The sequence below is a fragment of the Lactuca saligna genome, chromosome 3 (genome assembly GCF_052625555.1).
Source record: "Lactuca saligna cultivar CGN05327 chromosome 3, ASM5262555v1, whole genome shotgun sequence".
Classification (NCBI taxonomy): Eukaryota; Viridiplantae; Streptophyta; class Magnoliopsida; order Asterales; family Asteraceae; genus Lactuca; species Lactuca saligna.
Genome location: NC_136419.1, coordinates 106215 through 178303, shown reverse-complemented (window position 1 = coordinate 178303; position 72089 = coordinate 106215). Strand labels below are relative to the sequence as shown.

The 72089-nt window shown below is 37.2% G+C and overlaps 3 protein-coding genes across 4 annotated transcripts in view; all 3 read right to left on the bottom strand.

Moving 5' to 3' along the window:
* Positions 1 to 8502, bottom strand: part of LOC145034189 (peroxisome biogenesis protein 3-2-like) — an 11481-nt gene extending 2979 nt beyond the window's left edge. Inside the window, exons 1-6 of one of the 2 annotated variants that reach the window (XM_078982550.1) lie at positions 8221 to 8502; positions 7477 to 7599; positions 3433 to 3594; positions 3137 to 3336; positions 2905 to 3032; positions 1073 to 1200 (exon numbers count right to left, since the gene is read on the bottom strand). In XM_078982550.1, coding sequence (XP_078838676.1) covers positions 1073 to 1200; positions 2905 to 3032; positions 3137 to 3335 — 455 coding nt within the window. In that variant the 5' untranslated portion in view covers position 3336; positions 3433 to 3594; positions 7477 to 7599; positions 8221 to 8502. The remainder of the gene's footprint in view (positions 1 to 1072; positions 1201 to 2904; positions 3033 to 3136; positions 3337 to 3432; positions 3595 to 7476; positions 7600 to 8220) is intronic. The other variant, XM_078982549.1, reaches the window with a different exon arrangement.
* A 45581-nt stretch (positions 8503 to 54083) lies between these two features.
* LOC145033609 (uncharacterized) lies at positions 54084 to 55136 on the bottom strand. Its single transcript, XM_078982191.1, has one exon. It carries the CDS (start codon positions 55134 to 55136, stop codon positions 54084 to 54086), a length of 1053 nt encoding a protein of 350 aa, XP_078838317.1.
* A 12833-nt stretch (positions 55137 to 67969) lies between these two features.
* Positions 67970 to 68313, bottom strand: LOC145033355 (uncharacterized). Its single transcript, XM_078981999.1, has one exon. The coding sequence runs from the start codon at positions 68311 to 68313 to the stop codon at positions 68095 to 68097; it is 219 nt and encodes a 72-aa protein (XP_078838125.1). The 3' UTR covers positions 67970 to 68094.
* Between the last annotated feature and the right edge of the window lie 3776 nt (positions 68314 to 72089).

Genomic DNA, 72089 nt, shown 5'->3' with positions numbered 1-72089 from the left:
TAATCGAGTAATCAGCTAGTAACTAAACCCAAAGCAAGAATTGAAAAAAAAAAAAAAAAAAAAAAACACGGGCTCAATCGAATCAGACTACAAATTCCTGAAATCAATTTTGGTTGTGTATGCACAAAACCCAAGAAATAGATTATTCTTGAAAAAGGGTAAAATGTACTTATAACTTCCAAGACCTTGACAACTTTTCCTAAAGTCATCTCAAGTTGTTGGCAAACTATTGATAACATGGATAATGTCATCTTTTGACTTATTTTGTATTCATGCTCTTATCCATGATGTGTTAATGAAAATAAAGATTTAGGTTGATAGAAAGCTTCTTAAATGCTAATTGTGGAGGGGAAGAGTTTTGTAATAACCAACTTAATAAGAGTTGGTGTTTTCATGAAGCGGAATGAAAGTCATGACTTTGAACAATCTCACTATTTATCCAAGAAAGTAATGATGTTTAAGATGGTTGGAAGAGCTTTAACAATTGTGCTTTGTTTGTAGTTGATTTCAAATAATAGCTTGAGCTTCAATAATAAAAATGATTGTAAAGGATGTACCAAATCCATGTTAAGTCTTATAGAAGTTGAAACCCTACCTAGATTAAGCAATGGTGAACTTGCAATGGTGAGAAAACTGAAGCATATTACTATTAAGGCGAGTAATTGTGTAAGTTGTCCAACAGTCAACATGTTACTATCACTGTATCACATTTGAATGTGTGATTTGAGATGTATTCTTATTAGCCCCATAACTTCTATAGGGAATGTGATTGTAATAGTCAGAAAAATATTGGGATGCACCCTTACTAGTCTGGTCCCAAAGTAAGAATTGGGTATGTAATTTTATGATCTCATGTCCGGGATGTATCTATTCTATGTTAGTTCCATGTTGGGCATTTTCGGGAATGAATGATGTATGAAGTACAAAGGATAGGATATACTTAAGAAGCAAATCAATCAGTATAGTATAGTTTCCATTCAGGAAGTCTAGGACTCTGGGTTTTGTATTGTTTGGATATTATATGGTTAAAACTCATAAATAATAAATATTATTTCAAATACATAATCCTTACCCTCTGAGAACTTCAGTTGTGGCAGCTTGCATATTAGATATGAGTGTGGGAATTCTCTGACTTGAAAGAAAATCAGCACTTGCCAAAAACAGTTGTTCGTCGCTTCTATCCATCAGTTCGCCATCCTCCTGTAAAAAAACAAAATTCTAATTTCATGAAAATGGCAAGAATTTGGACAAAGAATAGATCATGAGACAATTATTATCAAATAATTCTCATTCCCTATGTTCTGTATTAAATATTTAATAGCCCCCTTGTAACATTAGTCAATGTTAGCTTGGATGATACGCACAACTACTTCTAGTTTGACACCCACAAGAAAAAGATTGGTGTGTGGTTCATTCAACTATTGTATAAGAGAATCGATGTGTTTGGTTTTGTTATCATACGGATAACTTGGCCTCCCACTTAAACAATGGCCTAGATTTCCTATTAAGAGGGTTTTGTTTTGAGTTGAGTTGAATCACTAATCCAATCCAAGGTTATGTGCTTCACGGACCGAGTTAACAAACTACGTCTACATTAAGGTTTGAGGGTTTTGTGTTCGAGTTAAATGCTACATTGAGTAATAGTTTTGGGAGGTACTTATCTTTTGCCCTCCCTCTTCTAACCAAATCACTTTCTTCCGAATATGATTTATCTTTAGAATTTGTGTCTTGAGAAAAGACTTGTTAATTTTCAATTATTTGTAGTTACTTCTCATCCTTAGTTTTATCAAACCAGTCATCGACTTATTTCTTATTAGAGGAGTATATAAATATTAGGTTATCAATCACTTGAAACACTTTGCCTTTGAGTATGATATCTAGTCTATTCTTAACAAACTATATGATCACTTCCATATACAATAGCACCGTGCATCTCGCTTATACTAAAGGCCTATTACATTTCATGTCTTCCAAACAATGGAGAGAATATATATACAAAATTTGGTAAAAAAACACAATTTAAATATAAAGAACATAACTATACTTCTTTAAACCTAAAGTTATATTGGAAGTTTAAATTTTTGTCAACTTTTGTTTAATGGTTCATGGTTGCCCCAAAACAAATAGTAACAAAAAAAAATCAACTTGCAAAACAGCAACAACCAAAACCAAGGCATAATCTAGTCTACAAATGAGACTAAGACAGAAGACAAGGATTAGATTTACAACAGCATGGTTGTCATGTCAAAAGAATACAATTATTAATTAAACTCTTCAACACGTTGACTTCTCAACTGAATAACAAATTTTGGGAGCAGTTTTGTTCCGTTTATATTCAAAAGTACAACAATAGTGAAAACAGTCTCTCCTACAATACGTTTGTGTAGATTAACTACATAGCAACACTAAATATAGTTAATAGTTTCAGATATGAGCTTCTTGATTTTTAGGTTTTTATTTCGAAGTGGAGAAGTGATGGTTTAAACTCCACGATATATAACAAGTATCTTTAAAAAGGATGTTCCCTAAATAAATAATAAAACAAAAAAAGCAAGTATAAGTTAATACTAAAAGTTAAAATCAAGTAGTAACCTACTTCTCTCAAATGTGACGCAGAATTTCTAAGTTTTCCTAACTAATTTGTTATATGAAATAGATGGCACATCACTAATTCCAAGTTTAAAGAATTTGTGTATAAATGTTGAAGTCAGTAAGGGGCATTTGTTAAGCATGACAGAATAGGAGAGAAACAACAGGTTGTACTGTGGGTGGTGTGCATTGGACACGGACTACAATCAATGTCAATGAGACAATAGTTGCAATTTTTTTCGTCCTCATCACCATCATGAAATATAACAAACACAACCTAAAAGACAAAAAAGAAAGAGAGGTTGTTACACTTACAGTTTGAAATCCACCAAGGTCTTGTGCAGTATCTATGTATAGATGTCTCCCTAAGATGTTGACCTGAATTCTAATGTATAAGCTAATTGCAGTCATCGCCCAGATAGACAACACCATCCTGGTGAAACCTTTGCATATCAGACAAGATTTAGAATGAGAGGTTAGCCTGCTAATCCATATTAATTTAATTATCTACTAAGATGTGATCATAAGAAAAAAAATGTATTCATACTTAATATTTTAAGCCTATCCCAAAGCTCAAGTTTTTCTGAAGGTGTCAAACTGTTGGGCTGACCTTTTCCTTTTATCAACCTCTCTGTAAGATGCAAAACATCCAACTCTTCTGAAACCCGGCTACTCAAATAAAGCATGGCATGTGGCAATGTCATCGTATTAGCTATTCTTTGGATGTTCTCAAAGTGCATTTGCATCCTGTACATCGGTCATTTCCCAAAAAAAAAAAAATGTTAAGAAAATATCTGATTGGCTTGATAAACTACAAAATGACGAGTATCACTACTATCTTACTGGGCCTTAAGAAGCTCATCATTCTCTTGCTCATCAGCAAGTTGTCTCTCGAGTTCAGAAATCCTCTTTGAATAAGCATCATAAAACTTGTATAATAGGTACCCACCTCCACAAAGCCCAAGAGAAACATAGACCTTTCTTTTATGTCTTCTCCAAAAATCCCTACAATCAGAAAAAAAAAAATTATACAATAAATAACAACTCAAACCTACAGCAAAACCGAATCTACACTGTTCATGAGCAGAAAATTACTAGTGTACTTTTTTGTAATTTAGTTTGAAATCGTGATTTTGAAAAGAAAAAATCAAAAGGACGAACTAAAAAGTTGATGGGACAAACAGAGGAGTGATGGACGGACTTGCGTTGCCATCGTCATCCTGCTGGTTGTCGTCAAATGGTGGGTTTTATTTGTAACTATTGAATGGACAAGTTTGGTGGATCAATTTGTTGGGTTATATTGTTGGGCTGACATGAAATGGATTAAAATATTTACACAAATTATACTCCTTGTGGTTTGGTGTTTCATCCCGGCCTAGTCTTTACCTCCATTTCTTTACAAGAAAATTACAAATATAACAAAATATCCTAATTACTTTGTAGGAAATAGTCAAAAAAAAAAAAAAAAAAAAAAAAAACGAAATTACATTTTTAGCCATCAAAATCGCAGATGAATTAAGCGCATCTGCGATTTGTTGGGTCAGTCCCATTATATCTACCCATTTCTCAAAGTTGCATTCTTGCGGTCGATTCTTGTGGAGCGTCCCAACATAGAAAATTCTTATAGGTGAAATTCATCTACAATGTTTACTCTGTTTGTTTTTTCTTTTTTTTCGCTATATGTACACTCACATCGTCTTCGCTGTATTTTATTTTTATAATATTGTGATGTTAAAAAAAAAAAAAGATAGTGATATCAGTAAAGCAACAATAAGAGAGATTGATACACTATCATTTATTTTGTATATAATGGTTAATATAGTTCTTAGTGAATGCAAGGTTTTAAAAATCGGTCGAGGCGTACGCCTCGAGGCGAGGCGGAACAAAACCGATTCTGAGGCTACGCCTCTTAGGGGGAGAATGAGGCGCACGCCTTAGTCGTTTGAGGCGGTGAAAGGCGGTCCGAGGCGGGGCGTTCCGAGGCGAGGCGTAAGAGGCGTTATAGGGTTTTTTTTTTTTTTTTTTGACTTTTTGACCTTAGAAATCACGAAATCACGTGATATAACCTAATTTTCTCCAGCCGTCACTCCCTATTTGTCTCGGTTCTTCTTTCTTTTCTTTCTTTTTCTCTTCTCGTTTCTTCTTTCTTTTCTCTTCTCGTTTCTTCTTTCTTTTCTTTGGGATGATGACATTAAGTAAGACTTTTATGTTTGAAATTGGACTTTAGTATGTTTTTTATGATTAATATAATATATTATTATTATTATTTTATTCCGCCTTGAGGCTTACGCCTCGTTTCGCCTCGAGGCTTACGCCTCGTGAGGCGAGGGGTAAACGCCTTGAGGCCCGATTCCGTATTTTAAAACCTTGAGTGAATGTTTGTGATGTAAAGATTTCCAAGTGGGATGAAGTAGGATAAAGATTTGTGTATCGTTTTTGTGTCTTCTTTAATATTCACATATTTATGCAGTAAATTATGTTGAGAGAATAAATATTCTAGACGAGAAAAAAGGTAATTTGTCTTCTATTTTTTTAAACGTTTTTGGCATAAATGTAATAGGTTAATAAAGCCTTATAATCAATTTAATGTTTGTTTGATGCTAATCTTGTAGGAAAATTATGCTTTGATTTGCTTTGATTCAAAGGAAAAAAGGTAACCAATTTATAATATTTTTATTCCTCAACTAATGGGTCAAAACACATAAGGAGATTAGGATCAATGGAATTGGAAAGGAGCACAAGGCAACAATTATTGCAGACACAATGGGTAAACCAGTGGAGATACTACCAACTTCTAAGATAGCCAAATACAAGTTAGAGAAAAAAAATATAAATAGTCCTTATAAAGGTTTGTTAATATTTGGTTTAATTGGGACAATACACTAATGATATCAGGAAATAGCTATGTAATTTACATTATTTAAGTTATTAAATTATTAAAAAATAAACAAAAATTATTGTTATAGATAACATTATACAGGAGGGGCTGAGGAGATGTCATGTTGCATAAGATGTACTCTTTTAACAGATCATTATATAGAAAAGTGATTGGGTTATACAATGGATTTGCTCATAAAGTTATTTGGTACTTTTGGAATTTAACTAAGAAGATTTTTTGGAGATTCAATTTGGCCTCATGATAAAGAAGATTAAGTTCATTTATATAGAAAAAAATGTTTTTAATTGTATATGGTGTTATTATTATTTTTTTCAAGAATTGGAAAAAAAAATGTACAAGTAAAATTTAAAGTCGTTCTTTTAAAGGACCCTTTTAAAGGAAATCAAGATAACACCAACTGTTCGACATATTGCTCCAAAGAATAATCATCTTTTGACTTTAGATCTTTTGTGTTACTTTGATGTATATCTATTGAATATGAATCTTAAGGGGTCTTCAGCATCATGTATGTACGATTTAAATAGGGTTGTGAATTTTTCTATTGCAGGTTTCCACCATCTCAATTCTCAAACACTAGATATTTATTAGTCTTTTCAAGGACTTTAAGGTCGGTTGAGGTTTACCAATATAGACTATCAAGGGATCTCAATTAGTTTTAGTATATATTAAGATATCTTAAATGAACTTTACTGCTTTCTGGGTTTTAGTTAAAGGTTAAAGGCACGAAATAGCAATGTACTTTAGTTGATTTGTGCTCTATAGCATCCTACTTTTTTTCTTTATATTATTATGCACAAAATTTATTGATAATAGAAATAAGGGATCATATTTAAGATTTCATATATTCATTCTTTTTGTATAGGTTCCTAAATATTTGGTATTTATTTATAGTATTAATGATTGTGCAGTATTCTTAATTAAAAATGGACGGCAAATGGACAGCCTAATTATGTTCGAATGTGTTATTTGTAGGTTCTGATGCTTTGTGTGCAATTTTTTTTAACATGCATATTTTTTTCTTGCATAATCACTTGACTACAAATTTGGTTGAAATTTATGCAAAGTGTTTCTACTATGTGGGGTTTGATATTATGCTTCACAGTGATGTTTGATATGGTTTATAAATTTTAATTTAATTTATTTGGTTTAAAGCAAATCTACCATGAACAAGAGGAGAAAATTGAAAAAAGTTGGTTGCAAAGATATTAGTCAAAAAATCTTCTTGATATAAAACAAAAATTAAAAATGACAATGAAAAGGTGATGATTAAATATTAAGTTATTTGCATAAAAAATTATTTCATACAATAAAAAAGCATCAATAATTTAAATATTATTTTTTTACCGGCACAAATAAATATATTCAAACTTATCAACGTATATACTATATATAATATTAACATAGAGATAATAATACTAGAAAATATTAAAATATCTAATGATTAAAAATTAAAATACATAATAAAATCCAATAGTAATAAGAATTGAAACTAACAATAAATTATAAATATGCCATTGAAAAAATACAATATTACAATTCATAAGTTTTTCTAAATTAATTATATAATATTTTATTACACAATCAATTCTTTTAATTCTATTTAAAATTAACACTCGTGGGTTCCACGGGTTTTAACATAGTTTATTTAAATCAACGAATATAATTTTATATAACTAAAAAAATATATCTTAAGTAATAATTTTTCAAAATAATTGATTAATAATTTTGATTTTTTAATATGAAAGGTTAATTAATTTTATAACCGTGGTTCTCACGAGTTATAAACTATTGTATGAAATAAAGAAGACACATAGAGAAGGTGCTTTAGTGACTCCTTTTTGAACCTTTGACCATTGTCTCTCTAGATTGTGAACAATTTCTTTCATAGAAGCCCACAAGATACAAAGAAAAAATGAAGAATATGAATAAAAGATCAATAATGAAGTGTAAGCAGGAAAAAAAAAAGATTCAAATTAGAGATTTCTAACCAACCGGTTCATTTTTCTTTTTCTCTAAGCTCTCCTGCAGAGAAGAAATTGAAGCAGCTTCAGCTTTTGATTTTAATATTGAATCACCAGATTCACAGTAATTATTAGTGTTTCATCCATTTCCTGCAAGGAAATATTCAAATATAACTAAAACTAAATGGATTTATTGAAAATAAGAAGAAAAAGTACATTTTGCAACCATTTTAAGATTGAAAAGAATGCAAGAACTGATAAGATGACATGCCTAGATGTTAAACGTAAGATTGAAGCATGGCTCGGTATGATCAGTTAATATGCACATCTAAACTATCTAGTATGTACATTCGATCTATCATGACAAACTCAGAAAATATGCAATTTCAATAAAATATGCAGGTTTTTAAATCATTAATCACCTGAGGCGCTAATTGTTTCTCAACATAGATTTCTCATAGTGAAGTTGATTTGCTCCGACTCTAAATCTAATATATTGAGCATGAATTCATGAAATTTCAACACATGATCAACATAATACCTATATGTTCTTCTATAGAAAAGTAGGCGTTCAATTGGAGGGCTAGGGCAGCATTAGAGGCGAGTGAATTTGTGATGTTAACTTGTTAACCATTTTAATCAATAAAAACGCAGAGAACCATAATATTGAGTATGAATCAGAATCTAAACACATAGAACCTACAACTTTGATATCTAATCGAATTAATAATAGATTGAAGGTGTATTAGCTTTTATCAGAACATAACATACCTTAACAGGGAATAACCGACGAAGCTGTAAGCTGGAAGAGGAGTTGTTGCAGGTGGAGGCGGCGCTATTGCAGGGAAAAGGAGAAGCTGCTGTAGGCGGAGGCGGCGAACGGCGAGGTGTATTCGGACTGTCGGAGGATGCGTCACAGACTTACGAGTTAAAATTATGAATATTGAAGAATGAAGATAGAAACAACGAGTGAAAAACAACGGCTTCGATTCGTGTTTGCGTCTTGCGATTAGGTTTCTTCGTTCACTCGTTTGGACGTTCCTTTCTCAATTGGGCATTTGGGATCCATTTATGCATTTTACCAATTACAAATTAAGATTAGGCTGGATTCTAGAGTTTTTAAATATTATGTTATAATTTTATTATCTAATATCTATATATAAAAATTAGTATTTAATACAACAAAATATAATTATGTATAAAAATTATATATATATATATATATATATATATATATATATATATATATATATATATATATATATATATATATATACGGTTTGAAATCTTAAAAACCGTAAGCCAAACCGTTCTTTATGGTTTGAAATTTTCAAAAAAACAAGCCAAACCATAAAGAAAAATATAAACCGTAAAACTAAACCGATGACTGATTTGGCCGGTTTCACGGTTTCAAACCGAACCACGATCACCCCTATATGGAGGTCCGGGAGGCATTGGGAGTAAGAAAGTGGGGACAATTCCTTTTACAAACCATTTAGCAGCTCATTGGGCTGAACAACTACAACAAAAGAAGCACAAATTGGATTTTTTTTTTCTTTAAATCAGTCCAAAAAAATCAAAATAATAATGATATTAACCGGTTTATGAACAACATAATCCAAATCTCTACACAATTTGTTCGCAGGATAGGAAAAAAATATTTATATTAAAAATAACTAACTCATTGTTATTAACAATTAAATAATAATTTTATAACAAATATAAAAAATAATTTTTAATATTATTATTATGAGAAACTATAGCATAAGAGATAAGTTTAGAACTTGAAGTTGTTATACATATAAAAAGTTATATGATTAAAACAGAAAAAATTAACAATTTTTTAAAAATAAATAAATCATTATTGTTATCTATCTTATCGTAAATATTATCATTATATACAACATATGATAATAAAGACATCTTTCTATTTTAAATAGTAAATTAAAAAAAAAAATGTATCATAATTATTACTATAATTATGTAGAACATATAACAACGTCTTTTATAAGGTTAGAACTTAAAATTGTATTACATACGAAGTTGTAAAACTTTGCTAATACAACCAAATACTCGGCATGTTAATTGAACTCGGCCTCCAACGGAATCGAGTTTGCCTGACTTAGGAAAAAGACACTCAGATTTTAATCAAACTCGATCCAAATCTAAGAAGTTCAATCCAAGATCATTTTTGAAATTCTAAAACTTAATTGGACACTTGTCAACAAAGACAATCTCACCAAAGAATACCTTCAACGTCCTACAAAGGTAGACGCAAGAAAGATCTCATGGTTTAATCCCTTTGAAATATTTCACAATCTTTCTTATTTATAGTTGAGGAGGCATACTCTTGTTTACTCTCATCATCGATGTGGGATGAAGACAGTTAAATTAAACGCATTTCTTTATTTGCCAATAATTTTATTTTGATAAATAAAATATTAAATAATAAAAATAAAACATTATCAAGAAAATTTATTGTTCAATAGTTTCATTTTTTAGTAATCTCGTAAATTGTTATCCAAAAAAGTAAGTTTTCATTGAATAATTTTTTGTTAAATCCTAAGATCATAAATTGAGGTAGGTACCTAATATAGAAAGTTTGTTTATATGTATTTTCATAATTCAAAAGGTCATTATAAAATGAATTCCTTTATAAAATATAATCGAATATATATTTCGTGTTTTTGAATCAAAGTGTTTTTTCAAACAATTATAATTTTATGTTTTGTTTTTTTTTTATATTTATATAACATTATGTAACTTATTTATAATATTATTAAAAACAATATGAATAATCATGAGTGTTTCAAATGTATATGGTAAAAGGAAAATGCTCCATTTATCGGTCCAAATTTATCAAACTCAAACCCATTTGTATATATTTTGTGTTTTTGAATCAAATTCATTTTTCAAACAGTTATAATTTTATGTTTAGGTAAATTATTTACAATATTATTAGAAACAATTTGAAAAATCATGGGAGTTTCAAATGTATGTGTTGAAAGGAAAATGTTTCATTTATCGGTCCAAATTGATCAAACTCGGACCGATTTAACTCAAGATACCCAACTACATAATGGGTTTTCATCCAAAGCTCGACTTGAACTTGAAAAAATCTTGTTCAAAACCATTTTTGGAATTCTAAAACTTAACTGGACAGTTGAAACTAAAGACAATCTCACCAAATAATACTCTCAACATGCTAAAAAGGTAGGCATTAGGTAGTTCTCATGGTTCGGTTCTTTGAAACATTTCATAACATTTCCTATTTATAGAAGAGGAAATGTTCTCTTATTTACTATCACTATCGATGTCGGATGAAGACATTGAAATAAAACACCCTTTCTTGTTTATAAAACATTATTTAACTTATTTAATAAAACACCATTTCTCTTGTTTACCCTTTCTTTATTGTTCAATAGTCTCATTTTTCTATAATCTCGTAAGTTGCTATCAAAAAAAAAAAATCTTGGATAATTTTTTGTTAAATTCTAAAATCATAAATTCCGTCAGGTACTTAATATAGAAAGTTTGTTTATATGTATTTTCATGATTCAAAATTTTATTATAAAATGAATTTATTTATAGAATTTAATCTTAGGTAGATGTTTTTTTATATTTATATAACATTATGTAACTTATTTATACTATTATTGGAAACAATTTGAAAAATCATGAGAGTTTCAAATTTATGTGGTGAAAGGAAAATGCTTAATTTATCAGTTCAAATTGATCAAACTCAGACCGATTCAACTCTACCAAACTACATAACTTTTTTTCTAGTGAAACCCGGTTTGTATATATTTTGTGCTTTTGAATCAAAATGATTATTCAAACACTTATAATTTTAGGATTAGGTAGATGTTTTTTATATTTATATAACATTATGTAACTTAATTATACTATTATTAGAAATAATTTGAAAAATCCAGTTCCGATTCAACTCAATATACCCAACTATAGAACTTTTTTTCTACTGAAACATGGTTTGAACCTGAAAAAATTTGGTTTAAAACCTTTTTTGGAATTCTAAAACTTAACTGGACACTTGTCAATATAGACAATCTCACCAAATAATACCCTCAAAATCTTACAAAGGTATGCATGAAGAAGTACTCAGGGTTTGGTCCTTTTGAAACATTTCACAACCTTTCCTATTTATAGAAGATGAAAAGTTCGCTTGTTTACTCTCACCATCGATGTGGGATGAAGACATTGTAATAAAACACTCTTTCGTGTTTATAGAACATTATTTAACTCAACGAGTTTGAGCCTCCAATTTATAGGCTATAAAATGGCCAAACTCAACGAGTTTGAGCCTCCAACTTGTCAATTTGGTGTGTCACATGTCACCATATGGGTGCAAGGCGTGGGGAGAAAGCAATGGCTCAGATCGTGCCACGTCACCCCTTTCATAGTAGCACCCTTGAGACTTCTAAATGTCGTAACTTTTGCATACGAGCTCCGTTTTTTATGTTCTTTATATCCACGCGTAGGTATTGACAAGATCTACAACTCTCCTTTTGATTCCATCGTCTAATTCTCGAACAATTTTAAATTTAACAGTATGAGAAGATTACATTGTTAACGACCGTGTAAAATTCATAACTTTTACATATGGACTCCGTTTTCAACTGTGCCCTTAATAGTTGAACTCCTTTTAATGAGATCTTCAATTCTCATTTAGGTTGTTTCAACTAAAAATCGCCCGATTTAAAATTTAATTTCTGGGTTGTATACTGTTATGCGAAATATTGGAAAAATCATAACTTTGTAACATCCCGAGATTTGGCAGGTATTCCTGAACCCTCTTCTATCATTACCTTTTCATTTATGCTCCTTGGGGTTGGAAGTGAAGAGTCAAGATAAGTTTAAGGACCAAGTTTGCAAACTTGGGCCAAAAGGGAGTATGTTGCATGTATATAAGAGTACGCTAAGCGTATTAAAGTTCACCTTAGTACGCTGGGTGTACTAATGTTTGTGTGAAACCCTAATATTTAGGGTTTGGGACCTATATAAGCAACATTATGAGCACCAGAACCCCCTTTTACCTCAACATCCACAGCTTACATTCGTCCTTCCCAAACCCTAGCCTTTCCTTTGTGTGTTTAAGCTTATTTGGTGTGTTCTTGAGTGCTTTAAGAGGAAGGTATTGCATCAAAGTGTTGGAGAAGAAGATCAAGCTTGTAGATCTGAAGTTAGCTTGTGCTCAAGAAGCTCCAAAAGGTATAATGTTCCAAACTTTATGCATATATGCATAGATCTCATCATTTTACTTTATTATAAGAAATTCTTGTCCCAAAAGCCATAAGGTGGTGCATGTTATGATTTGGACAAAAAGAGTGGTCCTTCCAGACTCTTTAAGGGACCTTAAATGATAAAAATGAGGTCCAGTTAGTTGTATGTGTCCCATGCAAAGAGAAATAAGTTCTTAATGGATTAAGACCAAGCATTAAGAACTTTATGGACGTCCAAAGTGATAAAGTTCATGACTTTATGGATCCTAGGCATGTTAGGTCTTTGGATTTGAAGTTTGGGCTTAAGTGCTTAAGTCATTAAGCACTTAATAAGGTTTTGGCAAACTGTAGAGTACGCCCAACGTAAATCTAGTACACCCGGCATACTGGGTCAGCCACCCTGATGGTGGTCAACGACTGGACGAGTACGCCCTACGTACCAGAGGAGTACGCCCCGTGTACGTCCTCTGTTAGGCCTTTGACAAAATGGACTTTGGATTTTGGGCTGTTTATGGGCTAAATGGAATAAGGCCTTCGCTGGACCTTATAAATGAGATATTTTGGGCCCAATGGTGATAGTGGATCATGGGGTTAGGCCTAATTAGGGAGTTAGGACCAATTAGTAAATTGGGCCGATAATGGGCTTATTATGTGGACTTTAAAGTCAAGGACTGGGTATTTGGGCCTTGACCCAATAAAGTGAATGGACTTAATGAATGGTGTGGACATTTAGTCAAGAAGGTCATGTTGGGTATTAACTTAGTATTTATTGTGTAATAGTTGGGATTCCCAGCGAGACAGCAGTCAGAGATTTGCAGTACTTCAACACTACTTGCAAGGTGAGTTATTCGCACCATATCAACAAGTTCTAAGGCACCAAGGCCGACCTTTTATAAACTATATTCAGTTGTGGCATGATATGTTTATTGGTTTGCATCCCGGTAGTTAGGATGGGGTTATGTTTATGCTTAGCGACCTGGTTAGGCCGGTGTCCTACTTATAGGATCATATTATGTGATATGATAGTATGATCTGTTAGATTGGTATCCTAATAGATGGGATGGTATTATGTGTTATGTGGTATGGTATGTTTGATTAGTTCGTTGTCTGTAGATTGTTAATGATTATCTGTTATATGTGTGCATGTTTGTTTGGCTGTTGAGGCTTATCTACTATGTGCGAAAGCAAATAGACCTAGGCAATCCAACTTGTTGGTTGTGGGCCGTGAGTATTCCATCCCGAGGATGATTGGACTCATAGTATGTCGTCATTCCAACCTGTTGGTTGTGGGCTCAGGGGTATTCCATCCCGAGGATGATTGGACCCATAATATGTTCGCATTCCAACCGATTGGTTGAGGGTTTGGGGTATTCCAACCCGATTGTTGATTAAACCCATAGTATGATGTTTATGATTATATATGTATTGTCATAGTATAGGTATTTTGGGGGAACTCACTAAGCTTTCGGGCTTACAGTTTCAGTTTATTGTTTCAGGTACATCAGGGGATCACGGCATGGCAAAGGCGTGATCGTACAACTCCTCATTTTTTATTTATATTACAGGGAAAACTCTAATATTGGACTATTTTGAAAACAATTTTGTAATAACTACTAGTTTTAAATGTTTTGAAAATTTTTTAAATTGGATTGAATTTTGTGGGTGTTACAAGTTGGTATGAGAGCCTTGGTTTGAGTGAATTGTAGGAAAGTTCGTGTGAATCCAGTCTCAACTCGAGGAAAGATTTTCAAAATGGTTTCAAATGGTTTTCAAAATAAGTAAAGGAGGATGCAGGGTGTACGATCAGCAGGAGCCAGTACGTAGACCCCAAAATACGATATAGTTATTTGATTATGTGATATGTTAGAACAACATGCTAGTACTAGGCTAGGGATTTTTAGGAATTGCATGATGGAATTATCTGATTATATGATGCCTGCTAGCCTAGGGTTTTCCTTATATGAGATTGACAACATTATTGTAGTTACTTGTATATGTATCACGGTTGTACATAATTAAGATCTTATAGCCCGATAATGTTTGATTTGGCCTTATGTTTTGTTCTTATTGATTAGGGATTAGGGTAGGATCAGATATTCGAAAGTCTATAGGGTCCAACATTATGTATGATTAGCATACACTAGTGATGCAGGGTTGGTGGAAGTTTCTTGGATGAGTGAGTTGTGTGAGGCCGGTAGGTTGATGTGAGTCAGTTAGCCTTCCTCGAGGAGTAAGGTTGAGCGACCACCATATGTATGTGTATTGTTAGGGTGTTGTGAAGATACTTGAGATAAATATGGGTAGGTGTGGAAGGTAGTATAGGCCCGTACTACTTAAATCATAGGACCCATACGCGTAGCAAGGAAGTCACAACCCCTAAGGTTTAGTTGGGACTTGGTTCCTAGTTATTTATGTGGATTGTCTGATATCTTCCTGTTATATTTTCAGTATGGTGGTTACGAGGCATTTTGTGACTAGATCCAGATCGGGATTAGGGCATGGCGATCAGGAGGCCCCAACAACGCCTGAGGTTATCAGCCAGGAGGGGCCAATGTTGACATAGGATCAAGTCACGAAGATCATCCGCGAAGAGGTGGTCGAGATTGCCTGGGGTTAGATTTTGGAGTTGTTTGGGTCTATCAAGACCACTATGATGGAGTACTTCGATGACAGATACACAACCCTTGTGGAGACAGCTACCACTGCAGCTGCATCAGCTATATCGGCGGCAGGGGGAAGAGTATGAGCCACTTGGGGCTTCCAGTACAGGGACTTCAATAATACAAAGCCCCCTACTTTTGATGGGACTCAGGACCCCATCAAGGCTATGAGGTGGGTTTCTGATGTGGAGGGGTGTTTCTTTACTTGCTCGTGTCCTACTGACCAGAAGGTCAGGTGTGATCTGAACCTGCTAAGGTCCGGGGCCAAGGACTGGTGGAGATTGATGACAACATCATACACTGATGATCAGAGATCTATTACTTGGGAGCAGTTCAGGGATATGTTCCGTGCCCAATACATTCCACGGGTTGAGATGGAACAATTGGCTCAAGAGTTTTTGAGTTTGAGACAGGATGGGGAGTTAGTGATGGAAATCACTCGTATGTTCACAGAGAGGGGGATGTTCTGCCCAGAGTTTGCTTCCGAGCAGTCTCAGATGACTCGTTATCTAATCATGCTCAAGACTGACATCCGACAATTTGTGTCTACCCAGTGATGTGATACTCTTATGGATTTACAAGAGACCGCTACGAGGAGGGAGTTGAAGATCGAGCTGCAATTGAGGGAGCAGCGACATGCCCTGGCACAGTCGCAGTCGGCGTCGAAGCGGTCTAAGACCGCTGATACCAGGATTGGGGGACAGCCAGGCCACACTTGTGGGAAGTGCGGAAAGGCTCATTCAGGGACGTGTCGATCAAGGAGTGGGCACCACCAATGTGGCAAGCAGGGCAATCTAGACAAGGATTGCAGGCAGCAGACTCCGGCTTCCAGAGTTAGACTTTGTTATCATTGTGAGCAGGTGGGCCATATGAAGGCCCAATGTCCTCTTCTAGCCGCCAAGTCGACTCAAGCTTCAGCGCCAGCTACATTAAGGATCGCAGATGGGAGGCCAGTTAAGGCAGAGCCTCCAAAAGCTCAGGAGCATGCCTTCCAGCTTACAGCCGAGGAGGCCAGGGCAACACCGGATGTGGTTGTTGGTATGTTTCTATCTTTTATCTCATTTATTGTATCTGTTTTATGCTTATATGTTGTACCTGTGATTAGGTACGTTTTTAGTGAACTCCTTGCCTTCATTGGTTTTATTTAACTCGGGGGCGAGTCGGTCGTTTGTATCTCAGACTTTCAGTAGGGAGTTCAGTGTGCTAGTAGGTGAGCTAGAATGTTCGTTGTGAGTCTTTATCGCCAACAAACACGGGGTTTCTGCTTCTTCGGTCTACCGAGGATGCGAGTTGGAGATCTTCGGAGTATCCTTTCCGATAGACTTGATTCCTATTCCCATGGGGGAAGTGTGAGTGATTGTGGGGATGGACTGACTTAGTAGAGTTTGTGCCATGATAGATTGTGAGGGCCAACGGGTGATAGTTCGAACCCCAAGTGGGGGAGAACTGATGGTATGTGGTGAGGGCACCAGATTGGGAGTAGGGTTCTGCTCAGCTGCCAGGCTCGATAGTATATTCAGCACGGGTGTGCGGGTTATCTGACGTATTTGGTGGATACGTGAGCCAGGGATCAGATTTCAGTTCTAGAGGTTCCAGTAGTCATGGAGTTTGCTGATGTGTTTCCGGAGGAGTTGCCAAGGATACCTCCGGAGAGGCAGGTCGAGTTTTGAATCGACCTAGTGTCGGGTGCGACCCCTATCGCCAAGGCGTCATACCAGCTGGCGCCACCTGAGATGCAGGAGTTGTCATCACAGCTGCAAGAACTGTTGGGCAAGTAGTTCATTCGACCTAACAGTTCTCCATGGGGATCACCGATCCTCTTTGTTAGGAAGAAGGACGATTCACATCGGATGTGCATTGATTATAGGGAGTTGAACAAGTTGACGGTGAAGAACCGTTATCCACTCCTGAGGATAGATGATCTCTTTGATTAGTTATAGGGTGCATCTTGGTTCTCCAAGATAGATTTGAGGTTGGGGTATCATTAGGCCTAGGTCAGGGAGGAGGTGTAACGCCCGGGTTTTCAGGGCTAAGCATTTTTGTCAATATAATAGTCTAGGTCAACTATTGTAACTCTTTTTGAAGTAATAAATATGAAATATTTGAGTATTATGTGAATTATGTGTGTTTATGTGTTTATTATTTAATTATAAATGTATAATTAATAAAGAATAAAAATGAGCGTCAAAATTAAAGTGTGAGATAATCCCGATATCTCTACATAAAGTTGTAGAATATGTCTCAAGGTTTCCGTGCATATAAAGAATGCCGAAATCCGAGCTATAAAGAAGAAGTTATGGTCCGCCGAAGTTTTACGACAAAACCGGCACGACACCGGGAGACGTAAATAGTGAATTTACGATAGAAGACTTTTTAGCCTTAGCAATCTAAACAAAAGTCGTAGAATATGTTAAACTAAGAACATCGATAAAAAGAACGCCCAAATCTGACTTCGTATGAAGAAGTTATGATTTTTCTAAGATTCGGCTTAGCAGTGCACGGCCTGAAACTCGAATTTTAGTTCGAGCGGTTTTTGGCTTACGCAACATAAATGAGAGTTGAAGATCTCATTAATAGGAAATCAACGGTAAAAAGACAGACAAAAACAGAGTCCGTATGTAGAAGTTATTAATTTTACGCAGACGTTTAACAGTATAATCTCCTTGTACTGTTAAATTTAAGATCAGTCGAGAATTAGCTGACGGTGTCAAAATGAAAGTTGTAGATCTTATTATTACCTACGCGTGGATATAAAGAACGTCAAAAACGGAGGTCGTATGTGAAAGTTACGGATTTTAGAAGTCGGAAGTGTGCTGTGCGAAAATGGGTGATGTGGCACAATCTTGGCCATTGCTTTCTCCCCAAGGCTTGCCACCAGATGGTGACATGTGGCACCAAGTTCAGCCACATTTCACCCTATAAATACCACCTCTCCCACCCTCATTTTCTTCACACCTTTCCCATTCTTTCTTCTCTTTACTCTCTCTCTCTCTCTAGAACCTCTCTCTAGCCCCGAAATCCCCCGAAAAGCCTAGGGAACCTCCCTAGCACGAGGCGGAAGCCCCGGAGTGCTTGAAGGCTCCGAGAAGAATAGCTTTTCGGATCGGGAACGCTGCTCCAAGCAAAGCCCGGTTTTCTATAAAACCCGCTGTAAGTGAGCTACGCCTACGCTATTTTTAATATAACTTTTATTTAATTATAGTAACGTTATTAGGAACTTATAATAAATACTTGGGCTATTATTATGGGTTATATAAGTATTTTTTTGACGCTTATATAATAATAATAATAGCTAGACTATTAATTAGTCTCGACGAATAATAAACTAAACTCTAGTGGTAATAATACTAGGTTTCGTCGAAGAAAAATTCTTTTTAAGAAGCGAAGCGCTGTCTGAGTTCGGAATCACCACCTTTTCCGGTGAGTGCATAGTTACCTTCAACTTACACATAGATATGAAGTATTTTATATAAATTACGTGTTATGTGTGCATATTATCTGAATACTTGCTATCTATGCTAGATGAACGTTGTTATACATGTTTTCAATGATTTAAACTGTATATGTATTTTATATCTACGAAAATGTTGGGGTAAAACATGGGTAGATGTAATAGGTGATGTGTGATAAAATGATGAGAGGCCTCGATGTTGTTGTTGTTGATCCAGTCATCTAGCGGAGTATAGATGACGACCACGGACTCTTCTAGACAGTCCAGTGGAACACTAGCAGGTTCGCAACCTGTAGGTGTTGTGAACGATGTGTTCACCGGTGTACTCCATCCCCCACATGGTTGCCTATTAGGACATTTATTGCTGAGGAATCCCCTTAGCAGTAGTGTCCGTCCCGATGATAATCCTTAGGCTAGGTCCCTTATGATAGGTGTTTAGGGACGTAAAGTGAGGATAACGGGAACGGGTAATCGGGTTATTGTTGATTGATGAAATTAATAAACTTATTTATTGTGGGTTGAAAACCCTATGTGCTCACCAGGCTCCCAAGCCTGACCCACTCAGTTTTATGTATTACAGGTAGTGGCGCATGAGCATAGGTGTGATGTTTTGGACGAGGGATTACGGATATAGACCTGTAGATATGAAATAATGTAGTAAGGCTTATATTGTACTGTTTATACTTTTGATCTGTACGAACATGACATCCCGAGTCTTTTAATGAATACATTTCTATGGAAATGCTTTTGATAAATCTTTATCATATTATTGTTTTGGGACAAATTCCGCAAACCATTTATTAAAAGATAACTCTGATTTTGAAATAAAGTATAAACAAAACCGGTCTTTTCTGGCCGTGATTTTGGGGATGTCACAGGAGGACGTGGAGAAGACCGCGTTTCAGACTTATTATGGTCATTACGAGTTCGTGGTGATGCCATTTGGGCTCACCAACGCGCCAACAGTATTCATGGACCTGATATCTTGGTCATAATGTTTATTGATGATATCTTGGTATATTCCAAGACCCGAGAATAGCACCAGGAGCACCTCAAGGAGTTATTGGGAGTTATGAGACGAGAAAGGTTGTATGCTAAGTTCTTGAAGTGTGAGTTTTGGTTATGAGAGATCCGGTTCCTCGGACATCTCGTTAACCAGGAGGGGATTCTGGTCGATCTGGCCAAAATCGAGGCAGTAATGCAGTGGGAGGTGCCGAGATCTCCTTTAGATATCATGATTTTTTCTGGGATTAGCAGGGTACTACCGAAGATTTATACATGATTTCTCAAAGATTGCAGTACCCCTCACTCGTATGACGAGGAAGGGGGTAGATTTTCGGTGGGGCCCTGAGCAGCAGAGGATGTTTGGGACCCTCCGTCCGCGGTTGTGTTAGGCTCCAGTTTTGACACTCTCGGAGGGAGTTGAGGATTTTTTGGTGTTTTGTGATGCATCCATCACAAGCCTGGGGGCGCTCCTCTTGTAGAGATGATGAGTGATAGCCTACGCATCGCGGTAGCTGAAGCCGCATGAGATGAGATACCCTACGCATGATTTAGAGCTGGGAGCGGTGGTGTTCGCTCTCAAGATATGGAGACATTATCTATATGGGGTCTGCTGTACCATATACACATATCAGAAGAGCTTGAGACACATCATGGATCAGTCGAACCTGAATTGAGGCATACGATTGCGAGATCCTTTACCACCCCGGTAAAGTGAATGTGGTGGCAGACGCCTTGAGCCGTAAGTCAGCTGGGTCTTCCACCCTAGCAATATGTATAAGGATAGCGGTGGATTCTCCGCTTGTGAGTTTGTTCAGAGTTGCTCAAGTTGAGGGCATGCGACCTGAGAACTGGAAGCTGGAGAGGATCAGGGGTGAGAACACCCGGTTTGTGTAGGATAGCCGAGGATTATTAACCTGATGTGGTCGGATATGGGTTTCGATGTCTGGTGGGGTCAGACAGACAATCATGGAGGAGGCTCATAAGTCTCATTTCTCTAGTCACCCGGGGGCCACCAAGATGTACAGAGACCTGAGTTTGAGTTATTGGTGGCCATGTATGAAGCGATAAATCACTTGGTACATCGAGAGGTGCTTTACCTGTAGGATAGTCTAGGTCGAGCATTAGAGGCCGCATGGTATGCTGCAACCCCTGGAGATTCCCATGTGGAAATGGGAGTAGATCACAATGGATTTCATTACCAAACTGTCGAGGACGGTGAAGGGGTTTGATGCTATATGGGTCATCGTAGATCGATTGACCAAGAGTACCCGTTTCTTAGCTATATGGGAGAGTTCTTTGGCTGAGAAGTTAGCCGACGTGTATGTTCGCGAGATCGTCGCTCGCCATGGGTTCTGGTCTCCATTTTTTCCAACCGAGATATTAGATTTACCTCCCGGTTCTGGCAGAAGTTCCACGAGGAACTGGGCACGCGGCTGCACTTTAGTACAACATTTCATCCGCAAACCGACGGTCAGAGTGAGCGGACCATTCAGACCCTTGAGGATATATTGAGGGCGTATGTCATTGATTTCAGTGGGAGCTTGGATTCCCACCCACCCCTTGCAGAGTTCGCCTACAACAACAACTATCATTCCAGCATTGGCACCCCGCCTTTTGAGCTGTTGTATGGGCGGAGATGTCACACCTCGGTTTGTTAGGGTGAGGTCGGACACAGGGTGATGGGACGCACGGAGGTAGTCTTGCAGACTAACGATAAGATTTAACAGATTAGGCAACGACTGCAGGCCGCTTAGAGTCGGCAGAAGAGTTACGCTGACAGATGTCGATCTGAGTTAGAGTTTCAAGTGAGTGATATGGTACTCCTGAAGGTCTCACCCTAGAAGGGTGTGATCCGCTTCAGGAAGAGGGGGAATTGGGCCCCCGCTACATTGGACCATTCAGGATTATTGCTAGGGTTGGCAAGGTGGCATACAGGCTAGAGCTACTTGAGGAGCTTAGTCGGATCCACAACACTTACCATGTTTCGCAATTGCAAAAGTGCATTAGGGATCAGGAGGCAATGGTGTCATTGGATGATATTCAGGTCGATGAGCCCCTAAATTACGTGGAGACGCATGTGGCTATACTAGAGAGGAAGAATAAGGTTCTACGGAACAAGGAGATACCTTTGGTGAAGGTACAGTGGGAACATTGGAGGGGTCCAGTGGACGTGGGAGCCCGAGTCCGATATGCGGGAGCATTACCTGAATCTATTTTCTGCAACAGACTTCGAGGACGAAGTCTAAGTCAAGTAGGGGAGAATTGTTACATCCTGAGATTTGGCAGGTATTCCCGAACCCTCTTCTATCATTACCTTGTCATTTATGGTCCTTGGGGTTGGAAGTGAAGAGCCATGATAAGTTTAAGGACCAAGTTTGCAAACTTTAGGCAAAAGGAAGTACATTGCGGGTACATAAAAGTACGCTAAGCATATTAAGGTCCGCCTTAATACACTGAGCGTACACTTGTGTACGCTAGGCATACTAATGTCTGGGTGAAACCCTAATATTTAGGGTTTGGGGCCTATATAAGCAACTTTATGAGCACCATAACCCCCTTACCTCAGCCTCCAAATCTTACATTCGTCCTCCCCAAACCCTAGCCTTTCATTTGTGTGTTTAAGCTTACTTGGTGTGTTCTTGAGTGCTTTAAGAGGAAGGTATTGCATCAAAGTGTTGGAGAAGAAGATCAAGCTTGTAGATCTGAAGTTAGCTTGTGCTCAAGAAGCTCCATAAGGTATAAAGTTCCAAACGTTATGCATATATGCATAGATCTCATCATTTTACTTTATTATAAGCAATTCTTATCCCAAAAGCCATAAGGTGGTGCATGTTGTGATTTGGACGAAAAGAGTTGTCCTTTCAGACTCTTGAAGGGACCTTAAGTGATAAAAATGAGGTCTCATTAGCTATACGTGTCCCATGTAAAGAGAAATAAGGTCTTAATGGATTAAGACCAAGCATTAAGAACTTTATGGACGTCCTAAGTGATAAAATTCGTGACTTTATGGATCATAGGCATGTTAGGTCTCTGGATCTGAAGTTTGGGCTTAAGTGCTTAAGTCATTAAGCACTTAATAAGGTTTTGGAAAACTGTAGAGTACGCCCAACGTAAATCCAGTACGCCCAGCGTACTGGGTCAGCCACCCTGATGGTGGTTAACGATTGGACGAGTACGCCCCACGTACATCCTCTACTGGGCCTTTGACAAAATGGACTTCGGATTTTGGGCTGTTTATGGGCTAAATGGAATTGGGACTTCATTGGACCTTGTAAATGAGATATTTTGGGCCAAGTAGTGATAGTGGATCATGGTGTGAAATCCCTAAAATCACGACTAGAAAAGACCGATTTCATTTATGTTTTTTAAAATAATTTCAGAGTAAATCATTTTGATTTAAAAGAGTTGCGGAATTTGTTCCCAAAACAAAATATGATAAAATAATATTTATCAAAGCATTTCATCAAGAGATGCATTTTCATTATGTAATCAAAACTCAGGATGTCATGTTCCGATACAGACCATAAAACATAAACGATAACATTACAAGTCATTCAACAAACATATAGATATACAAACTTGTAAACAAAACAACTCGATGATTCATCCATTTTATGCCCTTGCGCCACTTCTTGTAATACAAATAAAACTGAGTGGGTCAGGCTTAGAAGCCTGGTGAGCATATAGGGTTTTCAACCCACAAGAAATAACTATATTTAATTTCACCAACCAACAATAACCCGATTACTCATTCCCGTTATCCTCACTTTATGTCCCTAAAACAACATCTATCTCAAGGGACCTAATCTAGGATTTTCATCGGGACGGACATTACTGCTAAGGGGTTTCCTCAACAATAGATATCCTAAAGGCAACCATGAGGGGGATAGAGTACACAGGTGAACACATCGTTCACAACACCTACAGGTTATGAACCTGCTAGCGTTCCATTGGACTGTCTAGAAAGAGTCTGTGGTCGTCATCCATACTCCGCTAGATGACTAGGTCAATATCAACCACATCGAGGCCTCTCATCTGTTTATCACACATCAACTATCTACCCATGTTCTACCCAACATATTATTAGATAAAAATATATATTTTTATATATAGTTTAAAACCAGCATAGCATGTTCAATCAATACATATTCCATATAACAGATGCGACACACACACATAACACGTATTTAATAGAGAATAAATCAAATCTATGAGATAGAACAAAGTGAATATACATTCACACTTATAACAACAAAATATACACATAACACGTATTTTATATAAAATACTTCATAATTATGTGTTAGAAGAAAGTAACTACACACTCATTTGATCAGAAGATGATCGGACAACACTACGACTTGTAGAAGTAGTATTCTTCGGTAGATCTGGAAGATCTTCACAAAAACCGGGCTCCTCGCGGGCAGAGCTTCGGATCAGGAATATTACTTCTCGGGATCTTCGGGGCTTCAGGACTTGCTTCGGGGCTCGGGAATGATACCAGGGCTTCGGGATAATTCTTGCACGAAAAACGATGCAAAAATGCGAGAGAAAGGGAAGAAATGAGCAAAGAACTCGGCAGCCCTCGACATCCTTTTATAGGGGGCTGGAACTTTGATTTACGCTGGGCGTAATATGAAATTACGCTGGGCGTAATGAGGATAGGATCGCTGACTCCCTCCCTGGATATTATCGATTATTTTATATTTAAATTAAATATCAAAAATATTTAATAAAGTTCAAAAATTCATATCTTCATCATATGAACTCCGTTTTCGATGTTCTTTATATCCCCGCATAGGTGAGACTACGCTCTACAACTTTCGTTTAGACTCCGTCCGCTAATTTTTGATTTTATTTTTATTATTTATTTTTAGTAGGTCAGGACAGGAAATTTCCGTTATAAATTCATAACTTCTTCATCCGACGTCCGTTTTCGCCTATCTTTTTATCGTTTTACTACTATTAACGAGATCTTCAATTCTCGTTTAGATTGTTTCGGCTAAAAACCGCTCGGTCTCAAATCGAGTATTCGGGCTGCATACTACGAAGTCGCAACTTAGAAAAATCATAACTTCCTCATACGAAGTCAGATTTGGGCGTTCCTTTTATGCACGCTCTCGGTTTAACGAACTCTACGAATTTCATTTAGATCATTAAGGCTAAATAGCGCTCTAACGTAAATTTCACTTTTTACGTCATTTAGCGTTGCCGGTTCTGTCGCAAAACTTCGACAGGTCATAACTTCTTCGTTATAACTCGGATTTTGGTGTTCTTTATATATTCGGAAACCTCGTTTCAACTACTACAACATTATACATAGATATCAGATTTATCTAACATTTTATTTTGACACATATTTTTATTCTTAATTACATTAAGACACCGAATTAAGCACAAAACACATAATACAATTCTATTATCTCAAAACGGGTTATAAAGGTTAACCTAGACTATTACATCAACATTAATGATAAGCCCAAAAACACAGGCTTATTATGTGGACTTTCAGTTAGGGAGTTGGGCCCAATTTAGTAAATTGGGTTTGGGACCAATAAGGGAGTTGGGCCCAATTTAGTAAATTGGGACGGTAATAGGCTTATTATGTGGACTTTCAAGTCAAGGACTGGGTATTAGGCCTTGACCCAATAAAGTGAATGGACTTAATGAATGGTGTGGACATTTAGTCAAGAAGGTTGTTAGGAATAAATCTGAGATGACGAATGTGGAATATCAAGAACAATCAAGAATCAATCACCATAATATGCAAGAAATCTGATAAAGGTTTTTCATGTATTGATTATGAGATGAACATACAGAGAAAACCCTAATCCGGTAAAAGCTTACACTTAAGGGTCCAATTAATGGTTTGGTTTAGGCTTTCGTTGTAATAGGTTCTTTTGTGTCGATATGTTATTTTGGTAGTGTTAATAGTATTTTACGGCCATGTTATGAGTTTACGGCCGTAAACCCAAAATCGGCCCAAGTCCACTATATATAGATGCTAGCTAGGTCATTTTAATGGTTGTTGATGCCACAGAGTTCACGGTTGACATAGACAAGTTGTATCAGCCGTTTTTTCAAGGTTCATTGGACATAGACAAGTTGAGTCCAAGTTGAGTTTTGGGTCCATTGGACACAAGCAAAAGTTATTTACAACTAATGGCCTATAATCCAACAATCCCTCATCATTATCCAAATTATGCTCTGGGTCCACTACCTGTAAAACAGAAAGCTGAGTGGGTCAGGCTTGGGAGCCTGGTGAGCATATAGGGTTTTCAACCCACAAATAATAATAAATTTATTAATTTCATCGATCAACAATAAATTTATTAATTTCATCAAACCAATAATAACCCTGATTACCCATTCCCGTTATCCTCACTTTACGTTCCTAAACACATATATAAGGAACCTAGTCTAAGGATTTTATCATCGGGGTGGACTTTACTGCTAAGGGGATTCCTCAACCATATATATCCGTAAGGCAACCATGACGGGGATGGAGTACACCAGTGAACATCAAGCCCACAAACACCTACAGGTTGCGAGCCTGCTAGCGTTCCACTAGACTGTCTAGAAGAGTCCGTGGTCGTCATCCATACTCCGCTAGATGACTGGAACAACAACAACATCGAGTCCTCTCATCATTTTAACACACACCAACTATTTCATCTACCCATGTTTTACCCAACATATTTGTAGATAAAAATACATATACAGTTTGAATCATTCTAAACGTGTATAAAATTATTCATTCAACATCCATCTCAAATAAACAAACAATATATATCCACATAGCACGTATTTTATATAAAATACTTCATATTTATGTGTAAGATAAAAGTGACTATACGGAGTCTTTGATATAAAATTGTCCAATACGATTCTTTGATATAAAATTGTCCCTTTTATAGATTTTGTTAAGTGTATGTTTCAAAATAGAGAAGTCACTCTATTTATACTACAATTACGGAGTCTTAGTCATTCACACATTATTAACATGTACGCATATCTCAATTTGAATAACACGTATGAAGATGACTATTCATTTTATCTTGGACATTAAGCAATCCATCCCTCATTATTATCCTCTTATTATGATTATTATTTCATTTTATGTTCTATTTGCCATAATATGATTGACTTTGGGAGTGTATATCATAACTCATAACATATATAACCAATAACTTTACTCAAGTTAATATAACATTATATATACATATTTACGTCTCTTTTCTTAAAACAAAACCATAATCAATTAACTTATGTATATACAATACATATAGTTTTAATAATTATGAACTATCACTTACCAAATTGATATAATATATGAATCCAACATATGATTAAGGTCGTAAAATATATGTAATATATATTTATTTTTGTTCTTTATATCGACGAGCTAATAGTTACGGTCTCTACCGCTTTCATTTAGATTAGTATTTAAATGATCTTTTATTTTTAAACTTTTATTTAGCCCTATTTAATAATTTTTTTTTTAAAATTAGCTTTTACACAAATATACACATAATTTAAAAATAAATCACATTTATATACACACGTATTATGTTTGAATGATTTTTATTTTATTTATTCACAATAAGTTTACATTTGTCGACCGACGTAAATACATATTTTTATAGGATATGTCTAGCGAGAAACATGGGCGTTACAATTATCTCCCCCTTAGGATGATTCCGTCCCGGAATCATGCATCAACAAACAGATGTAGATAGCGACTTCTCATGTCACTTTCTGTCTCCCAAGTGAGGTTCGGTCCATTCGTATGTTTCCATCGCACCAACACTAATTCGACCATCTTACGTCGCAACTTTTTCGTCTTACGGTCAACAATTGCTTCTGGCTCCTCAATCAGCCTCCTGTTTTCATCGATTCTTAACTCTGAAAGTGGAATTATATCAAGAACTTCTCCTATAAACTTCCTCAAATAACACACATGGAAAGTGTTATGAATACCATCTAGTTCTTCTGGTAGCTCTAGCTTGTAGGCTTGGTTCCCAATCCTCTGAAGAACTTTGAATGGTCCAATGAACCTTGGACTCAACTTTCCCCTTTTACCAAATCTTATTAGTCCCTTCCATGGCGAGACTTTAAGTAAAACCGAATCTCCAACTTCGAATGTTATCGTTTTCTTTTCTTGTCAGTATAGCTCTTTTGGCGATCTTGAGCTGCTAACATCCTTTCTCTAATCACCTTCAACTTCTCAGCAGTTTGATGGACTATCTTGGGTCCCATAAAGTGTTTTTCTCTTGCCTCGAGCCAACAAGACGGTGTACGACACTTCTGTCCGTACAACGCTTAATAGGGTGCCATCTTGATGCTCGAGTGGAAACTGTTGTTGTAGGAAAATTTTACCAGAGGTAAGTGCTCATCCCAGTTACCTTGGAATGCCAGGGTACATGCTCTCAGCATATCTTCGAGTGTTTGGATCGTTCTTTCACTCTGACCATCAGTCTGTGGATGGTAAGATGTACTCAAACACAACTTTGTACCTAATTCCTCTTGTAGACTTCTCCAAAACCTCGACGTGAAACGACTATCGCGATCTGATACAATTGTTAGAGGAACACCGTGAAGTCTTACAATTTCCTTCACATAAGCATTTGCGAGCTTATCCATATACCATTTTTCATTGGCTGCTATGAAGTGTGCACTCTTACTGAATCGATCTACAACTACCCAAATCATGTCGTGACCGTTCTTCGTCCTGGGCAGTTTAGTCACAAAATCCATGGTGATGTCTTCCCATTTACCCATGGGTACAGGTAAAGGTTCTAAACTCCCATACGGTTTTTGATGATGTGCCTTGACTCTTGCACATGTCACACACTCGGCCACATACTTAGCAACATCGAGCTTCATCGTTGGCCACTAGTAATAGGGTTTTAAATCCCTATACATTTTTGTACTGCCAGGATGAATCGAGTACATGGTCTTGTGAGCTTCTTCCATTAGAACATCTCTTACTCCTCCCGTCTTAGGTACCCAAATCCTATCTTGGAATACCTTCAACCCTTGGTTGTTTGTACCGAATACTAATGTTTTGACCAAGCGTTCTTCTTTTCGGTCATTCTTCTCTAAAGCTTCTTCCTAAGCTTTCTTTATACTTTCCACAATTGTTGAGACAACCTCAATTCTCAATGCTCTTGGCCTTTTCTTTTCAAGGTTGACTTTCCGACTGAGAGCATCAGTAACAACATTTTCTTTAGCAGGGTGATAAAGTATCTCACAGTCGTAGTCCTTGAGTAATTCCAGCCAACGTCGTTGCCTCATATTCAATTCCTTCTAATTAAAGAGATACTGGAGACTCTTATGATCAGTGAAAATTTTGCACTTCGTGCCATAGAGGTAATGTCTCCATATTTTTAGAGCGAAAACTACCTCTGCCAACTCCAAATCATGAGTAGGGTAGTTCTTTTCATGCTCCTTCAGCTGTCTTGATGCATATGCTATTACTTTATCCCACTAGGTCAGAACACAACCTAACCCAACTCCTGATGCATCACTATAGACTGCGAAGTCTTCAACTCCTTCGGGTAAAGAAAGAATTGGTGCTTCACATAATTTCTTCTTCAACTTCTCAAAGGCTTCCTTATGCTTTTCACTCCAAGTATAAGTAGCTCCTTTGTGGGTCAAGGCTGTCAATGGATCAGCTATCGAAGAAAAGCCTTGGATAAACCTTCGGTAATATCCAGCTAATCCTAAAAAGCTTCGGATCTCCGTGGGACTTTTTGGTTGTTCCCACTTGATTATAGCTTCAATCTTTGCTGGATCAACCATTATCCCATCTTGGTTGACCATATGACCCAAGAATTGGACTTCTTGAATCCAAAATTCACATTTGGAGAACTTTGCATACAACTTCTCCTTTTTCAAGACTTCTAGCACTTCACGTAGATGCTTTTCATGCTCCTGCTTGCTTTTCGAATAAATTAAGATGTCGTCTATGAATACTATCACAGATTTATCTAGGAATGGTTTACAAACCCTATTCATCAAATCCATGAAAGCTGATGGGGCATTGGTTAGTCCGAACGACATAACCAAAAATTGACAGTGTCCATATCTTGTTCTAAACGCAGTATTTTCGATATCCTGCTCTCTCACCTTTAGTTGATGGTATCTCGACCTAAGATCGATCTTCGAGAAATAGCTCGAACCCTGTAACTGGTCGAACATGTCATCGATCCTTAGCAACGGGTACTTGTTCTTTATCGTTACTGTGTTCATGCTCCCGTCCTTTTTCTTTACAAATAACACCGGAGCTCCCCAGGGCGATGCACTAGGTCTAATGAAACCTTTGTCCAATAATTCCTGAAGTTGTGTCATAAGGTCCTTCATCTCCGTTGGTGCTAATCGGTATGGTGTTTTTGCTATTGGTGTTGTTCCTGGTAACAAGTCTATTCTAAACTCTACTTGTCTATCAAGGGGTAATATGGGAAGATCTTCGGGAAAGACTTCCGGAAAGTCACACACCACTGGCATCTCCTGCACCTCCTTCTTTTCCTTCTTAGCATCAATCACAAACGCTATATATGATGTACAATTGTACATCCCTTGTCCAAACATTTTCTGGCTTTCATTGCCTAAATGGTAAAAGAATCATCGTATGCCCCCGAAGATAGATTGTTACGAACCATACTTGGCATGCGGGTATATACTTCAAAAGAAACTTGTCTAAAATTACCTATAGGAGGTAAGGGTTGGGTGATTGATGTGAGATGGGTCCAGAGTTCTAAGACATATGAGATAGAGAAAACAGAAAGTATTCGTGTATATATTTTACAAAAACGTGAAATAAAAGTAGGCGATAAAGTAGCTGGAAGACATGCGGAGATGATTCCAGAACTCACTCGGTGTTTGTCCCCATACACCATAAATGACTCTTTTCTGGGTGTGTTCACCCTTACTATCTTCTTCTTGCAAAAAATCTCAGCATCTTTGGCTCTAAGCCAATCCATTCCTAAAACGATGTCAAAACCGTTCAACTCTATGGGTAATAGCTCCTCATGGAATTCGTTTTCGTTTAAGTTGATGACGATGTTCCTAATACGATCACTAACAGGTACGAACTTGCCACTAGCAACCTCGACTATTAAAGCATTATCTAGTCTATCGACAGGCAAAGCTAGTTTTCTACCAAATTCATGCGAAATAAAGGAGTAGTTGGCTCCAGAATCAAACAAAATTTGGGTAGGCAATTCGTATACGAGAAAAGTACCTGAAGTGACATCCACTTCCTCCTTTGCAGCTTCAAGTGTCATTTGGAAGGCTCTGGCTTTTGGCTTTGGTGGGAGGTTGGGCCTTGCTTCCCCTTTCTTCTTTGGACAGTCCCTTGAGATGTGCCCTTCCTCACCACACCCATAGCAAACTTTCTTGATGAGGGTGCATTCATTGGCATAATGACCAGGCTTTCCACATTTAAAACATGTAACCTCTTCGCCACATTTCCCAGCATGTTTCTTCTTACACTTGTCGTACCATTTTGCTTCTCCTCCTACTCCTCTCGAACCAGACTTCGAGAATTTACTTTTCTTGTTGGGCCTTGAAGGTCCCTCAAACTTCCTCTTCTCACCAACATCTGTCCTCTCCAGACCCTTCTCCCTGATCTGGGTCTCACCATTCTTAGTAGCCCAGATGGCGGCTTTCAATGTGGTTGCTTGCTTAACCATTGGACCAAAATCCGCTAGTAGACCTTGTGCAAACTTATTAACCTTAAAGATTTCAGTTAGAACTAAGTATGGAATAAGCTTCATCTTTTCAGTGAAACTGGCAGCGTATTCAGTAATGCTCATTTTTCCTTTCTTCAAATTATGAAACTCATTATTGATTTCCAGAAGATCCTGCTCAGAGCAGTATTGCAATTTCAGTTGTACCACAAAATCTTCCCAATACATCTTGCTAGCTTCTCCCTTTGGCATCGAATCAGCTAGTAACTTCCACCAGCTTAATACACCAGATTTCAATAGAGGAATTGCAAGTGCGGTCTTCTGTTTGTTGCTGCACTCACAACTTTCAAACATTGTCTCCATTTCGGAGATCCAATTTATAACTTCCACCGGTGTTGGACTTCCAGATAGACACGGTGGTTTGGATGCCATGAAATCTTTGTATTTACATCCATGTCCATCACCTCCTCCATCCTGGTTGTTTCGTCTAACTATCGGTGGGTTAGCTTGACCAACAGTCCCACTGTAGTTCCCTCCTACCGATTGCCCTTCATTTAAATCAGGTTGTTCAACAGGTATCGTAGTTTCTTCCCTATTCTGTTGTAGCAATCGCCTTGTCTCCTCCATTTGACGACCCAACATCATATGCATCATCGCTTGTACCCCAACCATCGTCATTGGCTCAGGTGCAGCTCCTTCAACAGGTACTTGCTCAAGTATTGGGGGTTGAGTCCTATTCCCATTTGCATTCCCAGCTCCACTGCAGGTTCTTGCCATCTTGATCTATACACCGAATAGGGTGAATTTAGATCTTTATTCACTATAGACTCCGAAACGTTTACATGCTAGTTCTAATATCGTAATCACACGTTATCGGGCTAATCTATGACATCCTCAATTTCACGGACAGAAAAGACCGATTTTTGTTTATGCTTGTTTGAAAATCAGAGTAATATTTTACATAAAAGTGTTGCGGAATTTGTTCCCAAAATAAAAATATGATAAAGATTTATCAAAGCATTTCCGTAAAAATGTATTTCATTAAAAAGACTCGAGATGTCATATTTGATACAGATCAAAAGCATAAACAATACATTATAAGCCTTACAACAGTTATTTACAACTAATGACCTATAATCCAACAATCCCTCATCATTATCCAAATTATGCTCTGGGTCCACTACCTGTAAAACAGAAAGCTGAGTGGGTCAGGCTTGGGAGCCTGGTGAGCATATAGGGTTTTCAACCCACAAATAATAATAAATTTATTAATTTCATCGATCAACAATAAATTTATTAATTTCATCAAACCAATAATAACCCTGATTACCCATTCCCGTTATCCTCACTTTACGTTCCTAAACACATATATAAGGAACCTAGTCTAAGGATTTTATCATCGGGGTGGACTTTACTGCTAAGGGGATTCCTCAACCATATATATCCGTAAGGCAACCATGACGGGGATGGAGTACACCAGTGAACATCAAGCCCACAAACACCTACAGGTTGCGAGCCTGCTAGCGTTCCACTAGACTGTCTAGAAGAGTCCGTGGTCGTCATCCATACTCCGCTAGATGACTGGAACAACAACAACATCGAGTCCTCTCATCATTTTAACACACACCAACTATTTCATCTACCCATGTTTTACCCAACATATTTGTAGATAAAAATACATATACAGTTTGAATCATTCTAAACGTGTATAAAATTATTCATTCAACATCCATCTCAAATAAACAAACAATATATATCCACATAGCACGTATTTTATATAAAATACTTCATATTTATGTGTAAGATAAAAGTGACTATACACTCACCTAATATAACAACCGTATATCCCAATAATTTCCAATACGATTCTTTGATGTAAAATTGTCCCTTTTATAGATTTTGTTAATTGTATGTTTCAAAATAGAGAAGTCACTCTAGTTATACTACAATTACGGAGGCTTAGTCATTCACACATTATTAACATGTACGCATATCTCAATTTGAATAACACGTATGAAGATGACTATTCATTTTATCTTGGACATTAAGCAATGCATCCCTCATTATTATCCTCTTATTATTATTATTATTTTATTAATATGTACACGTATTTATGTTCTATTTGCCATAATATGATTGACTTTGGGAGTGTATATCATAACTCATAACATATATAACCAATAACTCTACTCAAGTTAATATAACATTATATATACATATTTACGTCTCTTTTCTTAAAACAAAACCATAATCAATTAACTTATGTATATACAATACATATAGTTTTAATAATTATGAACTATCACTTACCAAATTGATATAATATATATACAATACATATAGTTTTAATAATTATGAACTATCACTTACCAAATTGATATAATATATGAATCCAACATATGATTAAGGTCGTAAAATATATGTACACAATTATTTTCGGGAGTTATATCTCGAAAATATATATAATATATATTTATTTTTGTTCTTTATATCGACGAGCTAATAGTTACGGTCTCTACCGTTTTCATTTAGATTAGTATTCTAAATGATCTTTTATTTTTAAACTTTTATTTAGCCCTATTTAATAATTTTTTTTAAAAATGAGCTTTTACACAAATATACACATAATTTAAAAATAAATCACATTTATATACACACGTATTATGTTTGAATGATTTTTATTTTATTTATTCACAAGAAGCTTACATTTGTTGACCGACGTAAATACATATTTTTATAGGATATGTTTAGCGAGAAACGTGGGCGTTACATAATCCTAAACTTTCACATCTTATTGCTCTCAAAAGTTTTTTTCGGTATATTAAAGGCAGCCCAAAATTGGGTCTTTGGTATCCGAAAAATTCTGAATTTGATTTATATGTTTTTGCTGACAGTAATTATGAAGGCTGTGAGTTTGACAGGAAATCTACTTTAGGAGAGTGTCAATATCTTGGAGATCGGTTGGTGTCATGGCAGTGCAAGAAGCAACACACTATCTCAACTTCAACAGCTGAAGCGGAATACGTTACTACATCTGCCTGTTGCTCCCAAGTCATATGAATCCAACATCAGCTGTTGGATTACGGTTTGAATTATCTAGAAACCCCAATCTACTGTGATAATGAGGCTGCGATTCAAATTGCTAAAAATCTTGTCCAACATTCAAAAACTAAACAAATTGATATCAAAATTCATTTTATCAGAGACTGTTATGAAAATTCACTTATCCAGCTGGAACAAGTTCCCACTACTAATAAAGTGGCGGATCTGTTCACCAAGCCTTTTAAGAAAGCTCGATTCGATGTGCTTGTGAGATTTTTGAAAATGATTCGTTTTGATGATTAATTTAATTTTTTTTTACCTTTTTACTTAGTTTAAGTTTTTTTATTTTTATTTCTTTAATTCTTATCTTCTTTTTTTTTTTGTTAGATTAGTTTAAATTTGCGCATTTTAGTGATTTCATTCTCACCCATGCACAAATTTAGGGGGAGAAATAAACAAAAACCAAACAAAAATCAAACAAAAATTCAAAATTCAAAAATCCAAAAACAATAAAAATCAAAAAATCAAAAAGATGTTACTGATAATCTTGTTTGTAGGTGATGTGTTGGGAAGTGATATTATCAATTGATAACGGACAATCTGAATCTTCGTAACGTACCAAAGTTAAATTATCTACGCTATGTGCTCGATGCATTGGTAGACACAAAAAATATATTCTAAATGGACTTGACTAGGAAGATTTGAACATATGGAATTCAAGGACTTGACAAATATTGAACTATTTAGATCTGTTTAGCCTGATAACACGACGTTCGGATAGGTTGAGCAAGGAGATATACATGAGAATTTATTGGTCACACTAAAAGAACCCGTATCTAGAACCGTGGATTAACTTTTCCTCGATGTGCGGATTTTGTCCTTATTGATAGGGTGACTGGGAATTCCGATAAATTAGGTATGTAGAAGGTTATTTTCTTTCTTTCTGTCTGTTAGCCATATGTTGCCTCCTCTACGTGATCGAGAGATCTGACCTGGACTGTAACATATACAATTCTATCTCTCTGCATCTTCTTTCTATGCAATTATTTCTATCTGTTAGTCATATACTGTCTCCTCTGCGTGACTCACAATCCGACCTGGTACACAGTATATGTGTCATTCTTTTTCTCAATCCCTCTAAAATTCAGTTAGTCATATGTTTCATCCTCTGCGTGATTGGAAGAGATTCGATTTGGGTGTATAGCATATGCATTCTAAATCTATCTTCTTTCTTAATAATTGTCTGCTCACCCAGTGTAAGGAGTATTATGAAAATTCTTGATTACTGGAGCATATCAGGAAGCATGAAACATGTTTTAGTACAATTAAAATTGAACACATACAGATTGTCTGTAGATCTCGCTGCTCAATTTAGGTGGACAACAATATCCCTGGTCGTCGTCACCTAAATGATCCCTAGGAAATATATCTAAGAATATAGGATCAAAATGTCTTATCGTCTTTAGTCTGTTCAAAATTGTCACAATTTTTTCATGTTTAAGTGGACCACAATACCGACGATCGATCAGACATAGACATGAAGATAAAGTTACCGATAAGTAGACTAAGGTTGTCTAACAACTTTGATCCCTAAGTCACAAAAATTATATTCAGTGTTCGTTTAGATAAAGTTTAGTCTATTTTGTCTTAAATTTTGTTTTTGTTTTGTTTTATTTTATTTTATTTTATTTTATTTTGTAATTATCAATATTTAAAATTTTAATTTTTGGAAATTATTTTGTTTTGTTTTAATTTTAATTTTAATTTTATTTTATCATTAATTCTATTTTTGTGTATGTCAAAATTTTAGAAATGTTTAATTTTATTTTTATTTGTTAAGTTAAATTTTTTTTTTATTTCTGTCTTTAATTTTTATTTTATTTTTATTAATTTATTTTATTTTGTTTTGTTTTTAGTCTTAATTTAATTTTTAAATCCTGAAAGTATTGTTTTTGAAAATTTTCAAAAATATTGGATTGTACCTTACACAGTGTGGACAGCAGGTAAAAGGTCAAAGGTATTTAAGGGAGTTTACAACCGGAAACCCCTCACTTTTTTTATTCCGGCTGCAAACTCCTCCCACTCTCTCTTAACTTGGAAAAAATTTGTTTGTTTTCGTGAAATTGCTCTGTTCATCTCGTAGGTAAGAGGATTCCGACCAAGGATATGCAGTTGCATCTTGAAATCGATGAGTTTTCAGGCCAAAATCGACGAAAAACTATCTGTCGGAGTTTACGACCCAAGCTTACGGTCAAGAGTTTACGGCCGTAAACTCAGTTTACTGCTGGTAGCTTACGGTCATGAGTTTACGGTCGCAAACTCCAGTTTGACCGTAAACTCCGTGATGACTGTAAACTTGATTTTAGTCAAACTAATTTATTATTTTGGGTTAAATTTGAAATTGATTTAATAAAATTTTTTTAATATATATATATATATATATATATATATATATATATATATATATATTCATTGCTCAAATGACTTTCGTTTCTCACTTAGTATGATTTAGTGCATATCAAATGGCAGCTTTAAAGTTCGCAGATATGCACAATCTGGCAATGGTACTAGCAGATCCTCTGGTGGCACGTGGAGAATTGAAGTCATCGTTTATCAGAAGATTATCAGAGAGTTTGGGCAGACTGCCAAAATGAGAAGAGACGATAATGGAGCAGTGACAGTAGATGCAATCGTAAAAGGATGCAAAATTGTAATCGATGAGCAGTTCGTAAGAGAGAAATTATTGATCAATGATCTACTGAGCTTTCCCACTGAAATTGGTATTGAAGACACTCAGAAGATTTTAAAGAAGATGGGGTATGAAGGTGATTCTCCTCCTATAGTGAAAAAGCTTTTGCCGCCTTATTGGAGATTTTTAGCCCACGTGTTTGTGAGCTGCATCTCTGACAGAAGGGTTTAGGGTTTAGGGTTTAGGGTTTAGGGTTTAGGGTTTTAGGGTTTAGGGGTTTAGGGGTTAGGGTTTAGGGTTGAGGGTTTAGGGTTTAGGGTTTAGGGTTTAGGGTTTTTTTTTTTTTTTTTGGAAAAAGGGGAATCCCCTTGGCAAAATATATTAAGAATAGGAAGAGATACAAAAGAAAAGGGCAAATGCCCAAGAAAAAGAAAAAAAGACTAGCCAAGCTAAGGGACATGCCCCGAAGCATGGACGAAACAAACAAGTAACTATAGATTAACTAAATAAAGACCTAAAATCGTCATCCTTGATCAATTGGAGAAGAGATACAACCACCATGAGAAGAGCTCGGCATTGCGTCAGAAGCTGGGTGTGAAGTACTCGAATGAAGAACAGGAGGGACACGAGAATCATCATCAATATCATCCACTCTTTTATGGGAAAGAGCATCAAACATGTTAGTGGAGACTTTTTTTCTTTGGCTCTACACGGGAAACTGGTTTGTAAACTTGAGAGATATTTATAGTAGGGCCTTTTCCTTTACGGTTGTCAATGGGGATCTTCTTTTTTGGGATTGGAGCTGATCTAGTTGTCCTCTTGACCGTTTGGAATCCATCATTATCAACCTCTTTTAGCGTGGGCATTATCGGCTTTGGGGTTGGAGTGCTAGTTGTGTGAATTGGGCACGTGGCAAGGCCATGACCAAAAAATTTGCAGTGGTCGCATCTCATCGGATTCCAAGAGTACTCAACTCTAAGGGTTGTGGATGTGGCTCCTTTAGCCGTGAACGCTTTTATTTTTATATCTTTTGCCCAAGGATCTTTAGCCGACATCTCAATTAAAATACGAGCATAAACCGCTCTACCCGTAGCCTTCTCACACATTGTGGTAGTGTACGAATCCACCTCCAAAGGTTTTCCTAGTTTGCTAGCAATAAGGCTTAAACCATCTTTATTAAAAAGTTGGAGAGGGATGCCAAAAATATTAACCCAAACGGGAACCCGATCATGAGTTGGTTTTTCAATGAAAACTTCGGGGTCCCATTTCCTTAAGAAAAGAGGAATTCCATTAATCTTCCAAATTCCTTTTTGAAGGACGTAGTTCATACCATTGTCATTATCAAATTTAAAAAAGAACATGTCATCGTTATTAATAAAAATATCACATATCGTCATATCCCATGTTCTTTCCATAGATCTTGAATACGATCTTTAACAAGCGGGAAGGCAAGTCTTTTACCCACGAAATAACCATATAACGTACGATTCAAATGGAATGCTTCCCTTAGAAATGATTTCCGGCGGAATAATTAAAACATCATCATCCAAACGATTTGGGCTAGTGACATTAGGCCCAAGATGAGGCGAAGAAGGACCATTTGAAGTTGGGCTGGACTCAAGCAATAAAACTTGAGCAAAGGATAAAGGTTGGTGAGGTAAGCGTGGGCTATTGGGCCCAAACGAAAGTGGAAGTGGGTCTTTAATAATATTGGTGGCCAAATTAGAGCTGGAGGGGAGTAAAGGGCGTGTGACAGCCAAAGGAGAGGAGATAGGGGCATTTAATGCTGAGACTCCTACTTTTGGGAGGTCATTAATGCGCAATGGGGACCCTTCCCGATCAGATGACGTAGCCAGAATTAAATCGGCTTACAAACAGTCTTGGGGGTCGGCTACTTTATCGATGATGAGTTGACTTTCCAAATTCGATTGTACTCCCATCCCAAAGACAGATGAAGAAGACGCAGACTCCAAATTAATATTAGCAGGGGAATCTTTTCCATAATTAGGATGCATCCCAGTCGGAGAAATTGAACGGCGACCAGGAGGAGGCCGACGGCCATCACCGTCGCAAGAAGATTCCAACGTGCTAGTTTTTTCCGTCACCAAGGGAGGGAGCGACACATGAGCTTCAGACGCAGAGCCGGAGGGAGGAGTTAGGGATGTAACGACTGGAGAAAGGATTCCGGCAGAGGGAAAATCACGTACCAAAACCTCAGAATCGGAATCGGAACAATCCTCAACCACTCCATCAATTTTAGAGGCTTCTTTAGAAGCTTCGCCATTTGTGTGGGTTTCAATTTGTGGATCGAGAGCTTCATAGGGGGAGTAAAGAGAACCTTGTAATTGATTTTTAAAGACCCTTTCTTCACCAACCGCATACATAGGAGCTGCTTTATCCCCAATATCACGATCTGTTCTTTCATGAATCTTATGAATGACACCATCTATTTTAGCGACTTCTTTAAAAGCTTTAATATTTGCATGGGATTCAACTTCTGATTCGGAAGCTTTATGGGGGGCAATAAAGGGTTCATCAAAAAGATTTTCAGATACCCTTTCTTCACCATTTACGTGACCAGGACTTGATGTTGCCTCATAATCACGAGCACAACAGCCAACTTTTCCAACCGAGGGTTCACAGGGAGCTTCATTCGACACATGGAGGGGAGAGTTGGAGAAGAAGATACCTTTGTTGCTGTGGTTGCTAACACAAAAGGCAGTGGAAGATGAAGAGCTTTCAACAAACTTAGAACCTCCATGAGCATTACTTGACCCAGGAGCATTTTCATCCTTGTGGGGGCTGTCTTCAAAGTGGAAAGAACGAAGAACAACAACCTCTTCATCATGATATTTTGATTTTTTCCTTGAGGATCTACGTACCCTATGAATTTTCCCCATAATATCACAACAACTTAACAAATTGACAAACAAAAACCAACAGATTATAGGAAATTAAGCCTGAAACCCACAAGAAGAACAAGAACACTTAATCTCCAAAGGAATTTCCTAGAGACAAATTCTAGAGAGAGAAAGTACTCATGGGGTTTAGGGTTTAGGGTGGGTTTAGGGTTTAGCGTTTAGGGTTTGGGGTTTGGGGTTTAGGTTTAGAGTTTAAGGTTTTTTTTTTTTTTTTTTTTTTTTGGATAAAAGGGGAAACCCTTGGCAAATTTTATTGAAAAGAAAAAACATTACAAAGGGAAGAGGGCAACCAGCCAAAAAAACTAGCTACAAAAACCTAACAAACAACTACCAACTAACCTAAAAACTAATTTTTAAGAAAACAACAAAACTTAACTAACAAAAACCAACCAATCCATTTCCAGGTCCAACTCCAAAGCAAGGAGTGAAACCAAACATAACTACCAAAGAAATAAACAATGCAATCAAACCCAAAAAACTTCCATCTCACAAAATCTTCAATATCTTCAATCTTCATGTAGCTTTTAATCCTCCACCAAGCCATACTCCAAAAAATGGCCTCATACTCAAATAAATAATCCATGGTTTGAAAAATGCCAATCTTACAATACATCCAAGGAACTTCCAAACCAAGAGAATCATTTGCCAAATCAATTAAATCATCAATAACTTTCAAAGTTCTCCAACCCGGACTAAATCCAAGAATAGCAATCAACTTAGATCTTTGAGCTTTACTCTTCATGCAATTCTTCCCAATCTTCTCCAAAATACAATTATTAAACTTCTTTCCAATCTTCACTTGAATTTCCCATAAGTTCCAAAAAATAAGCCCATTATCCATCACAAAATTCTTGAGAGTCTTCAAAATCTATGAAAGTATAATGTTAAAACCGAAATGTCCAATCAATTCCCACCTTTTCCAAAAGGTCTTCAATTTTTCTCCAACTTCTTCCTTGCCCAAACTAATCCAATTAGTCTTCAAAAAATCTTTCAAATGATTAGTCCAAGTATTCCGAAAATGCCCTTGAAGATAAATCCATCCTCTAACAAATAAAGAGCTCATAAAAGCAAATATACCACAATCCTCAAGGCTAAAAACTTCCACTCCATCAACATTCTTCTTAATAATCAACCCAAAATTATGAAATCCGTCAATTCCTTTTATAATGGGTATATTCCAAAAATACCCCTGAAGGTTAATCCCTAAAAAATTAAGGATTAAACCTTCAAATTCCACATCAAAGGTAAAAATACCAATGATAATCGGGATGAACCGGTTGGCATTAAATTTTTGGTAAAACCAAAAAGAAAAGTAGATCCAAAAGTGGTTGTTTTTATGTAAACAAGGGAAACAACCAACCCAAATGTGGTACAGTCTAAGGTTAACGTACCCAATCCAGTGTATTAACGGGTAATTATCCCACCACTTGCTAATCGAACTAGCAGTGGCACCCACTAAAGTGGAGGTTCCTAGTTGCCTAGGAAAAGAATTCCAACTAATGGGGATCAAACCCATTTGCTTTAAAAAGATGACCACTTCAAAGGAAAAATTCCAATGAATTCTGGGATAAACCAGCAAGCATATATCAAAAAAAGAATCCCTAAGGATCCAAAAGTGGTTGTTTTGATGGAGACAAAGGAAACAACCAACCTGAATGTGGTACAGTTTAGGGAAAACGTACCCAATCCCTGGTATTAACGGGTGATTATCCCACCACTTGCTAATCGAACTAGCAGTGACACCCACCAAAGTGGAGATTCCTAGTTGCCTAGGAAGAAAAATCCAACTAATGGGGATCAAACCCATTTGCATCAACAAAATATCCACTTCAAAGGAAAAGATTCCAATGAAATCCGGGATAAACCGGATGGCAATAACCCAACAATCATCCCAAAACGGCAAAAAGTGGTTGTTTTTATAATTACAAAGGAAACAACCAACCCAATTGTGGTACAGTTTAAGGAAAACGTACCCAATCCCTGGTATTGACGGGTAATTATCCCACCACTTGCTAATCGAACTAGCAGTGGCACCCACCGAGGTGGAGACTCCAAGTTGCCAAGGAGGAAAACAACTAATAATGGGGATAAAACCCATTTGCATGAAAAAACCCACATCTAGAGGAAAAATCCTCAAAAAAATCGGGATCAAACTGATAAGCAAAGCAATTTTTATAGGAAAATTGCCAAACCCAAGCCCGTCAATTCCTTTAATCATTAAAATAATCATTATTCTTCTTTCCCACAGGAACACCCCACTTCCTTTTAACATCATTATCAAACCCCAAAAAATCGCCTTTGAGACCAATAAGCTTGAGGCGAGTTTCTTCAAAAATGTTCAAAGCAATTTTCATCTCCTCTGTTTTTCCTTTTCTAAAGAGTCTGCAATTTCTTTCTCTCCAAATGTAATAAACAGAAGCAGCAAAAGCAATCTTCATAATAAAAGTTTGGATGCTTTTCCCTTTAAACAAATCTTGAAATTCTTCAACTAACTCTTTCCATCCATGAGAATTACTTCTAATCCCCACTTTATCCTTCACAACTTTCCAGACAAGTGAAGAATAAGTGCATTCAAAGAACAAGTGGTTATGCGAATATAGCTGCATATTACATAAAGAACACTTGAGATTCTTATTTTTGTCCCAAAATCTCATTCTATCCTGAGTCATAAAATGAAGCTGAGTCTAGGAATGCATTGCTTAAACCAAACAAGATGGGCCCACGGAACCTTTTGACCACAGTTGCTTAAATCTATCCAAACTTGATGGATATCAAACTCCACCTCTTGACTATTCCTTTTCCTCCATAGAACTCTATCAGCAACCATAGGATCAAGCATCGTCAGTTGATAATCATTCAACTGAGGAATAAGCGAAAGCCATTCAGAAGGCCAAAACCAGGAATTATCAACAATAACATCTTTCACTTTGTCTGTTATTCTAAATCCCGCACTGGCAATCTCTCTAGGGGAAAGGACATAAGAAAGAGCTCCAAGAAAGTGCCAATCATCATACCACATAAAAGTATTTACTCCATTCCCAACCTTAGAACAAAAATGATTTCTAAAGTAAGGTCTCAATCTAATCAAGTTTCTCCAACTCCAACTCAGGTCTTGCTTTTCCTGAACATCCCAAAAGCATCCCCCTTTAAGAACATAAGTATTGATCCATTTTACCCAAATAGAGTCATAATTGGATACGATCATCCAGATTCTCTTAGACAGAATCGCTTTGTTCCAAGCTCTTAGATTTCTCAGACCCAAGCCTCCATGCTCCAAAGGTTTACAAATTGAGGACCAAACAACTTTGGCCCTTCCCTTCTTGGACTCATCACAGTCCCAAAGAAAATTCTTCATCAATTTCTCTATTTCCTTAGTTATAACAGTTGGGATAAGGAGACAAGAAGCCCAGTACACAGGAAGGGAAAAAAGAACTGAAGAAATGAGTTGCAATCTTCCGGCATATGATAGGAATTTGTTCCTCCAATCTCCTAATCTGCATCGAACTTTATCAACAAGTCTTTTGCAATCACGAATGAATAATCTAGTTGAGATTAGAGGAATTCCCAAGTATCTCATTGGCAATTTTCCTTCAACAAAAGGAAGAGTATCCAGAATTTTACCCTTCACATTAGCTTTAACATTACCAAAAAAAATGTGGCTTTTAGAAAAATTTGGATGAAGGCCAGCCACACAAGCGAATTCTTCAAGACTTTCTTTTATAACCCTGACAGAAGCAGAATTGCCATGACAGAAGATCATCAAATCATCCGCAAAACAAATATGTGTGAGCTTAAGTTTCTTACATCTCCAATGATACTTGAAAAGCGGCTCATTTTTTATTCTTCTTTGAATTATCAAATTAAAGATCTCCATAACCAAAGTAAAGAGGTAAGGAGAGAGGGGACAACCCTGTCTAAGACCCCTTTTCCCTTCAAAATAACCATGATAAGACCCATTCATACTAATCATATACGATGGAGAACTCACACATTGCATGATCCAATTTATCATTGCAGGATGGAATCCAAAAACAAAAAGAATATCTTGAAGGAATGACCAGCTAACTGTATCATAAGCTTTTTGGATATCCACCTTAAGAGCACATCTAGAAAAACCACGATCTCTATGATATCCCCTGACAAGTTCTTGAGAAATAAGAATATTATCCGTAATCGATCTTCCAGGGATAAAAGCTGACTGGTTTTCAGCAACAAGAGAACCCAAGTGATTCCTAATTCTAGCAACAATCACCTTGCTAATACATTTATAGATAACATAGCAGCATGAAATAGGTCTAAAGTCACTCACTTTTCCAGGAAAATCAACTTTTGGAACTAAAGCAATTGCAGTGGCATTGACTTCTTTTAGTATTTTTCCATTCGCGAAAAATTCTTTGACAGCAGAGCAGAAATCCTCACCAATGACAGACCACATAGACTTGAAAATTTTGGCCGAGTACCCATCTAGTCCAGGAGATTTATCATCATCAATATCAAAGAGGGCAACTTTGATTTCATCATTGGTCACAATCTTGGTCATCTCAGCAGCAGCAATAAGATCTAATTTTTTAATAAACAAAGAATTAGGCTGAAAAATCTCGCCACAAGGAACATCAGTTCCTAAAAAATTCTTGAAGTATTCCACAAATTCTTTGTAAACATCTTCACCTTCCAGCCATTCCCCCTGTTTATTCATAATAGCCTCAATTCTGCTTTTATGGATTCTTCCTTTAACAGTTTTATGAAAAAACTTGGAATTGTTGTCTCCATCTTTAAGCCAATGGATTTTAGCTTTTTGTTTCAAGAAACATTCCTCCTTTTCATAAGTTTTTTTAAGTTCACCAAGGAAAATAGCTTCCAAATCGCGAAGAGCAGAATTAAAAGGATCCTCATCCAAATCAGCTTGGACCATTTCCAATTCTTTACGAAAATGAATAACATTATCCAAAAAATGCCCCTGTTTCTTTAACAGTTTTCGAATCGGCTTCTTGAGATTTTTGAGCTTTTGAATTAAAACAAACATCTTAATTCCTTGAATGTCAATATTCCAATGATTTTCAACCAACATCTTCAATTCAGATTTAATACTGAGAACATTAGGAAACTTGAAAGGGAGAACCTTGAATTTAGCTTTTAACGGAATTTTAATAACAATAGGACTATGATCGGACAGCCCATAAGGGAGAAAAGAAGCAAAAATAGAAGGAAAGAGATCCAGTAAGCTGGAATTGCCCATGACACGGTCCAATTTCTTCAAAATACCATTGTTACCTTGAGGTTTTTGATTCCAAGTGAAGTTCAAACCATTGCAATTAATATCTTGAATTTCAAGAACATTAATGCACTCAAGAAACTCCACCATCCCTTTGGTAAACTTGGACGAGCCTGCAGAGCTTTCATTGGGATTAATCGTGACATTAAAATCCCCACCAATAATCCACGGATCATCACGAACAAAGCCTTTGTGATGCACAAGAGAAGACCATAAACCTCTTCTCTCAATATATTTGTTGGCAGCATAAACAATGGAACATAACACATACTTATTATTTGAGGGAAAACTAACTTTACAATGAATAACTTGATCATTGTGATCAATCAAGTTAACATCAAAAAAATTAGGATTCCAGCCCAAAATAATGCGAAAAGTATGACCAACATTTCCTTTATTAGCAATCCACTTCCAATCCCCAGAAATCTTATCACACTTCTCATTAAGTTTATTAGAACTAACTTGAGATTCAAGAATAGCTAATAAACTCAAATTTTTTTCCTTAATTAAATTTTTTTATTTCTTTTTGCTTAGGGGACTGATTAAGGCCCCTAACATTCCAAATTCCAAAACTAAGCGTCATTGGAAAAGCCTTCCATGTTGGTATCATCCAAAGGGATACCACCTATAACTTCCATTTGATCAATAGTATCCAAATAATCAAGATCAATTCCTTGAATACTCCTTCTGGAAAAACCCATTTGATTATCATCTTCCAAATCCTTTAAAACATCAAATTTATTGCTAGATAAAATAATCGCAGGATCTTGATGCTTCTCAACATTTAGGATTTTATCAAAATTAGAACTAATCTTAAAATCAGCTCCAGACTTTGGAACATACTTCAGCCCACTGCCAATGTTTTTCCCCCCCTCAATATTCGTATTAGGATCCTTATGAGAGGAAACCGCATGAGGAGTCCCCTGAAAATTATTCCCACCTTTATCGTTCCCTGAATTGTTGATTTTGTTCGAAAAATTAGTGCTTTTACTATTCTGCCCCTGTTCGAAATTAAAGCCATTAGTTCTTCCATTCGCAGCTTGATTTTTCCCATTATACCCCTGGACTCCTTTACCCTTATTCCATTGATTACCACCGAAAGTATTTCCATTTTTTACTGAATTATTCCCTTTTTGCCCCTGACTTCCAACAGAATTTCCAGCCGTATTCTTTCCATTTCCTTGGTTTTTCCCATTTTGCCCTTGAAAAGAATTCTGATTTTTATTCCCTAATCCATCCTTAGTTTTTTCACCCATATTTATTCCCTTATTCCTTTTAACCACAGTTTGAAACCCATCCTTGTCATCTTCAACTTTTTTAGTGCTCGCAATAAGAACCTCCATCAGGTCAACTTTAATACCATCCTTTTTTTGATCATCAGGTTTAGAATTCACTAAATCACTGGCCTCCGTAGCAAGAAGAATTCCACAATTGCTATCTTTATGCCCATAACCTTGCAATGAGAACATTTGGAAGGGTTCCAAGCATACTCAACTTTACACTTTGACAGAATTCTTTCACCAGTAGTAAGATCCGAAGAATAAACATGGACTTCCTTAAGCCATTCTTTAGCAGCAGACATTTCAATTAAAACTCTCATGAAGGCCGGTCTTCCCCAATGCTCTTGACACATCTTCGCTGTATGGGCATCAACATCCAGAGGTTTTCCAATCTCCCAAGCAATGTGACTCAGCCCTGTTCCATTCCAATATTCAAGGGGGACATTATAAATCTTTACCCAAACAGGAACTTTATCATGTTGATCTTTAGCCGAACTCACACCAGTAGTCCATCTTCTAACAACAAGAGCGCTGTAAAAAATCATCCACACTCCACCCTCCAAAACAGAAATCATTCCTTGTTCAGTACTAAATCTGAAAAAATAAATCCCTTCATCATTTACCATCACCTCTTCTAATCCATATTTTTTCCACATATTATGAGCAAACTTGTTAACATTAAAGAAATTAACATGTTTGTCAATGAAATATCCATAAAGAGTGGTCTTAAAAGGGCTGCATCCTTTAAGAATATCACATATTGGCATTTCCACCACTCCATCAGGTAAATCCGCATTCTTCTTAACCTTGGTAATAAGGTTTGCAGCATTGAGCTTCTTTCCACTTACTTTCTCAGCATACGAAACAGGTTCATTTAATTTCGATTCCTCCAAAGAAGTTTTAGGATTAGTCAAATTCACCTTGCTCTTCAACTCCCCATTCTTCATTTGTTCCAGCATGTTTTCAGTAATAAGTAGCCCACCATTACTATTCTGGATGGTTCCTTTATTTTCCTCATCTTCATCAACCACCATTTGGACATTAATACCCTTATCATCCGGATCAACATAATTGAAATTAAAATCACCTTTTTTAACAATATCAATATGACTGAACTTGCTGGGGAAGTGATATATAATCTCATTGCATACTTGTTCCAGCTGTCTACTCACCATTTCATCAATTTCAATTTTCCTTTTCTCTTTCTTTTCCTTGACCATAGTTTGCAAAGAGCAGATATTTTGAAGATCAACAATCACTGGCTCATTCAAATTCAAATTAGGAACTCCTTCAGGCAAAAGATTACTCACAGTTTCACCAACTTTTTGAAGTCCATCAGAAGCTTCAAAATCAGAGGATTTCTTCATACTAACCGAGGAAGGAAATAGTGAAGAAGATGGTTTAATTGGAATACGATTCTTCCCAAAATTAGCTTCAACCTGCTTTTTAACTTTGCTAGTACAAAGTTTATGAAATTTTTTCTCTTTTTTCTTATTGGTAAGATCTTTCCAATTCAACAGCACTTCATTTCTTTGACTAACCAGGGAGATCTTCTTTACATCATCAATTGAATCCACAATGTCATCATCAGCTTCAATACTACTGTTGTATTTCTTCTTCGTAAACCTCAATCCATGAACAAATCCTTCTTTTTCACTAGCAGATCCATTCCAAAAAGCCATCATAGCATTTTTCTCTCCAGGGCCACAAAATTGAGCAATATCCTTCTCAAATTCAATAACAGGTTGACTTAAACCATCAATTGAATCCTCCTCCTTTTTTATAGGATTAGCAGAGCCATGAAGAATTATAGAAGGGAAGGTGCACTCGGTATTAAAGGAACAGGGACTAACATAATTTATCAAAATAGCAACATCAGGAGCAATTTGCGTATTCAGATTCGAACAATTAGATTGAATAACTTCATTTTTCACAACAGGAGAAGAATCTAAAACCATGCTAACCAATTTAGAATTTTCGGAATTACCAGCTTCAGACGGGATTTTAGGGACGATCGGATTAGCTTCAGATTCAAACTTATTGACGAGAGAAGTGACCGATTTAGCTTTCAAAGGAACATTCAATTGACTGGAATCAACATCCAGAACGGATTTGAGCTTGTTCTTCGAATTCACATTTTTTCCTTTTTTTTCATTATTACGTCGGGTTCCAAATCAGGGGGAACACCCTCTATAAAAATCAATCAAACAGTATCCACAGATCAAGCAGGAGAAGACAAACAAATTAAGATCAAAATCAGTGAAAACTGTTGCAGGAGTAATGATCGGTGCCGGAAAAACGGTTGAAAAAACGAGGGAATCGCCGAATCGCCGGGGTTTAGGGTTTAAGGGTTTAGGGTTTAGGGTTAAGGGTTTACGGTTGAGGGTTTAGGGTTTAGGGTTTAGGGTTTAGGGTTGAGGGTTTGGGGTTTATGGTTTAGGGTTTAGGGATTAGGGTTTAGGGTTTAGGGTTTTTTTTTTTTTTTTTGGGAAAGAGGCCAAAGCCCCGGCAAAGATTTTATAACAAATAAAAAGAAAAATACAAGAGTTTAAGTCACTTTTGGACAAACCCCAAAAGTGAACCAAAGCCAAACATCAAAAAGATACCAAAACCAAATACAAGGTTTAAAACCAATAAAATAAAAAAAACACCACTTTATCTTCTTCCATCTCCACAAGCCAGAATGATCTTCACCTCTCCAAGGATCCAAGTATCTATTTCGACTACTAATCTTCAAATATCTTTGACTTCTAATCTTCATAAATCTTCCCATTTTAATATCCTCAAGCTTCAACCCAATCCAAGCTCTCAAAAGATCTTTTTTAACTTCAACACTTATCCGCATCTTCAATCTCTTGTAACAAACCTTCCAAAACACAATATGCTCCAAAATAGCAATGCACTTTTTACATCTTATTCTAATTTCCCCATCCTCCGAAAATCCCAACAAAAATAAACCAATGTATATAATAAAAACGTCATTTCTCATCCTTCCTAAACTCTTAAAAAACCAAAATTTAAGCTTTTGATCCAAATCCTAGTATCAATAATTAATTTTATATCTACATCACTATCCCTCCCAAAATTAACAATCTTCTTTAAAATCTTCATATCCTTGCCATCTTCAAATGACCATCTTTGACGAAATCGAATATCCAAAAAAACATTCCAAGTATCATCATCTATTATCATCATCCAAAAACTTATAATGCAAATCTCATCTCTTGATTTTTTCCGGATAAAATCATAAAACCCACCAACTATAATACTTGGAATTGAACCAAGATTTTTGAACTTTTTACGGAAAAAGTTAGAAAACCAAACTATAACTCTCGGATTTGAACCGGATAAAGTCATCCTTTTTTGGAAAAAAGGGGCCAACCACATGACTAAACTACTTGGAGTTGAACCAAGATTTGGATTCTTTTTATGGAAAAAGAAGAAAAACCAAACGACTAAATGTTCCGGGTTTGAACCGGGAAAGATCATCCTTTTTTGGAAAAAAGGGGCAAACCACTTGACTAAACTACTTGGAATTGAACCAAGATTTAAATTCTTTTTATGGAAAAAGAAGAAAAACCAACCAACTAAATATCCTGGGATTGAACCGGACAAAAAGTGACATTTTATTAACCAAAAAATGCCAAAAATATAATGGTACAGTCTAAGGATGACGTACCCAAGCCTGGTTATTAACGGGTGAATATCCCACCACTTACTAATCGAACCAGTAGTGGCACCCACAAATGTGGAGTATCCTAAATGAATAGGATTAAACCGACTATTTTCGGGAATTGAACCCTTAAACACATGAAAACCAGTTTTTTTAAGGAGAAAACTGAAAAACCATCCGTCAATTCCTTTATTTTTCAACCCTTGAAACCAAGGATAATAATCACAACTTATGGGAATTATACCCAACAGCAAATTCATGAAATCCACTTCATAAGAAAACATTCTTATGAAACTCGGGATCAAACCGAGGTGCAAATCACTTTTCAGGGAAAAAGTGTGAAAAATCCCATGACCGTCAATTCCTTTAGAACACCCAATAATGAATAACCCAATCATCTTATGACCAATATGCCCCTGTCTCCAAATAATGAAATACCAATGCCAAAACTTCAATTTGAACAAAGTTCCAGTCATATACGAGGCCAACATAATCCACCCAACTTCAATTATCTTGTAATTCTTTATCATCAAACAAAATTGACAAAACTGCCCCCGCCTCCAAAGTTAAAAAAAATAAGAATATATCCCAATCATGAAAAAGTTCCAGTCATATACGAGGCCATACCATCTCGCAACCATTTCCCACCAAAAATAATGAACACCAAATTTTAATAACTTCCCAATATACCCCTGCTCATTAGTTCTTCCTTCCCGATAATAACACTCTTCAAATCGCATATATTTATCCCACCAAAAAACCTGCGGACATAGGCTTGAGATAAAAAAATCCACTCCTCTTTCATGATCAAAACAAATCTCTATCATGCCCTGATCCTGCACCCTCTTCCAGCCGCTTTTATTCTTCAGATTCTTTTTCCACCAAGAATCCAAAAGAATTACTAAAAAATCAAAATTTTTTAAAATGTAATTCTCTTTAAACTCTTCCAGCTTTCTTATTTTCCAATACCACCATAAAAACCCTTTATGCCGATTGCTCATTAAGACTTTATTATTAAAACCCTTCTTAATTCTCGCCATACAGATCCCATGGACGTGAACCTGCCAGCCCTTTCTTTTTGCCTTCTTCCAATTATTAAATCCGATCATTCCCATTGATATTTTTTATTGGAATATTCCATCTTTTACAAATCTCAGCATTCAATCCCAGATAACCAAATTTGAGACCAAATAACTTCAATCTAATGTCATCCATGATTCTAAGAACTATAGAATCAATAGAGTTAGTTTCTTTACCAAATAATCTTTTATTTCTTTCATTCCAAAGATGATAAACTGTAGCTGCAAGAGCACACTTCTTTATAAAATTCTCAATATTCTTCTTTTTGAGGGTAACTTGAAGTTCCTGAACAATCTCGAACCAGTTACCATCCATATGAGTGATATTCAACTTTCTCTTCACCTTACTCCAAACTTCCTTGGGAATATTGCATTCAAAAAAGATATGACAATGGGAATCAATTTGGTCATTACAGAAAGCACATCTGAAATTACAATTATATTTCCACTTTTTCATTCTGTCTTGTGTTCTAAGTCTTCCAAGAATAGCCAGCCAAAGAATAAAACAATGATTAGGAATTCTCTGATGAAACCACACAAGATCATACCAGCCAGCTTTCATCTCATGAACAATAAGGGTCTTGAAAACTTGATTCACTGCAAAAGGAACAGGTTCTCTTCTCTCATTTAGCCAAAAAACAGTATCCTTCTTTTCCCTTAAAAGTCTAGGGATAGGAAACTCTGCAAGCTGTGGTATACATCTAATCCAATCAATCGGCCAATTCCAATCGTCATTAGAAATCACATCTCTGACTTTATCCGTAATATGATAACCAGCATTAGTTATTTCCCTAGGAGTCAAAACGTAACTCAAGGGACCTAATTGATGCCAATTGTCATACCACATGAAAGTATTTTCACCATTTCCAATATGAACAACAAAAAAATCTCGAAAATAAGGTCTAATCTTCAACAATTTTCTCCAACTCCAGCTCATTTTGTCCTTGAATCCAACATCCCAAAAGCTTCTTCCTTTTAACAAATAAGAATCCACCCATTTCACCCATAAGGAATCATACCCACTAATAATCTTCCATATCCGACTAGATAGAAGAGCAGTGTTCCATTCACTGATATTTTTTTAGACCTAGGCCTCCACATTTTTCCGGTTTGCAGATCTCACTCCAAGAAACTTTAGCAATCCCTTTCCTGTTATCCCCACTGCTCCATAAAAAGTTTCTCATGATTTTCTCAATCTCATTTGTTATAGACTTAGGCAGCAACATAACCGAAGCCCAATAAACAGGGAGAGAGGAAATAACTGATCTAATCAGTTGAAGCCTTCCCGCATACGACAAACTTTTATTTTTCCAATTATTAATTCTCATCTTCACTTTTTCCACCAGTATTTTGCAATCTCTTTTAAATAGTCTCGTACAAATAAGAGGTATACCAAGGTATTTCATTGGAAATTTACCTTCAACAAACGGCAGAATATCAAGAATGGCTTTCTTAAAAGGCTCTTTAACATTCCCAAAAAAAATGTGGCTCTTAGACATATTCGGATACAGCCCAGCAACACCCGCAAACTCATCCAAAGTATTCTTGATTATCTTGATCGATCTAACATTACCATGACAAAAAAGCATCAAATCATCGGCAAAGCAGAGGTGTGTGATACTTTGGGCACAACATCTCCAATGGAACTTGAATCCTTCACTCTCCCTTATATTCCTTTTGATCATCAAATTAAAAACTTCCATAACCAACGTGAACAAGTAAGGCGACAACGGACAGCCTTGCCTCAAACCACGTTTTCCTTGAAAAAAGCCATGAAAATTTCCATTTATGTTGATCATGAAAGAGGATGTGGTAACACAGTTCATAATCCAAGAAATCATAGACCTGTGAAACCCAAAATGAACAAGGATGGACTGCAAAAAACTCCAGCTAACCGTGTCATAAGCTTTTTGTATATCTACCTTTAATGTACAACGAGCATAACCTCTTTTAATGTGGTAGCCTCGAACCAATTCTTGAGATAAGAGAATGTTATCCAAGATAGATCTACCAGGTATGAAGGCAGATTGATTATCCGACACCAAAAATCCAAGAGAGTCTCTTATACGATTAACAATTATTTTACTTATGCATTTGTAGATCACATTGCAACATGCAATTGGTCTATAATCACTAATTTTCCCTGGTGTCTGAACTTTAGGAACAAGGGCCACGACAGTAGCATTGATTTCCTTAAGAATTTTCAATTTGCTGAAAAATTCCTTAATAGCCAAACAAAAATCTTCTCCAACAATCACCCAGGCAGCTTTGAAAAATTTGGCAGAAAATCCATCAGGTCCTGGAGATTTATCATCATCAATATCAAACAAAGCAGTTCTGATTTCTTCATACGTAATCTCTTTCACCATATCCCAAGATTGAGAATGAGATAATTTGTTAGCAAAGAGATTCTCAGGCCTTGAAATTTTGTTACCATTATGCTCAACCCCAAGAAAATCCTGAAAATAGTCAACAATCTTTTTACAAGCTTCTTCTCCTTCCCACCATTTTCCTTCACCACCCATAACAGTTTCGATTCTATTCCTGTTAATCTTTCCTTTTACCACTTTATGGAAATAAGAAGAATTACTATCTCCTTCTTTTAGCCACTGCACTTTAGCTTTCTGCTTTAAATAACTCTCTTCTTCTTCTCTGGCTTTGATAAAAGCTTGCAATAACCACCTTCTTCATTTTGGATCTCACAATTAAAAGGATCCATATCAAGCTCCAATTGAACTCTATCCAATTCTTCTCTGCATTTTTGAACTTTCCCGCTGTAATTTCCTTGACTTGCCATCAACTTTCTAAGAGGGCCTTTTAACATTTTCAATTTCCGGCACAATCGAAACATATCAAAACCTTCAATAGGCGTATTCCATATTTTAGCAACTGTAGAGAGAAAATCATCTTTCAACACAATAGCATTAACAAACTTGAAAGGTCTTATTCTAAACTTCTTCTTTATAGGAAATTTAATCACCATCGGACTGTGATCAGAATTCCTATAAGGCTGGAAATTTACAAACACATTAGGAAATTCTTCAAAAAATTTAAAATTTCCCATCACTCGATCTAACTTCTTTAAAACCCCATTATTCTTTTTAGGTCTTTGATTCCAGGTAAAATGAATTCCATTTTTGTTTAAGTCTTGCCTCTCAATATTATTCATGCATTCATTAAAGTCGACCATTCCCCTAGACAACACAGAACCTCCAGCAGTCGAATCAATCAACTCCTTAGTAACATTAAAGTCCCCAGCAATCAACCACGGAAGCTTATCAACAATCGAATTATGTTTCTCAAGATCATACCATAATCTTCTTCTATCCATGTGATAGTTACAAGCATAGATGAAAGAAGCAAAAAACCTTTTATTATCTTTGATGAAAAGAATTTTGCAGTGCATAACCTGATCAGAAGAATCAACAGGCATAACAACTAATTCTTCCGGATCCCACCCAATAATGATACGAATACCCTTATTGCTATACTCATGATTAGAAATCCACATCCAATTGCCATAAATCGAATTGCACACCCCTTGAAGCTTATCAAATCTGACTTGAGACTCCAGGATAACAAAGAGAGACAAATTATTGCTTCTAATAACATTTTTTATTTCCTCTTGCTTAGGCCTTAAATTTGTACCCCTCACATTCCAACAACCAAAGCAACCCGTCATTGATCAATATCTTGAATTTTGGTGTTTGACTCCTGGACACCACCAGTGATTACATCTTGATCCATTTCATCAAGATAAGACATATCCTTCAACCCCATCTCATCACGTAAAACATCAAACGAATTCTTAGAGATGAAACCCTCTTGATCATCCTTTCCAGATGTAGATCCAATATGATCAAAGTTTGAGCTGATTTTCATTTCTACATGTTTCTTCGGGACATAAACTTTCTTTTTTTCCACTGCTTTCTCTTGCTCTTCAGTTTTGGGTTTTGGGTTTAGGGTTTAGGGTTTTTTTTTTTTTTTTTTTTTTTTTTTTTTTTTTGGGGAAAGAGGCCGAAGCCCCGGCAAAGTTTTATAAATTCAGAAAAAGAAATACAAGAGTTAATGTCATTTTTGGACAAACCCCAAAAATGACAAAAATCCAAATATCACGAAGATACCAAAAGTAAAGACTAGGCCTAACGACATTGTAACCAAAGGAAATACAATTTATTTTATCCCAACTCCACAATCCGGAGTGGTCTTCAAAAATCCATTCCAACTCGAATTGAACTCGCCATCTTTTCTTCCAATCTTCATATAAACAATCTCTATGTATGCTCCAAATCCCAAAGCTAAAATTAACGCAATTCCCATGATCAACAATACCCCACAAATTCCACAATAAAATGAATATAGTATCTACATTCCAATTCCCAATGAAATCCACAATAGCAATCTTCTTTCTTCTCTCCATCCTTTTATTTTTATTTTCATATAAGTAAAACGAAAGTATAATGCTAAAATTAGACACACTTCCATCCTCTCTATTCACAATTTTCCAATTTTTCCAATCCTTTTCCCTATGGCTCCCAAAAAATATATGTATGCCCAAAGTCCCTCCAATTCTTTCCAAAATAACAAATTTAATATTGCACTTGCTATCAAAACCTCTTCTATGCATATCAAAGGTCTTCAAAACCATCTTCAATAAGGCCTTCCAATCTTCTTCCATCCTAACAACTCTCAATAAGTTTTCTATAATTTCTCCATCTTCAACAAAACTAAAAAGAATATATCCGTCAATTCCATGAATGTAAAAACCATGTTTCCATGGTGTGTGTTCACTTTTAAGGGAAAAAGTGATAAAAATCCCGAATCCGTCAATTCCTTGAATATACTCGCCTTGTTTCCAGGGCGGAAAATCACTTTTAAGGGAAAAAGTGAGAAAAATCCCAAAACCGTCAATTCCTTGAATAAGCTCATCTTGTTTCCAAGACGGAATTTCACTTTTAAGGGAAAAAGTGATAAAAATCCCGATTCCGTCAATTCCTTTGATATACACACCTTGTTTCCAAGGTGGGGGTTCACTTTTAAGGGAAAAAGTGATAAAAATCCCAAAACCGTCAATTCCTTTTATATACACGCCTCGTTTCCAAGACGGAAGATCATAACAATTGGGAAACCCCAATTGAAAATGATAAAAGTCCACTTCATAAGGCCTTAACCAAATGAAACTCGGGATCAAACCGAGATGCAATTCACTTTTAAGGGAAAAAGTGATAAAAATCCCCAATCCGACAATTCCTTTTATATACACGCCTCGTTTCCAAGGCGGAAGATCATAACAATTGAGAAACCCCAATTGAAAATGATAAAAGTCCACTTCATAAGGTTTTAACCAAATGAAACTCGGGATCAAACCGAGATGCAATTCACTTTTAAGGGAAAAAGTGAGAAAAATCCCAAATCGATCAATTCCTTTTGTATACACACCTCGTTTCCAAGGTGGAAGATCATAACAATTGGATAAATCCAAATGAAAATGATAAAAAACCACTTCATAAGGTCTTAGCCAAATGAATCTCGGGATCAAACCGAGATGCAAAACACTTTTAAGGGAAAAAGTGTTAAAAGTCCCAATGCCGTCAATTCCTTGCTTATACACACCTTGTTTCCAAGGCGGAGAATCATAACGATTGAATAATAAATCCAATTGCAAATGAAATAAAACCACATCATAAGGCCTTAACCAAATGAAACTCGGGATCAAACCGAGATGCAATTTACTTTTGAGGGAAAAAGTAATAAAAATCCCATGTCCGTCAAATCCTTGAATATACACACCTTGTTTCCAAGGCGGATATTTACAATAAATGAAAATGAATTCCATATATTGATGAAAAGTGACCACATCATAAGGCATAAACCAAATGATACTCGGGATTAAACCGAGTTGCAATCCAATTTTAAGGGAAAAATTGGTAAAATTCCCATGACCGTCAATTCTTTTGAAAAAATATTGGTTATGAACTCCTTCAAAAACAAAAGAATTCATCCATATCCAATATTTCCAGTTTTGTCTCTTATTAGCCAAACTCCAGAGAAATTTCATAGATTGATTAACAGTGTCACCCTTCTCATAAGTTTGACCAAATTGCCCCTGTCTCCTTATACACATATGAGAAGAAAATTGATTCCCAGAAATATTATCCCAAACACTCTGCAAAACCAGCCAATCTCCATTATGATCACTCCAGTACCAAAAATCTTTGAAATTAGGAACATGCCCAAATTGCCCTTGCTTGTTGTTTGTCTCAGTAGAATCCAAACCCCGAACATCACTCCATCCACTTTCATCTTCAACTTCCATTTGCTTTCTAAAAAACCCATCCATCAGATCCTCATTCGCAACTTCCTTCCTCCAATTTTCGATCATCCCCAAGCACTTCACAAATTGATCTTCCATTTTAATTTTTCCCCAAAATTGACCAATATACCCTTTGATCCAGCTTCTTAAATTTCCGCTTTTATTAGAATTCTTCCTTTTATCCTCTCTCCCACAATTATATCTAAAAAGAATAACAAGCCCATATAATTCAGAATTACCAAAATACCCCTCCACCCAAAAACCACGATCACTATCAATTAAAAAAATTCCAGTACGCCCCTGTTTCTTGTTTTTTCCTTCTTTGAGACAAATATCGCTAAAACACACACAATTACCCCTCTCTAAATAATTGGAATTATCACCCACGACAAAACCTATTCCACTCGCTCCTTTTCCAGTCCAAATTCCAAACAGCCCCGGACCAAAAGAAAAGCATCTGCGATTTTTATTATCCAAATCCATCCCCTTCCAATTCCCTGGATCAGAATTATAGCCGAGACCTTTAGCAAGCAAGCCAAACGCTATTAATTCTTCCAATTTATGAAATTTACAGATTTGACCAAAATACCCTTTAATTGAATTACTTAAATTCCTGCTTTTATTTACATTCTTTCTTATTTTCACCATCCGAATTCCATAATAGCTATCTTCCCACCAATTCCATGCCAGCCACTCTGACAAATCTTCATACACCCCAATTCTCAAATTAATTTCGACTTTCATGCAGATAATCATTGTTTCTAACAGGAACATTCCACTCCTTACACATCTCTTCACTAAGCCCAAGATATCCCATTTTAAGGCTAAAAATCTTCAATCTAATGTCTTCTGTGATAATCTTGACAACATTTTCCACAGACTTGTTATGTTTCCCAAACATTCTTTTATTTCTTTCATTCCAGATATGGTAAATGGAAGCCGCCAAAGCTATTTTTCTAATGAAATTATTGATGCTTTTCTTTTTTAAAGAATATTGGAGTTCATTGATGATGTCGAACCAGTTGCCAGATCTATGATTCAGTTTCACTTTATCTTTCATCAAGTCCCATACTTCCTTTGTGAAATTACAATAAAAAAACAGATGGGCGTGGGAATCTAATTGAGAATTTCAGAAAACACAACTAAAATCATTAGCTTCTTTCCATCTCTTCATTCTATCTTGTGTTCTAAGTCTTCCAAGGATAGCAAGCCAAAGGATGAAACAGTGACTTGGAATTCTGTTTTGGAACCAAACTAAATCATACCATTCAACAATTGACTCACGGCACATAAGAGAAGAAGAGACCTGATTAACCGCAAATGGGACAATCTTTCCTTTGTAATTCACCCAATACACTTCATCTTTTTTCTCTATGATGATCCTTGGCACAGGGAAATCACCCAATTGAGGAATCATTTCAATCCATTCAGAAGGCCAATTCCAATTTTCATCAACAATAACATCACTAACTTTGTCTCTTATGTTATATCCAGCATTAGTAATTTCCCTGGGAGATAGGACATAGCTCAAAGGACCCAATTGATGCCAATTATCATACCACATGCTAGTTCCTTTTCCATTTCCAATTCGAGAATAGAAAAAATCTCTTAAAGAAGGTCTAATCTTTAAAAGATTTCTCCAGCTCCAGCTCATTTTATCTTTTGGACCCACATCCCAAAAGCTTCTTCCTTCAAGCAAATAACAATTGACCCATTTCACCCACAGGGAATTTTGTCCACTAATAAGCTTCCAAATTCTACTCGATAGAAGAGCAATGTTCCAATCTTTGAGATTTTTCAGCCCAAGCCCACCATAACTCTTTGGTTTGCATATTTTATTCCATGACACCTTGGCAACTCCTTTACAATTCTGCCCACTGTTCCAAAGGAACTCCCTCATTATTTTTCCAATTTCTTTATTTATGCCTTTTGGTAATAAAACCACTGAAGCCCAATAAACAGGAAGTGAAGCAAGAACAGCACTTATTAATTGAAGTCTTCCAGCATAAGACAATGATTTGTTTTTCCAGTCATTAACTCTCTTCTTAACTTTATCTACAAGACCCTTACAATCTCTAATAAAAAGCTTAGTAGAAATCAAAGGAATCCCAAGATATTTCATAGGCAGTTTACCTTCAACAAAAGGTAGAATCCTCAGAATTTTCCTTTTAAATTGCTCCTTAACATTCCCAAAAAAGATGTGGCTTTTGGACAGATTTGGAACAAGACCTGCAGAATTAGCAAATTCATCCATAGCCTTCTTAATCACTTTTATTGACCCAGAATTTCCGTGGCAAAAAACCATCAGGTCATCAGCAAAACATAAGTGAGTAAGCTCCTGTTCTTTACATCTCCAATGGTATTTGAATTCACTACATTCCTTTATTCTCCTTTTAAGCATTAGGTTAAACACCTCCATAACAAGAGTAAAGAGGTAAGGAGATAAAGGACAACCTTGTCTGAGGCCTCTCTTTCCTTGGAAAAACCCATGAAAACTTCCATTTATATTGATCATAAAAGAGGAAGTAGTAACACAATTCATAATCCAAGTTATCATAGATTCATGAAATCCAAACTCTTTCAATATATTCCGCAAAAAACTCCAATTGACTGTATCATACGCTTTTTGAATATCAACTTTCATAGCACACCTAGCAAAACCCCTATTAATATGACACCCTCTGACAAGTTCTTGAGATAACAGAATATTATCCAAGATTGAACGCCCTGGAATAAAAGCCGACTGGTTATCCGAGACCAAGCACCCAAGATGATCTCTAATGCGGTTAACAATAACTTTGCTAATGCATTTATAGATCACATTACAACAAGATATTGGCCGATAGTCCCCTACCTTACCTGGAGTCTGCACTTTAGGAACTAATGCAATAACAGTAGCATTAACTTCCTTCAAGATCTTTTTTGAAAGAAAAAATTCTTTAACAGCAAAGCAAAAATCACTCCCCACTATCATCCAAGCTTTCTTAAAGAATTTAGAAGAAAAACCATCAGGGCCAGGCGCTTTATCATCATCAATATCAAAAAGGGCAGCCTTAATTTCCTCATTAGTAACATCTTTAATCATATCCAAAGCTTGTTGATTGTCAAGTTTCCTGAAATCAAGATCATCCGGACTAAGAATGGGAACAACACCATGTTCCACTCCAAGAAATTCACCAAAATAATCCACAATGACTTTGAAAGCTTCATCCCCTTCCTTCCAATTTCCATTTCCATCAAGGATTGTTTCAATTCTGTTCCTGTTAATTTTACCCTTCACTACCTTAGGAAAATATGCAGAATTAGAATCTCCCTCCTTAAGCCAATGCACTTTAGCTCTTTGTTTTAAGTAACTCTCCTCTTCCCTACTAGCATTCAAAAAAGATTGAAGGTAGATTCCTTCTTCAAATCTCAGCTCTTCATTGCATGGGTCTAAATCAAGACTTTCCTGGACCCTACATAATTCTTCTCTGCACTTAGAAACTTTTTCAGCAAAATTGCCATGAACAATTAACAATTTCCTAAGAGGTTTCTTTAAAAGCTTTAATTTCTGACAGAGCCTAAACATACCAAACCCTTCAACATCAGTTTTCCAAACACTTTCAACAATGGGAAGAAAGTTATCCAACAGCACAAGAGAATTAACAAACTTGAACGGTCTGACCCTGAACTTTCTTTTAATTGGGAATTTGATAATCATAGGGCTATGATCTGAAATCCGATAAGGCTGGAAATTAGCAAACACATTCGGAAATTCTTCAATAAATTTATGGTTCCCAAGCACACGATCAAGTTTTTTCAAAGCCCCAGACGCCCCACGTGGCCTTTGATTCCAGGTGTAGTGCAACCCATTACTATTTATATCTTGAACTTCAATAAAATTAATGCACTCATTAAATTCCACCATACCCCTCGAAATTTTAGAATGACCAGCCATCGAATCCACAAGTTCCCTAGTAACATTAAAATCTCCAGCTATCAGCCAAGGCTGTCCAGCAACCAAATTGTAATGCTTTCCCAAGGAATCCCAAAGTTTTCTTCTGTCTATATAATAATTGCAACCATAGACAAAAGAACAAAACAACCTCTTATTCTCCTTGATAAAAATGACTTGACAATGCATCACTTGACTATTAGCATCCAAAGGCATGACAATAACTTCATTTGGGTCCCATCCAATGATAATACAAGTGCCTTTAAGGCTCATGTCTTGATTCGAAATCCACATCCAGCTCCCAAAAACATTATTACAAGTCGTTTGTAACTTATTAAACCTCAGCTGAGATTCAAGGATAGCAAACAACGACAAATTATTACTTCTTATCACATTTTTTATTTCCTCCTGTTTTGGTCTTAAATTCGATCCCCTCACATTCCAACACCCTATATTCATCATCATTGATCAACAATTTTATTTTCGGTGCTTGTCTCCTGGCCACCTCCAGTTAAAACCTCCGAATCCATCTCATCAAGATAAGACATATCTCTTAAACCCAAATCAGCAAGAACATCAAATGGGTTTTGTGTTATAATTTCATCTTGATCATCTTTTCCTGAAGTAGAACCTATATTATCAAAGTTAGAACTCACTTTTAACTCCACTTGCTTCTTAGGAACATACACTTTTTTCTGATTTTCTTCTTTTTTCCCCTGCATTCCATCTTTTTTAGCATTAAAGTTTTCAATTTGATAATAAAAGTGGGAAAAAGAATGGAACAGGGGTGTTTATACCAAAAGAAAAACTGATGTTTATACCAAAAGAAAAATTAGGAACAAGAGTGAAGAATGTAATTGAAAGGTGATGCATCTGTTCCACCTTATCTAGATTTTCTTGGCATAGCACTGCATTTGATTCTTTGGGAAGAATGACATCATCTACAGATAGGTCTTCATTAGAAAGCATTTTCAATCTATTTGCTGCAGACCCAACAATTTGACAGGCATTTTTCTATCATATCAGCTCACTGCTTCATACCTGAAGGTCTCTGCACTACTTTCCAGTCATTAGCATTCTCAGTCTTTTTAGGGACCGCTTTCTTTCCTTCTTCTTCTTCAGAGGTTGAGTAAGGGTTTGGGTATGATTCGGGCACTTGACAGTTGAATGCCCCGCAGTTAAAGCATTTCAAAGGTTTCCAAGGCTAATCCACTTTGATAGCTGGAAAGCAGTCAAGAATAAAGTCAACCTCTAAGTAATCTACTGCCCTAACTAAACCACCAAGAGCGGATAAGGCAAAAGGGTGTCAGAACCCACTCCTGGGCAAAAGCATGCTAAGGGCGCAACTTACTCCTTCAATAGCAGATTCAATAGCAAAAGAAAAGAAGCAAGGCCCGCTACCACGAAGACTAATCAGACGATAGATGGCACTCGGTTTCCTAACTCATTTACTTGACTTTCAGCCTTTCATTTTCGGCAGCTAAGGAGGCTGTCTTCTTTAAGCGAGCGAATGACTAATAACTAAGAATGGTGCTTTCCTTTACTAATCTAATGGAATACCCCCTTCTCGATAAGTAAGGTAGGTTGGCTGTGCTTGGGTCTCCTTCTCTTGTTGAAGGCTTTCTTACTTCTAATAGAATCTTCTAAGGTCATCTCCTCTTCAGCTTCTGAAGTTACCACGGTCTGTCATCAAACCTCATAGGCTAAAGAGAAAGCTAAACAGGGGTTCAAGATTGAGTTCACTGGCCCTCGGAAGTTCGAGCGAGTTAAGCTTTCTTTCCTTCGTTTATTCCCTAATCCTCTTAACCGAGTAACTTCCATCCTCTGGCTTTCTCCAGTAGGTTGCCTCTAGAGCAGTTAGTCTAGCATTTCCGGTTGTTTATATAGGATCCTATGTTCACATAGAGAACTTCTAGCTTTCAGTCCTTAGTTCAGGATCTCTACCTTTAGAATAGAATGATCATGCCTATCCCTCTTTGGCTGGCTTGCTTTGCTTCGCTTGACTTTGATTTAAATAGAGTTCGAGCTCTGAGTAAGCTCTTGCTTTGATTCACTTGGTGCCCTAAACTAAAGGGCTTGAAACCAGAGCTTTTGACTTAAGGCTTGGTGACAGGCTTGAATCACGGAGGGTGACAGATCAAGCAGTTACTTTAGCTGTTGAGGGACTGACTTTAGCTCATTGATCCGATGTGATTGAATTCCCTAGGAAAGAAGGCAACTAGCTGAGGGTGAAGGGCAAGGAATGCGAGAACAAGGGATGTCCCACTTTGACTGTATTCAAAAAGCAAGATAAGATTCATCAGAAAAGTAAGTTGCTTTCGGACTAGAGGCAGCTGTTGCGGGTTCAGGTGCGGCTAAATCAATAGGACCGACCGTATGGGATAGGCGGAGTTGGTAGGAAGCACGGTTGGCGATAAGCTGGTACAGGTTTCATTCTTTCTATTCAATAAATATCTCTTCCCGTAAATCAAATAGACTAACAATGTAGGCACCCGTATGGCCCATTCTCTTGTTTGTTAAGTGAAGCCCATCCACCATCTATGTTAAGGAAAGGCGATCCATCCACCAGCCCCAAAGGTGATTAATCCATTCCTTCATTCTTAGGAGGCGGGCTTTCTTACCATTAAGTCGGGTGGTGGCAAACAAAGATAGGGGAAGGAAAGGCACTCAACTGCTCTATTCATACTTTTTTCGGCTAGGGATAGCTAGTCTGAGGCGGTGAGAGATATGGCAGAAAGGGGGGGTGTCCTGGTCGGTTCATCGGCTATAGACCAATTCGAAGAGCATCCGTTGACCTCTCCTTAGGGGTCCCAGCCCTTGTGGCCCCACAGCCTAACATTGATTTTTATCTTTAGATTTTCATTCTAGATAGAGCAGTAAGAAGGATCTCTTATGCAAGCTTTCTTGATGAAGGGTACCTCTTTATAAAAAAAATTGTAATCTTCCCTTCCTTTTTTAATGGATTTTTCTAGCCTCAATGGCTATAGCATTCATTTGATAAGATAGCAATCCAATCGTAAACCGTAATCAGTGACACACAAAAGCCAAATCATAAACTTCGGAGCAAGTTCAATAGTTTTCGAATAGCTTCCGTCGAATTACGCTTGATAATAATTAATGGAGTGGCAAGCAAGAGCAGAAGGAGGAAGGTGAGTAGGGTTGGTGAAATGATGCAAAAAAAAAGGCATGATGAGATCTGAACCCCTACCTTGACTAAGAGAATTAGGTTATTCTTTTGCTGTTGGTCTTTGGTGCCTATCCATCCTATGCCTCGTACGTAGTCTAAATCAGAACTGAAACCTCTTTTATACCCGGAAAAAAACTTTGATTCATTCCCTTGATTTGGCTATTCATTCTAGCAACAATCGTCAAACACGGCATAGCAACAGCGGCTAGCTACTTCCTTAAGTTAGAAGCTGAGGTAGGACTAGTCTGGGTATGAATCAAATCCATTCCTAGGGTGAGTCCTTATGTAAATGTAAGTAGAAGGCAGCCATCTAAGAGATGTTACTAGTCTAATCTGGTACGATGTAGGTTGGGGGTTTTGAGTCATAGAGAGTCTGTATTTTATTGGACTTGGCAAGAAGTGTTAAAAAGCAGACTAAGCTAAGGAATAAAAAGAGGATTTGGATGCTTATCTTCCTTCCTACACCTAACTTGGCTATCGCTTGTCAGCTTCAGTCCCTGTTGAATCGGTTCTATCCGTTGATTTCTGGTTCCACCCTAGGATTCTTCCTTCAGCCCGAAAAGCCAAGCCACTGATGCTACTGCTGCTAAATCAGCCGATGGAGTGCAACGTTACCGGGTCATTCTGTCGGTTTTAAGAGCCTTCGGCAACCGGCAAAGAAAGACCGTTCTGAGTAGCAGTAACAACGCTCATAGCAAGCAAGAAAGATGGGGTAAATGGGCCGGAAAGACAAGTTTATAGAGTCGGAGAGCTAGTAGAGCTCATAGGTTTCTACCTGTGACTAACTTAGTGTGCTTTTGGTAGCTGCTGCCATACCAACAATCTATTTTTCATAAATAAGCACTAGCATTACGGTGCGAGATCTGCCAAGCTAAGCTCAATCACAACCCACCGGCTCAAACAAAGGCTGGATCGGTTCACTGAACGCCAACAAAATATAGCAAGTCCTCTAGCAAGCCAATTCCTTTCTTCATCGCCTTCGACAGCTAATCACTATCGTACTCTCGGTACTTACTATTTGAGTACTGGTATTGGATTCTCCTTCAGCGGAAAGATGGAATTGACCATGCACACTGACTCCTATTCAAGATATGGATACTAGACTGTCCTGCATATGAGACGGATTGTTCTTCTAGCCTACATCGACGGGACTCAACCGCCTATCTCATGCTTCTTCTTTCTCCGAATCGGTTCCTAGTGTCAGTCAATCAAGATTCGCCATCAAGGGGGGGAGGACCCACTTTAGGTTAGGCCGGTCTCGTCATTCACGCAATTCCCCCGTCCATCGATTGATCACGCGAGTACGTATCCAGTCAGCGCATAGCGAATGAAAAAAGCGTTCATCCTGGATTCTCTTCCTAAAAAAAAATCTCTATCAATTGATCCCTATTCATTCGGTCAAAGTCTCCACGGCCTTCTCTTTTTAGATCTAGCCTGAATGACTCCTAAACTAAAGGTTTTCATTATATCTAAAGTGTGCAGTGAGGGATCTTTATATTATAGGTAGCCAGTCTTTACTTCACTCGACCCAAGCAATGCCCAAAGAGTCCCATGCCTTTCTTGGTCGGACCAAGCCAACTGGCGATTTCCGACAAGTCTTTCCTAATTTTTAGAGCAAGAAGCGGAACTACAGGGATGAAATGAAAAGTGTTTCTTACGATTACACCCAACAACCCACTTGAGCAATTTTCCATTCTCCCATTGATTCCTATGAAGATAGGAAACTTGTATTTCTCATTCACAAATTCATCTTTGTTTATGCTGCTAACTCTCAGTTTGGTCCTACTTCTGATTCATTTTGTTACAAAAAAAGGAGGAGGAAACTTAGTACCAAATGCTTGGCAATCCTTGGTAGAGCTTATTTATGATTTCGTGCTAATTAGCAGCCGCTCCTTGGTTTGGTAATGGCTTAATCTATAGATAGAAAGCCCTATGATGGGAAACTACCACGTTAGGTTTGGAGAGAGATAGGACCGGTTATATAATAGGGGGAGCAGATGCAAGCTTTTTCTTTCAATAGCCGACCAAATGACTACAGGATCATCGGTCTACTCTACCTCAATTCACCATTTCGAACCTTATACAGAAGGTTTTTCCGTACCAGCTCCTTCTACCTATACCGCAGTTGAAGCATCTAAAGGAGAATTTGGTGTCTTTCTGGTCAGTAATGGAAGCAATCGTCCCTACCGTCATAAAATAAGAGCACCTGGCTCTGCCCATTCACAAGGACTCGATTCTATGTCCAAACATCACATGCCAGCAGATGTGGTCACCATCATAGGTACTCAAGATATTGTGTCTGGAGAGGTGGATAGATAGGACTAAGGGAATAATCTTGTTTGGTTCGGTAATGGAATCAATAGCTTGCCCGAACAGGACCCTAGCTTTATTGCGAGCCAAAAATATTGAGAAATTTCCCTTCCATAGGGATCGTTGTGGCATGAACTCATTTCTGCCTTTCCTCACCCCCCCTACCTTGTAACAGAGACTAATGGGTTGAAGGCGGTGAGGCATGGTCAGAGTGTAGGTTCGAATCCTGCCACCTTTCTTGTGGATCATCCTGAAACCACAGGATGATGGGAATAACAAAGCATAAATTTTGAAATGAGCACGTCAATATATGAATTGTTTCATTATTCGTTATTTCCGGGTCTTTTCGTTGCATTCACTTACAACAAGAAAGAACCACCAGTGTTTGGTGCAGCACCTGCATTTTGGTGCATTCTTCTTTCTTTCCTTGGTCTTCCGTTTCGTCATATTCCTAATAACTTATCCAATGACAACGAATTAACCGCAAATGCACCTTTCTTTTATCAAATCTCAGGGACATGGTCTAATCATGAGGGTAGTATTTTATCATGGTGTCGGATCCTAAGTTTTTATGGATTCCTTCTTTGTTACCGGGGTCGACCCCAAAGCCATAATGTCTCAAAACGAGGAGGCCATAGAGAAAGTATTTTTTATTCCTTTGTCTCAAACTTCGTGAAGAACTCCATTCTATCTCTCCCTAGTTACGAACAAAAAACTGGGGCTACGACCCAGTTGTACACTCCCTTCGTTCTACGAACCCTTGTTGATTCTGAACTTCGTTCGCGAAGGCGCCGGACTTTTGACGGGCCAGCCCTTTTTTATGCGCTGTTTTCCCAAAGAAGCTTTGCTCCTCTGGGTGCTAGGCGCTTCCGTGGTTCGCGAGAAGGAAAAAGGACTCATCCTTTGTTGCATCTGGCGCGAGATGATAAAGAGAGAGCTTCGTCTATCGATGAACAGCGGATTGACGGAGCTCTTGGAATTGCTTTGTTTTTCTCTCCTTTCCTATCGGCGAGTTCCGACCCTTTTGTTCGAAATTTCTTCGTTCGTACCGAACCGCTTGCAGAATCAAATCGTGTTCCACAAGATCCTATATCAGCTATACATCCTCCTTGCATTTATGCCGGAGACGTCGCCAGTGCTATGGGCTTTGGCTTATGTAGATCAAAAATGATGAATGGGATTGTGGCACTCCACTCGCCGCCAATGCGGAAGGATGACGCCGAAAAGAATGGAAGGCTCTTTCGCTCTGCTGCATGCGTCGGATCCCGTAGAACAAGCAAGCTCTTTACCCTAAAATTAAAACATATGGGCGCAAAAGGCTATCCTGCTCTATTGTTACGTAGCAATAGAAGCCTGCTTATGTTGCTTCGGCGGCGTTTCGCCTTCTCTTCGCTCTGGACAGGAGCGCTAGTGGACACGGGGAGGGAGCAGGCGAAGCGTGTCGTTCGTAATGGAAAGAAAGAGACCACTACTTCGCTTCTTTGTTGGATCGCCGACGCGAACACAGTGGTCTCTGACCAGGACCAGGAACCAATTTGAATTTTGATCTTGACATGTCGGTGGTTTTTAACCGTAGGCATTTTGCCAGGAAGTTGGTGGGCTCATCATGAATTAGGTCGGGGTGGCTGGTGGTTTCGGGATCCCGTGGAAAATGCTTCTTTTATGCCTCGGGTATTAGCTACAACTCGTATTCATTCAGTAATTCTACCCCTTCTTCATTCTTGGACCTCGTTTCTGAATATTGTGACTCTTCCATGCTGTGTCTCAGGAACCTCTTCAATACGGTCCGGATTGCTAGCTCCCGTTCATAATTTTGCTACAGATGATACACGAGGAATCTTTTTATGGTGGTTCTTCCTTCTAATGACCGACATATCTATGATTATTTTCTCCCAGATGAAGCAGCAGGCATCGGTCCGTAGAACCTATAAAAAAGAGATGGTTGTGGCGCGAAGTACTCTTGTGCACCTACGTCACTCGGCTCGCGCGCAACCCCGCCCCGTTATGTTATAGAAGAATTGAGCTTCTTGCTGGGCTGGTTATTCAGAGCCAGCAATTGGCTGTCGGATTTCGTCCTACAACTAGAATAAGATCGCTTCGGGGGTCACTGTGATGTGGCTGAATGTAGAGCAACCCGCCCTTACAGCCTTTGATAAGTAGATTATTTAGAACTTCGGAAGATGGTCAAGGTAGCTTGCTTCCAAGCCACTGCACTAGATGCGCATGTAGTCATAGTAGTCGGCCCACAATGCCTCTGTTCTATACTAAAATACTATTTCGTATGAATGGGGAATTAAGTCGCTCTTTGATCTGCAGAATAAGGCCTACGAGCTCTCTCTTTTTATGGCAGAGATCTCTCCACACCAAGGAACCAAATCACAATGGATCGAACAACTGGAAATGATAACAGAATGCATAGATCATTAGAAGGAGTTCAAATAAGCGGAGAAATATAGTATACCACCTTACTTCTTTCGTCTATGAGGAATAAATAAAATTGAAGAACCCGCGGATATGTGCAAAACTTTCATTCTTGTTAGCCGGAAAATGGCTCGTGGTAAAGACAAGATATACTTTGACCAGACGTGCTCGGAATCTTTTTGTCGATTCGGGGGAAGTTCTCGTACCTTCACCTCTACAATTCGGTAAAGCGGCTTCGCCTCCTCGCTTTTGTTCAATTATAAATAAATAACCACTTTAATGGAGATTTATAGCATCATTCAAGTAAATACAGATTAAGATCGTAAAAACATAAGCTTGTAATATAGCTCCGGGAGGTCGGGGTATTCAATCCCAGGATACTCAAGGTGGTATACTAAGGGGGCTTCAATCCTTACTCTTTATCCTCATCTTCGCCCAGGATAACGGGGCCTTACTTATTCAGGGGGGAGAGTGGAGCCTCGAGAAGCACTGTTGAGAGGAAGATCTTTGGCCCCTCTTCATTCTCTATAGGGTTCCAAACCTTTCTTCAACATAGGTGACAAGGAGCGAGGCCGCGATGGAAGAGATCAAACACGGGAATAAGAAGTAATTCCATTACCTTTTTTTTTCATTTTTATAGAGGGGGATGGAGAAAGTGGACAAAACAAACTCGCATTTCTCATCGAACAAATACAGGAAAAGAATCATATTGAAAACGCTCCTAACCCAAGCCCTTCCTTCGTAGAGCCATGTATTGTAAGTGATCCGAACCTGCCCGGAGCGAGCCCCCATAGAGGCAAGTGAAGTTGGTGAGCCATATGATGGGCAACTATCTCCTGCGGTTCGGAGAGGACTCAGCTGTTAGTTAGTACCCCCTTGGTTTCGGGGTGGACCCTTTCACTCTATTTTATTATATACGCTTAGTGAAAAGAATGTTTTTTGATACACCTAGGACATGGATTCTATATGAACCAATGGATCGTGACAAGTCGTTACTACTAGCAATGACTTCCTCTTTCATTACTTCATTCTTTCCATATCCCTCTCCTTTGTTCTCAGTTACTCATCAAATGGCACTCAGTTCATATCTTTAATTTAAGTTCGATCATTGACAAGGTTCAAAGAAAGGGTGGGCTATTGATAAAGAATCGATTCCAAACCACAATGCTAGCAGATGGCGGGCCTCCACTTTTATTTTCATTCATTTTTCCTATTAAAAAATAAAATAAAATAAAGACTCCCGGCGATCTTTGACCGGGCGGGGTAGGCAGAAGTTGATCCGGTAGATCGACTAGCAGTTTCAGCTACTGCTCGTGATGATGATTTTGATTAGCGAGATGTTCACTTTTACTTGGATTATGCAATAGATTTTGCTTATTCTCCTCCCACGACGTGCCTAGCTATTACGTTCCGACTCATGCATCTGCCGGTAAAGTAAAGCACGTCCAAAGTGATGCGCGCCCCCATAGAAAGAAGCACGCCCGCCCGAAGTAGCATCCTTAGACACGTCCTTATTGCGGGAGGAGAAGAGATGAAAGATTCATAGTTTCGAAGACCTTTCCATTGATAAGGCATTAAGGTCTTCTTTCTTGAGGTTTTATCCTTTTCATGTATAGATAGATCGTTTATTCCAAAACCCAATAAACCTGGGAAGCTACGCCGTCTTACTCAACCACATAAAAATGACAGTGATGGATGCAATTTATAAAGTCTTGAATAAGGTCTTTGCTGGCATATTCTTAGAGTGTTCTCACAGGTTCAGGAAAGGAAGAGGGACTCAGACATTCTTTGCGCAGAGTTTTATTACTATTAATGGGTGGCTCCGCGATTTCTTATGGGCACAAGCATCCCAGGTAATTCAGTCTTATGGTTCTTCATTATCCGCATATGGCCTTTTTTTCCTAGGTGCTCATTTTGTATGGGCTTTTAGTTTAATGTTTTTATTCAGTGGACGTGGTTATTAGCAAGAACTTATTGAATCCATCGTTTGGGCTCATAATAAATTCAAAGTTGCTCCTGCTACCCAGCTATCGCCTTAAGCATTGTACAAGGACGTGCTGTAGGAGTAACCCATTACCTTCTGGGTGGAATTGCCACAACATGGGCGTTCTTCTTAGCAAGAATTATTGCAGTAGGATAATGGCTAGGAGGATTTGAAAGGCATTATGGCATTAAGATTTCCAAGGTTTAGCCAAGGCTTAGCTCAGGACCCCACTACTCGTCGTATTTGGTTTGGTATTGCTACCGCGCATGACTTCGAGAGTCATGATGATATTACTGAGGAAAGGAGATGGTTGTTGAACATCTTCCTAGGCCCCTTCCATTGTACTCTTCCCTTCTTCTTCCCCTCCGACCTGTGCTATCCATTCTGCATGCAGTATTATAATATTAGTAGGTCTTGGGTCTAGGAAATGCCAACAGAGAAGCAAGCTGAACCACCATAAGCGGATCCTGAGCATGAGTCAGTACA

Bases quoted from the DNA above. Each gene is read 5' to 3' on its own strand.
- LOC145033609 (XM_078982191.1), bottom strand. From the start codon at position 55,136: ATGACGGGTTGCTTTGGTTGTTGGAATGTGAGGGGTACAAATTTAAGG.
- LOC145033355 (XM_078981999.1), bottom strand. From the start codon at position 68,313: ATGCAAGGAGGATGTATAGCTGATATAGGATCTTGTGGAACACGATTT.